Source organism: Lissotriton helveticus, chromosome 1_2 (genome assembly GCF_964261635.1).
Source record: "Lissotriton helveticus chromosome 1_2, aLisHel1.1, whole genome shotgun sequence".
Taxonomy (NCBI): Eukaryota; Metazoa; Chordata; class Amphibia; order Caudata; family Salamandridae; genus Lissotriton; species Lissotriton helveticus.
The window spans coordinates 91731006-91803094 of record NC_136058.1 but is presented as its reverse complement, the minus strand read 5'-3'; positions in this window follow the sequence as shown (position 1 = coordinate 91803094).

Here is a 72089-nt window from a genome sequence, read left to right as displayed (position 1 = left end):
TATTGTGTTACATAGAATCTCACAGGTTACCATAGCAGGCAGGGGTTTTGGGGTTGGTGAATCACTCAGGCCAATCACAGTGCTGTTCTCATGCTGGTAAATAGTATGGGCAGCAGGACAGCAGTGCCGTGATTGCCTCCTGAGACCAGCTTCGGGAGAGGAGCTCTGAGGAGACGGCAGCAGGGGAAGGTAAGTGTTTTTTTTTTATTTTCCCCAAAATTAGAGTAGCCGCCACTGTCTGCAGTGCAATGCAATTGCCTCTAAACCATGGAATAGTACACCCAGAATATCCTCATACAAAAATATGGTGTCCTAAATATAGATGTAAATATCTACATCCTATAGTTATAATGGTAAGAACAAAAAGATTTTTAAAAAAATCAATGTCATAAATATATTTGTACAAAATATCATTATATATTACCTACTGGTGGCGGTGACCATCCTGTCCTGCACAGAAGCGGTCGCTCCCCTCACCTCCTCCACACCTGGTATCGTAGCGCTTGACTCTGCCACTGCGCTTCCAACCGCTAGCAACAGCTATTCTTTCGCGCACTTCTGGGCATTGTTTTGCTTGTGAAATATTGTATTGCTTGTGAAATACTTATTTGCTGAGTGCGTCTCGACTGCTTGTTTGTCGAATAGATATTGCAGAGTGCATTTGGGAGTGCTTTAGATCTCGATTGCTGCCAAATATCGTAGCGCTTTGACTGTGCGCTTTCAACCGCTAGCCACTGCTGTAGAAACTTTAATCTCCCCCATAGCGCTCCATTGTTCCCACTGCCTGTGCCCCAATCTCGCCCTGCCTTGCAGCATTTGTTATTGTTGCTGCCATTTTGTTTGTTGTGCCGTCCCAGACCGTCCCTCCACCTCGCTCCCGCCTCCCAGCTGCCCCTCCCATGCTCCGCCCCCTCCACTCTCCATTTATGACAGATGGACCCACGCGCAGCGTTTACGCGCAGCGATCGCGCCCCATGCGCGCCGAAGGTGCGCCAAAGGTAAGCCCGTCTACGCCCGTCCGCGCCCGGACCGCGCCCAGCGCCAGACCCCCTGGCCCCCACAAACCGCACACCGGCCGCATTAAGTATGACGCAGCCACCCTCCTAGCCTTTAACCCCGGACGCACACGCCAATGCTATGAAGCTGCCCCGGGACGTACCCACGGACCCTTCGCCTGCCACTCCTGCAAATTTACCAGCATCAAGACCCTTACCACAACCACTAACCCCAAACACAGCTCCGACTCTAACCTCCTGAAGTGCATCCTGCTGAACACCCGCTCGGTCCACAGACACGCCACCGAACTCTGGGATCTACTCGACGTGGTATCACCAGACGTCGCCTTCCTCACTGAGACATGGATGAATGCTTCATCAGCACCCGACATCGCCATAGCCATCCCGGACAATTACAAGATCATCCGAAAAGACCGCACCGCCCAAACAGGAGGAGGCATCGCCATCGTCCATAAAAACACCATCAAAATCACGACCAGCTCCGACGTTAACCTTACCACCGCCGAACACCTCCACTTCCAAGTCCACACTGACCCCAGAACCACACTCAGAGGCACCCTCATCTACAGGCCCCCAGGAACACGTCGACAATTCAGCGAGGACATCACGGACTTCATCAGTCCACATGCCCTCGCCTCCGAGAACTACATTCTACTAGGAGACCTCAACTTCCACCTGGAAAAGAAAAACGACAGCAACACCACCACCCTTCTGGACAACCTGGCCAATCTTGGACTCAAACAACTTGTTGACACCCCCATCCATGTAGCCGGACATACGCTAGACCCAATCTTCACTTCCAGCAAACACATCTCCTTCGATCGCACCACAGCTCTCCACTGGACGGACCACAGCTGTGTTCACTTCAACTACAAAACCACCTCGACCCACAACCCCCCACAACCTGTTCCCCGAAGAATATGGAACAAAATCACCACCGACCAACTCCTCACATCGCTCAACCAAAAACCACCCGCCTTCTCATCGGACCCAAACCAAGCTGCCATCAAATTCAAACAATGGATCACTCACAGCGCTGACGAATTAGCACCCTTGAAAAACCATCACACCAAACAAGACAGCAAAAAGGCCCCCTGGTTCAACGATGACCTTAAGAAATCCAAGAAACTATGCCGTACTCTCGAGAAAACATGAAGAAAAAACCCAACCGCCGACAACATGACCACCTTCAAGGCAGCCACCCGCAAACACCACCAGCTGATTCGATCCACCAAGAAATCAGCATTCAAGAATAGACTCGACAACAATGCCCATAACAGCAAGGAACTATTCAACATCGTCAAAGAATTTACCAACCCCACCGCAGCCTCAAACGACATCACTCCCTCCCAAGACCTCTGCGATTCGTTATCTTCCTTCTTTTACAACAAAATTGCCGACATACATAACAGCTTCGAAAACAGTCCCAACGAACAATCCTCCCCACCCCCCTCAGAACCTATACCGCCCTCTAACAATCTCATCGCCTGGAACCCAATCACCACCGAAGACACCATCCGCCTAATGAATTCCATCCACTCTGGCTCGCCAACCGACCCATGCCCCCACCACATCTTCAACAAAGCAGACTCCATCATTGCACCCCATCTCCGTGATGTTATCAACTGCTCCTTCAACTCTGCCGCCTTCCCAGAAAGCTGGACACATGCCGAAGTCAGCGCCCTCCTGAAGAAACCCACAGCAGACCCCTCTGAACTCAAAAACTACCGCCCAATATCCCTCCTCCCTTTCCCGGCAAAAGTCATCGAGAAAGCCGTCAATAGCCAACTCGCCGCCTTCCTCGAATCCAACAACTCCCTCGATCCCTCACAGAACGGCTTTCGAACCAAACACAGCACCGAAACCGCCCTCATCGCAGCCACAGACGACATCCGAACACTACTGGACAACGGAGAAACAGTGGCCCTCATTCTACTCGACCTCTCCGCCGTCTTCGACACAGTCTGTCATAGCACCCTCATACAACGCCTCAACAACATCGGAATACAAGGAAAAGCATTGGACTGGATCGTCTCGTTCCTCGCCGGAAGAACACAGAGAGTATGACTCCCCCCATTCAAATCAGAGGCTACCGAAGTCATTTGCGGTGTACCACAAGGTTCATCACTCAGTCCCACCCTCTTCAACGTTTACATGAGTCCGCTCGCATCCATCGCGCGTCAACACAACCTTAACATAATCTCCTATGCTGACGACACCCAGCTGATCCTTTCCCTCACCAAAGACCCCAACTCCGCCAAAACCAATCTTCACGAAGGCATGAAAGAAGTAGCCGAATGGATTAAAAACAGCCGCCTAAAACTTAACTCAGACAAAACGGAGGTGCTCATCCTAGGATCATCCCCCTCTGCCTGGGACGACTCATGGTGGCCATCGACTCTGGGCACAGCACCCATACCCACAGATCAAGCACGCAACCTGGGCTTCATCCTAGATTCCTCACTCTCGATGACCAGACAAGTCAACGCCGTCTCATCCTCCTGCTTCAACGTACTTCGTATGCTCAAAAAAATCTTCCGTTGGATCCCCTCCGAGACAAGAAAGACTGTCACCCACGCACTAGTCACGAGTCGACTGGACTACGGAAACACCCTCTACGCCGGAATTGCAACCAAATTACAGAAAAAACTCCAACGCATCCAAAACGCATCAGCGAGACTCATTTTGGACATCCCTCGCCAAAATCACATTACCGGCCACCTGAAAGACCTCCACTGGCTCCCCGTCAACAAGAGAATAACATTCCGTCTCCTCACCCACACACACAAGGCCCTCTACAAAATAGGGCCCGAATGCCTCAACACTCGACTATCCTTTCTACACACCCACCCGCCAACTAAGATCCTCCAATCAAGGCCTCGCCGCAGTTCCGCGTATCCAAAGATCCACCATGGGAGGTAGATCCTTCTACTTGGCGGCCAAGACCTGGAACTCACTCCCCTCCCACCTCCGCCTTACACAGAACCACATCTCCTTCAGAAGAGAACTCAAAACCTGGCTATTTGATAAATAATAAAACCCACCCCCAAGCGCCTTGAGACCCTCTGGGTGAGTAGTGCGCTATACAAATTCTCGAACTTGAACTTGAACTTGTAGTTATAGTTAGGATTGTTTTCCATAGGAAATCCATAACATTCTATTGGGAATAACTTTGGCGCCGGTGGACGAATCTTCGCGAATTTCTCAAAGAAGATGGCCCGCTCCGCTCTGCTCCTTCCCTGAAAGTTTGGGGGGGATTCGTGAAGCGGGGGCCGAGATATTTTGGGGGTCCCAAAACGTGTTTTCCCCATGTTAATTTCCATAGGGCGGTTGGACTCACTTTTAGCCCGAACGGCTGAATGGATTTCCACCAAACTTGGCAAAATTGTAGGGACTGGTAGCCCAATGTGCCTTTGCGATGTCTCAAGATATGTGCTCCAGTGGATTTTGAGTAATTTAGGTTAAAAAAAATATATATATCTATAGGCGCGCCCCGGTACGCGCACCGGGGAGCACACCCGGCGCGTACCGCGAGTAACGCGAGTTCGCGCGCGGAAAGCTGATTGGCTCTCGGGTGTCTGTAAACATTCCAAACAGTCCGGAGCGGCCGCCATCTTGTGTCTCGGTAGGATCGAGACACAAGAGGTGGCAAAAACAAAATGGGAAATGACCAAAAGGGGGCAGGGTAGACCCCCCCTGGCCCCCTAGGTTTGATGTGGGGGCCATAAAAGGGTCACGCAGGACAAAAAACATTTTTAATTTTTCTACGATTTTCGCGGGGGAGGGCTCGGTACGCGCACCGGGGAGCGTACTTAGGTGAAAAATAGTGAAAAAAGTTAGTGGAAAATAATCATTTTGAGTGATCAGAGGTAGGTTAGCTCTGAAAAGAGCTTTTGGGTTCTGTGGCTGATTTAGGTACCTACAAGTACATCCCACACACACTCACACGCACACACCCCACACACACATCCACACACACCCACACCCACACTCCTCACACACACACACCCACACATCCCACACACACACACACACCCCACACACATAACCCCACACCCCCACACCCACACACCCCCCACACACACCTCACACACCCACACCTCCACCCACACCCAAACACCCCACACACCCACACACACACCTTACACATCCACACCCACACCCACACACCCCACACCCCCCCCACACACCTCACCCCCCACACACACACACCTCACAGACACACCCCACACATCCCACACACACACACCTCCCCCTCCCACACACACACACACACACCTCACAGACACACCCACACATCACACACACACACACATCCCACACACATACCCCCCACACCCACAGCCTGCCACACACACCTCACACACCCACACCTCCACCCACACCCAAACACCCCACACACCCACACCCACACACACACCTTACACACCCACACCCCCACCCACACCCACACACCTCCACCCACACAAACACCTCACCCCCCCCACACACACACACACCTCACAGACACACCCCACACATCCCCCACACACACCTCACCCCCCCACACACACACGTACCGGGGAGCGTACCATGAGGATAACCCAGTGAAACAGTAAAATAATAATTTAAAGTGCTTAGAGGTAGGGTAGCTCTGCATAGAGTTGTTGTGTTGTGTGGGTGATATAAGTACCAGCATGTAGGTACCAATGCAGAGTTTTAAATTCAATGTAGATTGTCTCCTCTGTAGATAATTTGCATGTTGTTACAGAAGTTATTGTGGTATATGGAATCCATACCATAGTTTGTCAGGAAAGTAGAAACAACATTGAGGCAGGAGATGAAAAAGAGATGTCAAATATACATTGGAGATAATATAGTGGGAGAAAGGAAGTAACTATGAGGAAAATTACTATGTAACATAAAAAAGTTGCACAGTATACTATAAGTCTCACATTATATTATATTCATTTTGGTACAATTTCATGAATTACATATAAAAAAGAATAATGTCTGGAACAATTTTTAATTATTAAATAAAAATGTATTGCTCAGATTTTTCAAAATTTAATAAAACTTCCAACATTATATTGTCAGGAATGTCCTCATTTTCAGTCCATGATTCCATTGCCTCCACACAATCAAGCAATTCATGGTCTATAGACTCATCCATAAAGTCAAAGTCATCATTCTCAGCAATATTTTCTTCAGGGTTGTTCTGTACAACAATCTCGAAAGAAATATTTGCTTCTCCTTCCAAAGAAATATTTGCTTCTCCTTCCATTTTCTTGCTGTAAATTGCATAATAAATAAATATATCAGTAGAGATATGGCACTGTTGGGTTTAAGTTCAGACAGGTAGTTTTGATTTTTTAACAGTGAAGTTATCTTTGGGCAGTGTATGGTATCAGGCTGGAAGTAGAAATATAAAAAAGTGTATGTGATAAAGCCTAAGTAAATTCATAATTATACAAGAGAAGTCTAAGTCAATCCATAACTATAACAGAGAAGCCTATCTCAATCTATAACTATTACAGAGGTATAGTATATAACTATCAGAAAATGTTTTCCCAAATTAACTTAAAGTGCACAACATACTTCACTTTCCAAAATAACAACTTACCTTTGTGAAAGCAGTTGAAGTTCTCAGTGAAAATCCTTTTCAAATGTACTTCAGGAAGTAGTAGTCAAAATGGCTGTGTTTTCCTCTCTTTTTTTATATATATTCATGTACATAACCAATCAAATGTCAGGAAATATTAGTGGAAAATGAAAGTAACATTTTAATTGGTTGTAAATTCTAACACTTCAGATGTGTTTTTGTCATGTAATTTACCTCAGGATATTTAGACAGGGCTACAGGTCAAATGGATGAATGGAATTCCACCAAATTTGGGAAAATGGTAGGGACTGGTATGTAGTATTGCCTATTCTATAATTGGTGAACTTTTCTACAGAGGTTTTTATGTAAATTATCTTTTACATTTTTTTTGGGAGCGCTTACCGGTGAGCGCCCCGGTACACGTACCAGTAAGCGCAACGGGAGTCCTCCATCTTGTGTTTCGGAAGAATTGAGACACAAGATGGAGGACAAACAACATTGGGAATGGGTAAAAGGGGGCACGGTAGACACCCCCTGACCCCCTAGGTTTTCTGAGGGGAGTTTAGGAGCTACATATATGCCCCAAAAAAAATTTTACTTTTTTTGCGGGGTGAGCGCCCGGTACGCGCACCGGGAAGCGTACCGGGGAGCGTACTTTGGTGAAAAATAGTGAAAAAAATTATAAAAAGATAATCATTTTGAGTGATCAGAGGTAGGGTAGCCCTGAAAAGAGCTTTTGGGTTGTGTGGCTGATTTAGGTACCTACAAGTAGGTTCCAATGCACAGTCTTAAATTCAGGAGGAATATTCTATTCCCCTCATCTGAGAAGTGCACACCATCACATCTGTAGATATCTTGCATGTTGTAACGCAAGTTGTTGTTGTATATTGAACCCATTCCATAGTCTCTCATGTAAGCAGAAACAGATTTATTCACATGTTTCCGTGCTTTCTCAAATTGTGGACAAAATTGGTTGGACCACTTCCATTTCTGTCTTTGGAATATATTGGAATATACCAAGGCAGTTTGTGGAAAAAGTTTCATCAATTGCCCAAAGGTGTCCTTTAAAACCATTTCCAGACCTACCCCAGTCAAAGTGCCTAGGTCATTTCCCCCACTGTGCAAAATGATAAGGTCAGGGTGTGGCAGATGGTGAAAGGTTTTCACCAATGGTATCAATTGATGACATCTCAATCCTCTTTGGCCAATCCACTTTATGTGCACATTTGGTAAATCAAGGTTGTGAAAATCTCTGATAGCTGCATACCTTTGAGCCCAGTGAATGTAGCTATGTCCAATAATCCAGACAGAGTACATGGTGAGAGGAGGTTCTGGTGCAGTCAGATAAAGTGTAGGAATGAAGTGGCAGTTGGAACAGTAGGAGTTTGCAACAAAAAAACTGTGGAGTTTCAGTGCTCTTGAATCACAAGCAATGATTGGTGGATTCAGATAGTTGAAAACTTAAAGTTAGGGTGCATGGTTCTGTTCTGTGAAAGAAGTCATTTGAATGGTCAAGAAAAAGTCATTAAAAGAAAGATTGCACCTGGTAAGCTGGTTTATTGATAGGTCAAACATCCTTGCTGAGTTCATTTGCAACATTGTAGAATAAACTTTTAACCCTGAGAGCTCAGTGAGGAGGGAGTTGCTATGGTAACAGGTAGAAAGGGCTGAGGGGGGAAGGGTGTTGATTTGAAAATAGAGAGGGAAGAGTTTTGATTAGTTACCATGAGGAATATGTGTGTAGAATTAGAGGTTTTCTGTGCCATTCATGGTTGCAGTGCCTGGAGTACATACCTTTTGCTCTGCTAAAGAAATATTGGTGTGTGTATCTGACACTGTTCTCAATCTCCCAAAGCATTTGTAAAGGTGAGTTATGATTCATTCAATATAGATAGAGAGTTCAGATTAAGAAGCACATTGAGCTTCTTTGTTGTTGGTTTGCGTGATGCTTTTTGAAAATGCATGGTATCAATATTTGCAATAGAGAGGAAATGTATTTTGTAAAATAGTGAGTTTTCAGTACTTAAATGAAATGCTTGTACATAGGACCTGTGCTCTGTTTCTAAAATGTTATTCAAAAAATGATTTTGGGGCAAATCAATGGCTTTTACATTTTTGAGAAGGAATAAATAGTGTGTGCATGATTACATAAAAATATTTGAACCTTTCACAATCATGTCACCTGTGTTACCTCAGATTAGAATCAGACTGAGCTTCTTTGGTGTTGGTTTGTGTCATTTTTTTTGGTAATGCTTGGTAGGAATGTTTGCAAGAGAGAGGAAATGTATTTTGTAAAATAGTGAGTTTTCAGTACTGAAATGGAATGCTTGTACATAGGACCTGTGCTCTGTTTCTAAAATGTTATTCAAAAAACGATTTTGGGGCAAATCAATGGCTTTTACATTTTTGAGAAGGAATAAATAGTGTGTGCATGATTACATAAAAATATTTGAACCTTTCACAATCATGTCACCTGTGTTACCTCAGATTAGGAATCAGACTGAGCTTCTTTGGTGTTGGTTTGTGTCATTTTTTTTGGTCATACTTGGTAGGAATGTTTGCAAGAGAGAGGAAATGTATTTTGTAAAATAGTGAGTTTTCAGTACTGAAATGGAATGCTTGTACATAGGACCTGTGCTCTGTTTTTAAAATGTTATTCAAAAAACGATTTTGGGGCAAATCAATGGCTTTTACATTTTTGAGAAGGAATAAATAGTGTGTGCATGATTACATAAAAATATTTGAACCTTTCACAATCATGTCACCTGTGTTACGTCAGATTAGGAAGCACACTGAGAGCCTTATTTATGAAAACAGCGATGCGTCACTTTTCACTGTGCACTCCTTGTGCCACCAATGATGTGTTATATTTAATGTATGACGCATCATGGCGCAAGGACTTACAGATAAGTCAGTATTTCTGACGTATCTGTACGGCGCAAAAGTGACACATTGCTGGAGTGTGTGACAAAAGTGACGCAACTGCAGCAATGCGTCCTTTCACATGGGGAAAGACCCATGTGAAAGGGCTTGCGTCAGTCTTACGCCTGCTGTGAGGCAGTTGTAAGATGTTGACGTAACAGAGTCCTAAAAGTGACGCAGTGAAATCTCATAGATTTTACTGCGTCACTATTACGAGGCTTTTTGCGGGGGAGCGCCCCCTCTGCATACATTATACCTGACGGAGGTATAATGTAGTGCAGGGGTTTTTAAAGTGACGCATCTGCTTAGATGTGTCACTTTGTAAATAGTGTGCAACAGGAGGCATGTTTTGCGCTGCCGATGCGTCACAAAAAGTGACGCACTGGCGGCGTAAAAGTGACGCACGGCCTCATAAATCTATATACGAACTGCGCTCTGTTTCTAAAATGTTATTACAAAAACAATTTTGGGGTAAATTAATGGTTTTAACATTTTTGAGAAGCAATAAATAGTGTGTGCATGAATACATAAAAATATTTGAACCTTTCACAATCATGTCACCTGTGTTTCCTCAAATTAGGAAGTGGATTGTGCAGATGAGGTGAGGCATGTCCAGGGGTGCAAAAGAGTTGAGGCCTGTGTCCATGAGTGCAACGGAGAGGACTTACCTCCTCTAAACCTTAGACAAGCATTATCTAATCTGTGTCCCTTGGACAGACCTCAATACATTGAGTATAATTGATGGTAACAGGATGCAGATGAGATGTTTTTGGTAATGGTTGGTAGGAATGTTTGCAAGAGAGAGGAAATGTATTTTGTAAAATAGTGAGTTTTCAGTACTGAAATGGAATGCTCGTACATAGGACCTGCGCTCTGTTTCTAAAATGTTATTCAAAAAACGATTTTGGGGCAAATCAATGGCTTTTACATTTTTGAGAAGGAATAAATAGTGTGTGCATGATTACATAAAAATATTTGAACCTTTCACAATCATGTCACCTGTGTTACCTCAGATTAGGAATCAGACTGAGCTTCTTTGCTGTTGGTTTGTGTCATTTTTTTGGGTAATGCTTGGTAGGAATGTTTGCAAGAGAGAGGAAATGTATTTTGTAAAATAGTGAGTTTTCAGTACTGAAATGGAATGCTTGTACATAGGACCTGTGCTCTGTTTCTAAAATGTTATTCAAAAAACGATTTTGGGGCAAATCAATGGTTTTTACATTTTTGAGAAGGAATAAATAGTGTGTGCATGATTACATAAAAATATTTGAACCTTTCACAATCATGTCACCTGTGTTACGTCAGATTAGGAAGCACACTGAGAGCCTTATTTATGAAAACAGCTATACGTCACTTTTCACTGCGCACTCCTTGTGACACCAATGATGTGTTATATTTAATGTATGACGCATCATGGCGCAAGGACTTACAGATAAGTCAGTATTTCTGACGTATCTGTACGGCGCAAAAGTGACGCATTGCTGGAGTGTGTCACAAAAGTGACGCAACTGCAGCAATGCGTCCTTTCACATGGGGAAATCCCCATGTGAAAGGGCTTGCGTCAGTCTTACGCCTGCTGTGAGGCAGTCGTAAGATTTTGACGTAACAGCGTCCTAAAAGTGACGCTGTGAAATCTCATAGATTTTACTGCGTCACTATTACGAGGCTTTTTGCGGGGGAGCGCCCCCTCTGCATACATTATACCTGACGCAGGTATAATGTAGTGCAGGGGTTTATAAAGTGACGCATCTGCTTAGATGCGTCACTTTGTAAATAGTGTGCAACAGGAGGCATGTTTTACGCTGCCGATGTGTCACAAAAAGTGACGCACTGGCAGCGTAAAAGTGACGCACGACCTCATAAATGTATATAGGAACTGCGCTCTGTTTCTAAAATGTTATTACAAAAACGATTTTGGGGTAAATTAATGGTTTTAACATTTTTGAGAAGGAATAAATAGTGTGTGCATGAATACATAAAAATATTTGAACCTTTCACAATCATGTCACCTGTGTTTCCTCAAATTAGGAAGTGGATTGTGCAGATGAGGTGAGGCATGTCCAGGGGTGCAAAAGAGTTGAGGCCTGTGTCCATGAGTGCAATGGAGAGGACTTACCTCCTCTAAACCGTAGACAAGCATTATCTAATCTGTGTCCCTTGGACAGACCTCAATACATTGAGTATAATTGATGGTAACAGGATGCAGATGAGATGAGGCGTGTCCAGGGGTGTAGATGAACTGAAGCCTGTTTCATGGTGCAGATGTGTTGAGGTCTATTCAGGGTTGCAGATAAGGTGAGGATTATACAGGGGTGCATAGGAAGTGATGCCTGTGTTGAAGAGTGTAGTGGAAGAGAGGTCTGTCCAGGGGTGGAAAGAAGGTGAGGGCTGTATCTAAGAGTGTAGTGGGGGATAGGCTTCATAAAGTCCAGTCCAGTGCACTCTTAGACACCGCTCTGACCACCTATGTTCCCCTGGACAGGCCTTACCTCATGTGCACAATTTGCTTACTAATCTGAGGAAACACAGGTGATATTATTGTGAAATGTGCAAATATTTTTTTTAATCATGCAGATACTATCTAATCTTTGTCAATAATGTAAAACCAATTCATGTGCCCCAAATATTTTTTTTGAATTATATTTAAAAAACAGAGATAAGGTCATATGTATAAGCATTATAGTGTTTATAGTGTTTGCTTATTGTCATTGTTTTGTTGTTTGGTGATAGTGGTCTATAATGAGTTTTTTTTTTTTGTTTACCACAGAATAAAATCAAGATTTCATTAGTAAGGAAATATGCCCTCAAGGGAAAGGAGACGAAAAGATGTTAAGCGGAAAAAAAAAAAAACCAGCAACGGAATTAAAGCAGTCTTCTACAACAAATACTTCAAAAAACAGGAAAAAAGCTCCTGGTAAGACAACTAAGTCTTTCTTACGGAACATATGTAGATAAAAAAAAAATAGTTGGACAGAATGTAGAAAAAGAGAAGGAGAGAGCAAATTTGAAGAGGAAGGAGAGATCCCTAAAAAATGTTACTACTGCAGCAGGAGACAATAATATGTATAGGAATAGAAGGCAAAATCAATTTAGGGACATTCGTAAACGAATGTTTCGCAATAGGGTGGTTTTAAATTTGTTAAAAAATATTAAAAAAGGTAAACAGAGATCTGCTTTTTATAAGAAAAAGAAAAGTGTAGAGAAGATTGTTGATCAGGCTTTTGAAGTTAAGAAAAAAATATTTATTTTAATAATCAATAGAATTAGGACACTTAACAAGACAATTGATGTTTTCAAATCAAAGAGTAGATGCAAGAGAGTAATTAATCGGACTCATTTTTGTAAAGTTTTTTCTGGAGAATGGATGCATAGTTCAAGTTGTGAGCCATTTTTTAATGAGGAGAGTTACTTTCAGGAGAATGATTTGGTGCATGCAGTTGACACCAGTGGTCGAGCATATGAGGTGAAAGATGGTTGTCCGATTGAAAAAGAGAAACTTGTGTCTAGAGATGCAGAAGAGGTATTAACTGATGAAGTTTTAGGGAGACGTACTAAGGGTCCAGTGTACACTTGGAAGTGTAGTAGTATTTGTAGTGTGCGACAGGAATCAATCGATTTGCTTCGTAATTTCTTACGTACATATAGTAAGAAAAGTCTAAAACAGAAAATGAAAATGTTGCAAGACTTAGATCCTTGCAGAGTGAGAGAAAAGACAGGTTTGCAAGGCCATTCACTGGCTTGTCTTTCAAGAAAAGTACGTCAGAGTATTTTTCATCATTTTAGGATGTTAGCAGGGCATCATAACAAAATGAGGAAATTAGTGAGAAGGTTGTATTATGCAAAAAGTCCAGCACTTAAGCTTAAACAATTAAACAGTGCTCTTTTGCATGGAACTGAATTAGATGTGAAGAAGATTTGTGAAGAAATTGAGATTTGTTATTTTAGTGAAAAAGAGGACAGTGTAGAAATTGACACAGAAATTCAAGGTAATGTGGAAGACAATGTACAGATTTTAAGTACAGAAAAGTTTGACCAGGAAATTATCAGGTTTAAGGTGAAATCAAGTGAAAGGCCGAATTTTACTTGTGTGTGTTGTCGATGAACTCATTATAAGCATCAAACTAGATTAGTTGATTTATACGTAAAAAGTGAAAAGATAAATAATTATGAGTGGAAGGATTTTGCAACTTATTTGTGGGTGGAGAATTCTTTTGATTTGAGTTCTGATCAGCGTATTTGTAAATATTGTTATGCTAAATTAAATCAAAACAGAATGCCTGCTAGAGCTGTTCATAATAATCTTGAGTTGGTAGACATTCCTCCTGAATTGATGGATTTAAATACATATGAGTGTATTTTGATTCAATGTGTCCATCCTTTTCAGGCAATTGTTCGCATGGAGCCTAAGATAGGGAAATTGCCTCCTTCAGATTTACAGAGAGGATTAAAGGGAAGAGTTGTTTATTTGCCTCTAGATTTCAAGAAAAATATTGATACAATTGGTGTAGAGAAAGTGGAAGAGGAACCTCTGGTTATTCTAGTTAATGGGGTTCCGACAAAGAGTAAGAAAATCTGGCAAGATTTAGTGGATGTTAGGAAAGTCAAAAAGGCAACGTTGTATTTGGTCAAAAACAATGAGTACTACAAACATGTATGTGTTGGAGCAGAGGAAACAGCTGCAGATGAAGACAGTGATTGTTCAGCTGACCAAATTGAAAAAGTTGATGTGTTTAGAAGTGAAGAAATATATGAACATTATACTGTTCATCCTTTGCATTCCAAAGAAGTAATGGGGAATGCAATTGACTTGACACAAGAGAACTTCCAGGAGTCATTAGACTTAGGCTGTACAGTGCTATGCTCAGCCTCGCTTCAGGCACAACATTATAAAACACTGTTCTCACTTTATTATACCCCCGCTAGAATAGCGCAATGGGGGGTAACACGGGAGTAACCTGTCCACGATGCGACTCAGCTAATGCGGATATAGTCCATATGTTTGCGGAATGTCCACAACTTTATTCATTAATAGCGGCAATAAAGTCGTTTGTAGGAGGCACTTTAGGGATTCCAGTGGCAATGTCTCCTAATTTGATATTGCTTGGCCTGATGTTGGAGGGAGAGAGACATTACATAGAGTTCATGTTTGTCGCCATGGCAGTATTACGGATCTGCATAGCTAAAGCCTGGTTGGATAGAGCTCCCCCAACTTTTCAAACCTGGTTAGCTAGATTATTATCTACCTATAATTTGGGCCGTGCAATATATGGTAGGAAGGGGCGGAGAGCAAGAACATTAGGTGGAAAAATCTGGCAACCAATAGAAGTATGGAATATCAGAATGGGGAGGGCAGTAAACTCAAGATAGGGATGATGGCTTGTTTTTTTTTCTCTCACTTGCTTTACTGAGGTTATTTATCATATCCTGTGATGTCGCATTTTATTAATTTTTCTTCCTTTTTTTGTAAGTTGTAATATGATATGTATGTCAATTGTAAACAAATGTGCTGTAACATTTGCGGATTCATGCTGTTAATACAAAACTTTAAAAAAAAAATGACTTGTTTCAAATGAAATCAGCAAAAGGAAGTCCCATTAGTGTATGGGAAGAAAGTTTGGAAGCTCGTTGTTTTCCACAGCTATTTCCAACAGGTCGAGGTGGACGATATGACGATCGACCACTTCAAATTCCAGCATCTGAATACCGGACTTTAAGATTATATGCTGAAGATCCAAGTTTTCGTCAATGCATCCCATATTTGTTTCATCTACTGTATGAAAGTGACTTGTCTGGGCTTTCTTATGCAGTAAACCATACACTGAAAAGTGGAGCACATCTCCAAAATGTTTCGGCGAGGGACTTTATGGAGAAAGTTAATCTGCAAGATAATATTTTGGAATCTCATCTAATCAATCTCATGGCATGTCAGCGTGGTACAAACGAGTATTGGTACCGTCGTCATGGGCAATTGAAATGTATGCTAAGAAACTTAGGAACTCCTACTTGGTTCCTCACTCTCAGCTGTGCCGAGTATGCATGGGACGACTTACTTCAATTTATACGCGAGGCAAATGCAAATATGCAAAATATAGAATTCAAAACACCTGGAGAACTGTGGGGCATATTATCAAGGGGGTTTATCTCCACTTTTTTGGCTTTAAAAGCCAAGAAAGCGGAGATAAAATTATCTCCCTATTACCAAGCTGTCGCTAACACCAGTTAGCGACAGCTAATAGGAGATAGCGACCATCTTGGGCCCCGCTTTGCATGTCAGTGATATTTATCACTAATGACATGCAAAGTGGGCGTGCCAAGATGTTAGTGACTGGAAACAGTCGCTAACATCGCTATCTCCTATTACCAACTTTTGGAGATATTCGCGCTAAGCGCGAATATCTCCAAAAGCTAACACCTGCCCTGAGCAGTTCTTAGCCATGTTATCCAATGGGAGGTGGATAACATGGCTAAGAGCATTTGCTCGATAATGCATGAATATCGCTGACTTTTCAGCGATATTCATGCATTGCGGCCGTTTTTTATCGCATTTGCGATAAACCTTGGTAATACCAAGGTTTATCTGCGATAAAAATCGCCGATTTGAGGCGATAATATTTGTCTCTAAACAAGTTAGAGACAAAAATTATCTCTATTGGTTGGTAATATGCCCCTGTGTTCTTTGGATCCAGTGAATGTATGCAGATATTTTAATCATAGATTTGAAGCTATGATGTCTTTCATTACCAATAAAAAAATCCTCCCCTTGGAGAGGTTTTGGATTTCTTTTAGAGAAAGGAGTACCAAGCGAGAGGTGCTCCTCACATACATATTTTGTTGTGGATTAAAGATGCACCCAAATTTGGAACAGATTCGGATGAGACAGTGATGAGCTTCATTGAAGAATATTCAACATGTGCTGTTCCGAAAACTACTGAAGAAAACAGTTTAAGGCAACAAGTTTTACGCTTTCAATCCCATCGTTGTGGAAAGTACTGTCGTCGAAAATTGAGAAACAAGGACAAGTTCTACACAAAATGTCGTTTTGGTTTTCCACAAGCAGTGATTTCTAAAGGAAGAGTAAATAATTTGAAGTCTTCTCTGCGACATACTGTGACGAGGAAATCACCCAAAAATACATACAATTTAAAAAGAAACGAAGAGTCCAAGTACATCAACGACTACAACCCAGTGATTTTGTCCATGTGGAATGCTAACATGGATATTCAATTCGTTGCTGACAACTCTATTGCTGTGGCTCGATATGTGACGTCTTACATCACAAAAAAAGAAAAGACAGAACTGAAGGAAATGTGGGAGGACATTTCACATGAAAAGAGTCTAAGCAAGAAATTATACAGTTACAGTCTAAAGATGTTGTCACATCGAGAAATTGGAGCATATGAATGTTCTGATCGATTGTCATCAGCAAGTCTATATGCCAAATCTAGAACCATCATTTGGGTGAGTCTAGGTCTTGCTGCAACACGAAACCGAGTTTTGAAATCTGTACAGGAAATAGAGTATTTGGCGGAGAAGTACAGATATTTTTAAGACAAACATGTTGGATACATACTATCCAAATAGAAGTCCTTATCTTGAGAACGCTTGTCTCTATGAAGTTCTGCAAAGATATATTTATAAGAGGAACATCAGAGAAGATATCAATAATGGAATATATGCTGTCATTGGATGTGAAGGATGTCTAATGAAACAGAGAAAAGGTAATTTGATTAATCATCGAAAATTGAGTTGCGAAAATCCAGACAAAAGAGAATTTTACTATTTGGCTCTTTTGCAACTATTTAAACCATGGCGTACAGAAGAGGAACTACTTGGAGATTTTCTCTGTTACGAAGACTCTTTTAATGCAACGAAGGATACCATAGAATGTCCTGTTTTTCCAAATTATCTGCAAATGTTGAACGAAGAAATAGAGCAAGAAGCAACAATTGCTGCAGAGATTGCGAGAGACAAATCTCAACACAGTCAGAGTTCTGCTTCATTGAGTCAGGATCCACTAGGAGGACCAATTATCCAAAATGAAGCTGCCACTGCCATGGATGAGGTGGAAAGAGCTAAGGAGCAAGCTCAAGAGGATGTAATTAATTTAGAAGATTTGGTGAAACAATTAAACCTTGAGCAGAAACAGATTTATGACGAAGTCACAGAACAGGTTGAACATGGATTCAGTCACGAGAAGAAAGAGTGCTCATGTACATCATTTAAGCCTGTCCAACTGTACGTGAGTGGAGAAGTGGGAACTGGAAAAAGTTTTCTGATTAAAGCAATTGCAACTTATCTGCAGAAAAGGACTGAATCACCGCTATCTTGTGTTGTTACCGCTCCAACTGGGCTGGCAGCACATAATATTAAAGGGATCACTTTACATCGTTTACTGATGCTGCCAGTGGAGCATGATAACAAATTGCAATACCACAAGCTATCTGGAGATGCGTGTTCAGAAGTTTCGAGAGTCCTGAAGAAAATGAAACTTCTTATCATTGATGAAGTAAGCATGGTCTCAAATCTAATGCTTGCTTTTGTGCATTTGAGAATGCAAGAAATTCTTAGAACAGAATATGATGTGTTATTTGGAGGGAAACACATTATTGTTTTTGGAGATCTACTGCAGTTGACTCCAGTGAAAGGACAACCAGTGTTTAAAATGGTCACACATGAAGATACCAGGAAGTGCCTAGGAAGCATTGGAAACGTTAATATATGGTTAAATTTCAAATATGCAGAACTACTCCAAAATATGCAAAGGATGAAGATTATAAAAATATTCTACAAGATGTAAGAGTCGGAAAAGTAAGTCAGCATGGGAAAGAAGCTTTACATGGACGATTAATTTCAAATTTGTACCCAAATGAAAACATTCTTCCAGAGAATATTTTTAAGAAAATTAACGAGAAGAAATCTGCCATATGTTTGATGCCAACTCTGAAAGAATGTTCCATGTTCAACAACAAAATGTTAAAGTTAGAAAATGAAGAGATAGTGAAACTGGAAGCTATAGATAAAATAGAGCATATGGGAGCAACAATTATTTTGTCTGAAAATTTGAAATCAAAATTGGATTCATTAGAGAAGACTATATCTAAAACTGCTGGTTTTGAAAAGACTCTGAATGTGTGTTTAAATTGTCGTATCATTTTGAGAAGGAATTTAAATGTTGAAAGAGGTCTGGTAAATGGAGCAATGGGTCATGTTGTTGGTTTTGTGAATTACAAAAATAGAGATGGAATTGAAATTTTAAAAATTAAATTTGATGGCATTGACGAAATAGAACAAATTTGTCGTTGTTCAGCTAGATTTTTGCTTGTGAAAGACTTATTTGTTCGCCGAAAACAGTTTCCTGTTTGTTTGGCATATGCAGTGACAATTCATAAATCTCAAGGTTTAAGTGTAGATAGTGCTTTGGTGAACATTGGAAGTTCTGTGTTTAAAGAGGGTATGGCATATGTGGCATTATCACGAGTCAGAACTTTATCAGGATTGTACTTGATTGAGTGTGATGAAACAAAGATTTGTGCTGATCTAGATTGTGTTAAAGAATACAATAGATTAAGAAGAGAGTATGCTCCACATTTACCTCAATATCCTCTGTTTGAAAAACGTGTGGTAGGCCGAAAAAGAAGAAATGAGAATAATTGCAGTGAGGTAGTAGCAAAAAGACAAAAATTAGATGAAACTGTAATTGTAAGCAGAAATAAAAAGGATTCTGTTGAAGATGTTGTTGGATTTCAGTTTGAAAACAGTTCTGGTGTCAACTGCTATGCTAATGTAGTGGTTAATGTTGTTTTTTTTCTTCAAAATTTACAAGAGCAGATTGTTGAAAATCGGGATCAAACATTCTGCTGTTTATTGAATTCTGTGTTTGAAAAATGTAGCAGTGATAGAGCAAAAATAGAAAGTGTTTCAGAAATTAGAAATCTTCTAGACATATGTTCTGGTCAAAATCAATTTTCACAGATTATTCAGCAGGATTGTCAGGAATTTTTAATATATATGTTTGATGTATATTGGAAGATGAAGGAGTAGATATAAAAATTCTTTTTAGCCTTTCTTATCAATGGCAGCATGACTGCGACAACTGTTGTTTATCAAGTAGTACTAGAATAGACACTGAAAGATTTATATATTTGAGTTTACCAGACTGCAAATCAGTGCCTTTTAATAAACTAGTTAAAGCAGCTGATCACAATATGGTGTGTACCCAATGTAAGTCTGCAATGCTATCCACATTATTTTTACAAACTTATGGTAAATATGTGATTTTAATGTTCCAACGATGTAGACCTGATGGAAGTAAATTGTCACCTTCTATTAAAGATTTTGTGGCTTCTCAGTTATCAATTTCAGGAAGAACCTTTGCAACTGTAGCTATTATTTATCATGACGGTCCTTCAACAACATCAGGGCATTACACATGCTATTTAAAAAGTTGTAATGGTTGGACCCTTTGTAATGACACTCATTTGACTTTCAAACAACGTTTGCCTTTTGACTTAACAAATTCATACCTAGTGTTTTTAGAACCAAAATGTAAGTAAAGGTAATTGGCCTATGAAGACGGGAGCAGTTAATAAAGGTTAGTTTGCTGTTTAAAATTATATTCTGAGTAAAAGTGATCAAGATAATATAAAGAATGACTTGTCATATAGGTACTGAAAGTGGATCTCATAGTAAGTGATATCAGTATTATACAAAATGATGAACATGAGTGACTCAGAGATGGTTTTACGAATATTTAAATATTGTGAATATGTTGTATGAGCCTTTCTTTCAGAACGTCGGAAAAACGGTAATTTCAGAGTTTCTTATAATTAATTTGAAAATATACTCATACATCTGACACTATTTGGCCTAAAGGAAAAGTAAAGGAATGAGTAAAGAGTCATGACTGAAAAAAGGAGTATATGAAAATAATGAAAATATTTCAGATGTTCTTGGAGCATTTCTTCTAGAAAGTCGATGAAATGGATTTTTTAGTGAACAGCAGAGTACTTTCCAACGAGAAAAGGACCTTCATGATATACTATTTGGCCTAAAGGAAAAGTAAGTGAATCAAAGATTAGTGTACATTTGTCATTTGTCAGTATCTAAGTTTTTTTAAAAAACACAATCTTTTAGATTGTGTTTTTTTTCCGCTGTCATATGATGAGTAATTTGAACTCACTGTTTTAAGTGAAATTCAATATATTCTGAGAACAGCAAAAATAAACTATGTAACATGTTGTACAAGTTATTCTATACTTTGTATTGTGTAATTTAAATTGTATTCCCATTGTCTGACACTCACTTTCCTTTTTCCATCCTCTTTCAGCTCTTTTTACTCACTTATAATGTCTTTCTCTCACTCTCTCTCACCCCGTTCCTTTACTCCACTTCTTTCACAACCCCTCAGTCTCATTTCAACTGTCTGAATCCCCTCTCTCACTTGCATAACTTTTCAGCTTTCAGTCTCTCTGCTTTACTTCCCTTTTCCGTATTTTCCTCCTTTGCTCTTTTAGTAATTCCTCTTTACTCACTCAGCAGTATTGTCGCACTCTATCACTATAAATCACCCACTCTCCCTCGCTTATCTTTATTTGCTCTTTTCTTTTGACCTCTTCTCTCTATTTCTCGTTCACTACCTCTATGTCCTCAGTGCCTCACTCTCCTTGTGTTATGTTCACTTGTGTTTATCTACCTTCTATCATTTCTTTTACAACAACTTCACTGTTCCTCTCTCATCGTTCTTCATCCCATTTCTTTTACTCTGGTTCCATTACTATCCCTCATTTCCTTTCTTTCAGTGTCCTTCTCTTTACTTTCATCACCGAATCATTTTCTCTCAGTACCACTGTTTTAGTCCTCTTCTCCTCTCTTTCTTTTTTTGCTCCCTTACTCATTTCCTTTGCTCACTCATTGTACTCCACTTCACTCAGTTTTTATCTTAGTCTGTCTGTCTACTAAATTCCTCACTCCTTTTCTCTCAATCCTTGTATATTATCCTCTCTCCCTTCATCCCTTCACTCTATAACTGTTCTTCACTTACTCTCAGTTATCTTCCATTCCTCATTCTTCTAAATGCATCCTTAATTAGACTCTTTTCTGTCTCAGTCATTATCTTTTTACTTACTACTGTTTCCTGATTTAGTTTGGTAACTCACTTTGTTTTAGTATCTTTCTTACCTTCAGTTCATTTCTCTGTTCTTCTCTTCCTCTCTGTCAGTGAATCTATATGCCTTACTCTTAGTAATTTGCTCTCCTTCTATTTCTTTTTCTCTCTTTTTGTCCTTCTACCTTACTTTATTTCCCTTTCTGTGTCCTTCACTCTTACTTTATTTCTAAATACACTGTTATGTTTTTTAACCTCTTCATTTGTATCTTTTAATTTAAAATACATATTTTACTAATTATAACTTATTTTTTCTTCTCTCTTTCACAGATACAAAGTGTAGTAAAAAAATGTAATTAAAGTTACATTTATTATATGGTAAGTGTGAGTAAAAAAATGTAGTTTGTCATCACCGTTTGCTTTAACCTCACTAATATTTTCTCAACCAACCTCACTCCTGTTTCTTTACTCTGCTTCCCTCACTTATTCTTATTCTCCATGTTTACTCCCCTTTCCCTATTCTTTACTTCACTTACCCTCTGTTCCCTTCCTTTGCTTCTTCACTCATTCTCTTTTTCTTAATTATTTACTTCACTTCTACACACACACCTCATCCCCCTCCCAACACATACACACACCTCTGAGATACACCTCACACACACACCGCACACACACCTCACACACACACACACCCACACACACTCCTCACATACACACACACACATTCCACACACACACACACACATCCCACACACATACCCCCCACACCCACACACCCCTCACACATATCTCACACACCCACACCTCCACCCACACCGAAACACCCCACACACCCACACCCACAGACACACCTTACACACCCACACCCCCACCTACACCCACTGACTCCCTATAAGTCGCCCACAGTGCCTTACTTACCTTTCTTTGCTGTTTCACTCAGACCCTTTCAGGCACTGTTTCCTTTACTCTCTCTGTCCTTTCTCTCTGTCACTCCCCATGTCTTATCCTAATTTAATTTTGTCACCCTCTTTCATCCCTCTTTACTTACACTCACTGCTCTTTTCTCACCCTCCCTCACCGTTGTTCATTTATCCCGGTTCCGTCATTACCCTTCATTCCCCATTTTTTACTGTCCTTTGTTTTTCTTTCAACACCCACTCACATTCTCCCACTACCTCTACTTTAGTCTTCTTCCTCTCTCTTCCCTTCTTTCGCTCCCTTATTCATTTTACTTTTCTCACTTTTACCCTATTACACCTTCTCTGTTTTTTACTATGTAATAAACAATCCCTCTGTATTGCTCCCTCTAGCTCCCTTTCTCTTAACATTACTCTCTCTGTGTTCTTCCCTCATGCTAACTCCTTCATTAATTTTTTTTTCTTTTTTTTGGGTGCGCGCCCCGGTGCGCGTACCCTTAGGAAAAAAGATTGACAGAGATTCTTTAAAAATATAGGTCTATTTTTATAAATTAAAGGTAGTTCTAAAAAGAACTGTTTTTTTTTATTCTTTTTGTTGTTTTATATTTTTTTATTGTTTTTTGAACATTTTTTACTTTTTTGGGCTTTTCTGAACAGTTTTATATATTTTTTTATTTTTTATGGGGAAAAACAAAAAACAGGGAATTGTAAATGGCTCAACTGGAGCAAAAAAGAAACAGGAAAAAATTAGGTGTTTTTCGGGCACTTGTGGTTATCATTAGCACAGAGCATAAGTTTTAGACTTTGCTCACCATAGCAAAGTGTCTTCCCACAAAATATGCATACGATTTTAAAATTTGCAAACTTGGGTTGAATTACAGACATTGTCTCTCTTGCCTCTGGATCCGATGGAGTGGGTTGCTTTCTTTGGGAGGTGCTTGCTGAAGATTGAGAAGGGTTCCTGGCCATTTCTCGGACCTCTGCCCTAGCATAATTGTTGGGATGCTTCCGCTCCATATGTCGAATCATGGTATAATTACCAAATGAATATTTTCTATTAGGGTTCCCCCTTGAAAGTTCCATGCCACAGATTAGGCAAGTCACCTTTGGTGCATTGACTTTCTTTTTGCCCTCTGGAATAGAAAAAAAATCCCATACTATGTGCTCCTTTGGCCTATATTGGGTATTGTCTTCTGGGAGGAATCTCCCTGTCCCCTCCTAATCCTCCTCCTCCTCTTCTTCTTCCTGACCACCAATGTGATGTTGTGGTGGTCCTCTTGGTGGTGGTGGTGGTGGTGCAGATGCTCCAGCTGCTGCTGCTACTGTAGCCATTTTAAAGTAGAAAATATTAGAGACAGGTCTCCAAACAGGTCTTCCTCAGTCAAAGGACAAAGTCAGAATAAGGAAAAAAGGTGGGGGCTTTCATCATTTGGAAAACAAAACTCTTCTGGACCAATGAAAAGTGTTATTTTCAAGTCACATGATCCAGGCTTTCATCATTTGGAAACCAAAACTGATCTGCACCAATGAAAAGTGTTATTTTCAGATCACATGACCCGACGGGCTTACGCTACGCGCCCCGGGGCGCGCCCATAGTCGCGCCCCGGGGCGCGTAGCGTAAGCGCGTCGGGATGTTGCGCGATCGTATGCGCTCGCGTGCTTCCGGGTGCGCTTACGCAGTGCGTGATATGACGTATCACGCGGCTACGCGATACGTCACGATGTTGTTTTCGTTCGCGGCAATAGCGCTAACGGGAATATTTAAACATTACTCACTAATATTTATTTTTCAGAAAGACACACATTCACTGGATGGTGTCATCAGTGATGTCATGAGTGATGTCACTGACCATGTCATGAGTGATGTAATATGTGACGTCATCAGCAGTGCATTGCACGCGCAAGTTATAGTGAGTCCAACTAACTATAACGTGGGAATTTCAATGGTTTTATGCGAGTAAAACTTCCAGCTAACTATAACTGGTGTGAAACCTATGGTTTTTTCAGTGAATATATATATATATATATATATTACCTACTGGCGGTCGCCAGTAGGTATATATAGTTAGGATTTTTTCTCTATGGGATTTTTGAAAATTCTATGTCTAATAACTTTGGCGTTTGTGGACGGAATTGGCTGAAATTTTCAGGAAAATGGCACATTTTGTTTCTGAGCAGCCCTTGAAAATTGGGGGGGGGGGTTCGTCAAGGGGGGGCCGAGAAAAAAGGGGGGTCCCAAAACGTGTTTTTAACATTGAGTTTTCCATAGGGCGGTTGGCCTCACTTTTGGCCCGAACTGCTGAATGGATTTGCACGAAACTTGGCAAAATTGTAGGGACTGGTAGCCCGATGTGCCTTTTGTAGGTCTCAATATATGTGCTACAGTGGATTTTGAGAAATTAACGTTTAAAAAAAGATATATATCTGTAACAGCGGACCGGGCAGCGCTCCAGTTCGCGTACTTTGCGCGCAACGGAGCTTTGTGAAGCGAAGCTGATTGGTTCTCCGGCGTCTGTCAACATTCCAAACAGTCCGTAGCGGCCGCCATCTTGTCTCTCGGTAGGATCGAGAGACAAGAGGAGTCCAAAGCGAAGGGGCAAATGACCATAAGGGGGCATAGTAGATCCTCGCTGACCCCCTAGGTTTGATGTGGAGGTTTTAAAAGGGCCCCGCGGGGCAAAAAAAAAAATAATAATAATAATCGAACGGCTGAATGGATTTGCACGAAACTTGGTAAAATATTAGGGACTGGTAGCCCGATGTGTCTTTGCTAGGTCTCAATATATGTGCTCCAGTGGATTTTGAGAAATTAACGTTCAAAAAAAGATATATATCTGTAACAGCGCTCCGCTTCGCGTAACGGAGGTTTGCGAAGCTGATTGGTCATTCTGTCACTGGGCTATAGTTGGGCTACATCTGGCTGATATTTGGGCTACATTTGTTTTTTCTGTCTCTGGCGGCCATCTTTGGGCTACATTGGGCTACATTGGGCTTCATTGGGCTTCATTGGGCTACATTGGGCTACATTTGGGCTCCAACATATATATAGGCCAATGTAGCCCAATATATATTTTTCAAAGTTAATTTTCGTAAAAACCACTGGAGCATATATCTTGAGACATAGCAAAGGCACATCGGGCTACCAGTCCCTACAATTTTGCCAAGTTTCGTGGAAATCCATTCAGCCGTTCGAGCTAAAAGTGAGTCCAACCGCCCTATGGAAATGAAGGAAATGAATGGGTAATTTGTAATTAGCAAATAGCTCATCGCAAACTAGGAATGGTAAAGAATCGCTATTTATTCCTTAAAGTTCGCTATTTAGGAAATGCAAAAAACTTTGATGATACATATGGCGGTTCATCTCTAACAAGATAAGAAGCATAGGGATAGATTTATGATGACTGGCGCATCACCAGGGATGTGTTAGTCATTCTGTGCCGCTGTTCCGTCACCTATGGTGTGCTGCATTTACAATGCGGCGCATCATGGGGCAAAAACAGCACAGATGCGTGATGTATCTGTGCCGTAAAGGTGGCGCATTGCTGGAGTTGTATCGCAAGTGTGATGAAGCTCCAGCAAGGGTCGGGGGTGCCCCTGTCGCAGGGTTTCTGTTCTCACACAGAACTGTGGACAGAGGATTGGAACCTCGGCGAATTAGGGTGCCCCAAAACTCACCTTAGTAATCAAAAACCCCTTAGCAAGCTAGGTACAGTGTCACATTGGATATAACAAACTCTCAATGTTTAGACAATCCAGAATATGAAATTATAGTACCTCAGGATACGTGGAACTCATGAACAGTCGGTCGTTATATATTTTTTAGAAACCAGAACATGGAGTTAAGAAGAACACATGTGTATTTGAAATGTTTATTTACTAATGCCGTCTTCTCAGGCGTAGTATCTTAGATAATACAAGTACACATATTATCAGTAGCAAAATTACCAGCATAGTTACTAGTACATAAAAAGCGAATGGTGACAGTATGTTAACATGCTGTAAATGAATAAGAGTTAGCAACACTTATAAGCAGCCGCGGGCCGTGGAGGGAGTTACGGTGGGGCAGGGAGGCGGGGAGGGGGAGGGGCAGGGTGGAGAGGGCTCCACCCTGCCCCTCCCCCTCCCCGCCTCCCTGCCCCACCGTAACTCCCTCCACGGCCCGCGGCTGCTTATATCTCACCCTCCCTAATACACATATTATATTATTTGCTAAGAAGGTCTCTTTGTGTTGGTTTAGGGCGTGCCCATACTTTAGTGTCTTAGATTTGAAGGAATCACATCAGCATACACCAGCTCTCTCTTCATGTGAACCGCATCAACTGTTGTGTATGTGTGTTCGGCAAAGCAATATAAAACCCGCCTCATGCCCAGAATTGGCAGAAGTTGCACTTATGTTATGAGTATGAAGTCGTGGAGATCAGACCTCATAACAATTCTGTATCGTGTTGTTCTTGAAACTTCAGCACTCGCTGTACAGATATAGTTTAACAAGCAAAGCAGATAGTAGAGCAATAACATATTATTCTCATGTAAACCACGATGAACTACTAGGTTGAAAGCTAAAGCAACAACTAAGTGTCGTGTGCAGAAGTTGCAAAAAAGGAAAAATGGCGTTTAAACCGGTAATGAGCCCATGCTAACTTAACACGGTGTAAAGATATCCAGGACCTAGATGACACCTCCCCATGATCCGGAAACGAACTGAATAAGATAATAGAAGTGCCATCTCATGAGAGCAGATTGCAAGTTTATATGTGGACGGTCCGCAAGGTAAAGCATTAAAAACTAGGAAAATTTAATGCTAAAGAAAAATAAAACAGCCAAGTACTTTATCGAGTCTTAAGCCAATAGGCAAGCTAAATAATAAAAACTTGACAAATAAGTCAATGAATTGTCAATGAAATGCTAGTACTCAGCATATCAAACATGAAAAAGGTCTATGACATAACTGTGTATGCAAAATAAGCTGCAACAGCCTCCAATAGGAAGTCACCGTCTTCATCCGAAAAGAGTTCAGCCATCCAATTTAAAAGCGGAAAAGAACATACGTGCTCCCCCAGCACCGGATCCTCTATCACCATCAGAGGACAGCTCGGTGGGTTTTCAAGAAAGCTCTGTTCCAAGAAAGACTGTGTTGCCGCCAGTAAATTCCAGGGACCAATTAGTCCATGCATCAATGCCACAGCCATAATCCTTTCGCCAGGACAAACCAACTCGTGAGTAATGATAGGAGTCATCTGCTGATTAAAGTCGACGTCAGGAGAAACCGGTCCGCAGAGACAGAAATCAACGGCCCAATCGAAATCACAGGTCAGGCAGTGAAATACAGGCTGGACACAGGTGAAGTAGGAGAATCGAAAAGATAATCCATATGCCGTGCTTAATATCGCCAACGGCATTGTGCCATAATATTCTAGCATGCGATTGCGGAACAGTGTCAGCAGCTGCAGGGCGGGAGCTTGCACAGGAGGGACATCCATATTTAAAAATGTAAAAAAGCACAAGAGCGTCCGCTGGTAATGCAAGTAAAAATGGGAATCCACGAAGCAGAGTGGAAAAAATAGAATGAAAGAAAGCAGGGATGACTCCAAAGATTTTCTCAAATGAAGTCACGAGACCACTGGTAACAACTTTAAAAAAGTGCGCCAGGGCCTTTGTGGAGGACGCGTTAAAGATAGTCCGAACCATCTTGCTGAAATGGAAAGGCAAATCTGTATTGAAAAGGGTCTGCACCTCTGTACGGGTGTTCGCTATGTGAAGCACGAAAGTTTCACGGGCCGAACTCAAGGCCACCTCTCTCTGAGACAAAAGAGCTCTTATTCTTGCCATGCCGTTGAAATCTGCTCCCAAGGTTGGTATTTGTGGCGAGATTGAAAACTCCCTATGTTCATGTGTGGGAGGAAATAGAACATTTCTGCAGCAAATAACCCGTTCACTTACTGTTACGATAAAAGGAATACTTTTAATTAACCCAGAACAATCTTCATTATTGAGCATCAAATAACTACCATTTTCCAACAACTTGAACGTGGGGATGATAGCAGGAACTGGCGTGCCTTGCAACACGCAAGCCATATTTGGTCGGTGTTTGTTGCATGAACCGTGTAACTGTATGTGCCTACACATTAGTGAATGATGTGGCGTCTCAGTGCATTCCTCTCCATTCAGATAAACTTCTTGATCATCTTTGAAACATCTGTATGTGTATGGAAGCGACCAGACCTCATGAAGAAAAGCACTACCTAAAGGTTCATAACGACCTATTGGTATATATTTCATACAATTTGAAAACTTATATAAAGCAAAAGGCAGCGTTATTAAACCGTGGATAAGGCACGTTGCCAAAAAACCCGCAATCCTCTGCTGATGATGTCACTGAGCATGTCATGAATGATGTAATATGTGACATCATCAGCAGTGGATTACGGGTAATAGTATCTCTAGTTTACTCCCCTATAGCTGTCTTTCTTTTAACATTAGTGTCTGTTTCCTTCCCTTATACTTACAGTTCTTTTATTTAAAAAAATGTTTTGGTTCACTTCCGGTTCGCGTACCGGCGAGCGAACTGGGAAGCGAACTACGAGAAATAGAGGTTGGCACAGTTCCAAATATTGTACCAATTTTTTAATAACGGGGAGGTAGTTCTGAAAAGAACTTTTTTTTTTATTGTTTTTGTTGTTTTATATTTTTTTATTATTTTTCTGAACATTTTTTTACTTTTTTTGAATTTTTCTGAACAGTTTTATATTTTTTTGGGTTTTTCTTGGAGGGGGCAATGAAAACGATTCATTGTAAAGGGCTCAACAGGAGCAACAAAACAAAAAAAAAGTATTTATTATTTGGGGCGTTTCGTACAAACTTGCATATGATTGTCAATAGCTCTGTTGATCAGAGTGATGCTACTTTCTCTGTAGCAAATGAATCCATTGCAATGTACGCAGACTTGTTTTACTTCACCAAATCTCATTTGTATATTTGGCACCATCTCCCTGCCCTCTGGTCCCGTTACTTCCGGTACAACAGATCTTCTGGCCATAATAGGGAGATTATCTAGGTCGTTCCGAAACTGTGCAGCACTGTAGTTGTTAGGATGCCACCTAGTCATATGGCGATGCATTGTGTAGTTTCCGAAACTGTATTTTTTCTCGGTCCCTCTGGACAGTCTATCTTGACATATAAGGCAAGTTACGTATCTTGCATTTACTTTTTTCTGACCTTTGGGAATTTTAAAAAATTGCCAAATGAAGTTTTCTTTCCGGTGAGACGTCCTGGGCTCCTCAGGCAAAAACTGCCTCTCTTCGTGCTCGTCGTCCTGTTCCTCTTCTTCCTCTTCTTGTTGAATTATAACTTGAGCAGGTGGTCCACTCTTCCTTGGATGTGGTGGAGGTGGTGGGGAAGCACCAGCTGAAGCTACTAAAGAAGCCATTGCTCACTGGTAACAAAGGGTCTTTCTCTCACAATGATGAAAGTCAGAGTGAGAAAAGAAGGAGGGATTTTCATCATTTGGGAAAAACAAGAGTTCTCAACCAATGAAAAGTGTTCATTTTAGATTATATGACCTAGTCTTACATCATTAGGAAACCAAAAGTGAAATGAACCAATGAAAAGTGTTATTACCAAGTCACATGACCTGCTGTGTTTACGTTAAGCGCTTTGCAGGGCCTCCCGGTTTGCTTCCAGAAACCTGCGCTTTGCGACTCGCTTCGCGTACCAGTTCGCTAACGTAGCACGTCATATGACGTATCACGCGACAACGTGAAACGTCATGCGGACAGGAGGCGTCACGATGTTGTTTTCTAACGCGGCAGTTGCGGTAAAGAAACGTTTACCGGCTCGCGGTCTATTTCGCGGCATCAAGGTCAGCTAACGGGAAGCTTCCCGATTCGCGAAGCGGGAACGAAGAAAAAAAAATATTTAAAAAAAAAATTATTCATAAACATATAAAATATATTTTTGGATTTAAAGAAGAATACATTTTACAGCTACAGATATTAGCTGTTAAAAAACCAATGAAATTCACTGAAAAAACCATAGGTTATAGACCATATATAGTTAGGAATTAGCATTTACAAAACCTTGAAAATTCACTGAAAAAACCATAGGTTATAGACCATATATAGTTAGGAATTAGCATTTACAAAACCTTATTTTACTCACACAAAACCATTGAAATTCCATATATAGTTAGTTGCACTAACTATATATCGCGCACCCGCAATCCACTGCTGATGATGTCACATATTACATCATTCATGACATGGTCAGTGACATCACTGATGACATCACTGATGACATCTCAAATGACATCACTGATGACATCACTGATGACAACATCCAGTGACTGTATGTTTCTGTAAAGTTAAAATGTGTCTTACATATTGAAGAATGAGTGGAAGTATAAGTGTCTGGACAAAGGATTTAGTAGGTGCATGACTGAATGTATGAGTGAGTGATTAAATGTGTCTCACTGAGTGCATGGGTTAGTGACTAAACTGTCTTAATTTGTGCATCATTATGTCTGTTGTTCTGTAAACTGCTGCATGTGTTGATCAGTAGCTATATGATTAACTATATGGGTTACTGATTGATTGTCCAAGTATTTGTATGGGAGACTGAGTGTGTGTGTGGCTGGCTGGGAGGTGTGTGACTCTGTGCAGATCAATGTGTACTTGTATCAATGATTGTATAAGAAGGTAAGTATGTGTTAGTATATGTTTGAAAATGTAAGGTGCTCTATGTTTAACTGTATAGACAAGAAAATGGAAGTGTCATTGATTCTTTACAGGACTGACTAGGTGTGTGAGTAACTCCATGGATGAGTGGCAGACTGTGAGTGTCTGTATAGGTGTATGAGTGCATATGATAGTGTTGTAAAGATGAGTGATTGTATGTATGAATGATTGTATGGGTGAATGAGTGAATGTGTGTGTAGACATAGGAATCAGTGAGTGCGTATGTAGTAACTAGTATTGGTGTGTCAATGGTTTCAAAAATTATACTCTGTATTTAACACTGGGTGAAACAGAGGTTATATTAAAATGTGAGGAGATGCATTGTATTGTCACATGAATGATATCATCAGTGATGTGGTCATTGATGTCAAATGAGATGTCATCAGTGATGTCATCAGTGATGTCATTTGAGATGTCATCAGTGATGTCATCAGTGATGTCACTGACCATGTCATGAATGATGTAATATGTGACATCATCAGCAGTGGATTGCGGGTGCGCGATATATAGTTAGTGCAACTAACTATATATGGAATTTCAATGGTTTTGTGTGAGTAAAATAAGGTTTTGTAAATGCTAATTCCTAACTATATATGGTCTATAACCTATGGTTTATTCAGTGAATATATATATATATATATATATGAACAGAACCTCCAGCCAAGCAAGAAGGAAGAGGCCACATGGGGTCACAGGAGAAAGCCTTTAATTGGAATATATAGCTTTGTCCAGACACAAGGGAGCACCCAGTATTAAGTCAAAACAAAACCCTTTCAGGCATAGAGTGACGCATAAATTATGCAAAAAAGAAGGAGAGAACTCTAGGTAGGTCTCAGTTTAGGTGGAAAGCAGCTCCTGTTAGAGCACTCTCAACACCAGCGACACTCTAGATCTGCTCACCTCAAATGTCTGTTTTTCTATCAAAGTTTTTAAGCATAGGATTAGACAGTGCTATCCATGCCGAGATAGAAAATGACAAAGTCTTTCGCCATTTAAACAGCAAAGTCTTTAAGCATAGGACTAGTACAGTGCAGTCCTTGCCGAGCTGTCAAATAACAAAAGCCATTTATCACTCCAGGCACAATATTACAGCTTTGAATTGGTAAAATACCAACTCAAGCCAACCTGAAATGAATAAAAGCAACCCCTGACACAGTGTTTCGCTCTAATTAGAGCTCTTCAGAGAGGTATAGCTTTGTCCAGACACAAGGGAGCACCCAGTATTAAGTCAAAACAAAACCCTTTCAGGCATAGAGTGACGCATAAATTATGCAAAAAAGAAGGAGAGAACTCTGGATAGGTCTCAGTTTAGGTGGAAAACAGCTCCTGTTAGAGCACTCTCAACACCAGCGACACTCTAGATCTGCTCACCTCAAATGTTTGTTTTTCTATCAAAGTTTTTAAGCATAGGATTAGACAGTGCTATCCATGCCGAGATAGAAAATGACAAAGTCTTTCGCCATTTAAACAGCAAAGTCTTTAAGCATAGGACTAGTACAGTGCAGTCCTTGCCGAGCTGTCAAATAACAAAAGCCATTTATCACTCCAGGCACAATATTACAGCTTTGAATTGGTAAAATACCAACTCAAGCCAACCTGAAATGAATAAAAGCAACCCCTGACACAGTGTTTCGCTCTAATTAGAGCTCTTCAGAGAGGTATAGCTTTGTCCAGACACAAGGGAGCACCCAGTATTAAGTCAAAACAAAACCCTTTCAGGCATAGAGTGACGCATAAATTATGCAAAAAAGAAGGAGAGAACTCTGGGTAGGTCTCAGTTTAGGTGGAAAGCAGCTCCTGTTAGAGCACTCTCAACACCAGCGACACTCTAGATCTGCTCACCTCAAATGTCTGTTTTTCTATCAAAGTTTTTAAGCATAGGATTAGACAGTGCTATCCATGCCGAGATAGAAAATGACAAAGTCTTTCGCCATTTAAACGGCAAAGTCTTTAAGCATAGGACTAGTACAGAAAGACTTTGTCTCTCCTTCTTTTTTGCATAATTTATGCGTCACTCTATGCCTGAAAGGGTTTTGTTTTGACTTAATACTGGGTGCTCCCTTGTGTCTGGACAAAGCTATACCTCTCTGAAGAGCTCTAATTAGAGCGAAACACTGTGTCAGGGGTTGCTTTTATTCATTTCAGGTTGGCTTGAGTTGGTATTTTACCAATTCAAAGCTGTAATATTGTGCCTGGAGTGATAAATGGCTTTTGTTATTTGACAGCTCGGCAAGGACTGCACTGTACTAGTCCTATGCTTAAAGACTTTGCTGTTTAAATGGCGAAAGACTTTGTCATTTTCTATCTCGGCATGGATAGCACTGTCTAATCCTATGCTTAAAAACTTTGATAGAAAAACAGACATTTGAGGTGAGCAGATCTAGAGTGTCGCTGGTGTTGAGAGTGCTCTAACAGGAGCTGCTTTCCACCTAAACTGAGACCTACCCAGAGTTCTCTCCTTCTTTTTTGCATAATTTATGCGTCACTCTATGCCTGAAAGGGTTTTGTTTTGACTTAATACTGGGTGCTCCCTTGTGTCTGGACAAAGCTATACCTCTCTGAAGAGCTCTAATTAGAGCGAAACACTGTGTCAGGGGTTGCTTTTATTCATTTCAGGTTGGCTTGAGTTGGTATTTTACCAATTCAAAGCTGTAATATTGTGACTGGAGTGATAAATGGCTTTTGTTATTTGACAGCTCGGCAAGGACTGCACTGTACTAGTCCTATGCTTAAAGACTTTGCTGTTTAAATGGCGAAAGACTTTGTCATTTTCTATCTCGGCATGGATAGCACTGTCTAATCCTATGCTTAAAAACTTTGATAGAAAAACAGACATTTGAGGTGAGCAGATCTAGAGTGTCGCTGGTGTTGAGAGTGCTCTAACAGGAGCTGCTTTCCACCTAAACTGAGACCTACCCAGAGTTCTCTCCTTCTTTTTTGTATCATTTATGCGTCACTCTATGCCTGAAAGGGTTTTGTTTTGACTTAATACTGGGTGCTCCCTTGTGTCTGGACAAAGCTATACCTCTCTGAAGAGCTCTAATTAGAGCGAAACACTGTGTCAGGGGTTGCTTTTATTCATTTCAGGTTGGCTTGAGTTGGTATTTTACCAATTCAAAGCTGTAATATTGTGACTGAAGTGATAAATGTCTTTTGTTATTTGACAGCTCGGCAAGGACTGCACTGTACTAGTCCTATGCTTAAAGACTTTGCTGTTTAAATGGCGAAAGACTTTGTCATTTTCTATCTCGGCATGGATAGCACTGTCTAATCCTATGCTTACAAACTTTGATAGAAAAACAGACATTTGAGGTGAGCAGATCTAGAGTGTCGCTGGTGTTGAGAGTGCTCTAACAGGAGCTGCTTTCCACTTAAACTGAGACCTACCCAGAGTTCTCTCCTTCTTTTTTGCATAATTTATGCGTCACTCTATGCCTGAAAGGGTTTTGTTTTGACTTAATACTGGGTGCTCCCTTGTGTCTGGACAAAGCTATACCTCTCTGAAGAGCTCTAATTAGAGCGATACACTGTGTCAGGGGTTGCTTTTATTCATTTCAGGTTGGCTTGAGTTGGTATTTTACCAATTCAAAGCTGTAATATTGTGCCTGGAGTGATGAATGGCTTTTGTTATTTGACAGCTCGGCAAGGACTGCACTGTACTAGTCCTATGCTTAAAGACTTTGCTGTTTAAATGGCGAAAGACTTTGTCATTTTCTATCTCGGCATGGATAGCACTGTCTAATCCTATGCTTAAAAACTTTGATAGAAAAACAGACATTTGAGGTGAGCAGATCTAGAGTGTCGCTGGTGTTGAGAGTGCTCTAACAGGAGCTGCTTTCCACCTAAACTGAGACCTACCCAGAGTTCTCTCCTTCTTTTTTGCATAATTTATGCGTCACTCTATGCCTGAAAGGGTTTTGTTTTGACTTAATACTGGGTGCTCCCTTGTGTCTGGACAAAGCTATACCTCTCTGAAGAGCTCTAATTAGAGCGAAACACTGTGTCAGGGGTTGCTTTTATTCATTTCAGGTTGGCTTGAGTTGGTATTTTACCAATTCAAAACTGTAATATTGTGCCTGGAGTGATAAATGGCTTTTGTTATTTGACAGCTCGGCAAGGACTGCACTGTACTAGTCCTATGCTTAAAAACTTTGCTGTTTAAATGGCGAAAGACTTTGTCATTTTCTATCTCGGCATGGATAGCACTGTCTAATCCTATGCTTAAAAACTTTGATAGAAAAACAGACATTTGAGGTGAGCAGATCTAGAGTGTCGCTGGTGTTGAGAGTGCTCTAACAGGAACTGCTTTCCACCTAAACTGAGACCTACCCAGAGTTCTCTCCTTCTTTTTTGCATAATTTATGCGTCACTCTATGCCTGAAAGGGTTTTGTTTTGACTTAATACTGGGTGCTCCCTTGTATCTGGACAAAGCTATACCTCTCTGAAGAGCTCTAATTAGAGCGAAACACTGTGTCAGGGGTTGCTTTTATTCATTTCAGGTTGGCTTGAGTTGGTATTTTACCAATTCAAAGCTGTAATATTGTGCCTGGAGTGATAAATGGCTTTTGTTATTTGACAGCTCGGCAAGGACTGCACTGTACTAGTCCTATGCTTAAAGACTTTGATGTTTAACCCCTTCGACGCTGATGACGAGCTGGGCTCGTCATGAGGTAGCCTCCTCGCACGCTCATGACGAGCCCAGCTCGTCATGTAAAGTGCGAATCTCTAAAACCCAGCGTACGGGCGGAAATCCTACCGCACGCATGCGGTTAAATGGCGAAAGACTTTGTCATTTTCTATCTCGGCATGGATAGCACTGTCTAATCCTATGCTTAAAAACTTTGATAGAAAAACAGACATTTGAGGTGAGCAGATCTAGAGTGTCGCTGGTGTTGAGAGTGCTCTAACAGGAGCTGCTTTCCACCTAAACTGAGACCTACCCAGAGTTCTCTCCTTCTTTTTTGTATAATTTATGCATCACTCTATGCCTGAAAGGGTTTTGTTTTGACTTAATACTGGGTGCTCCCTTGTGTCTGGACAAAGCTATACCTCTCTGAAGAGCTCTAATTAGAGCGAAACACTGTGTCAGGGGTTGCTTTTATTCATTTCAGGTTGGCTTGAGTTGGTATTTTACCAATTCAAAGCTGTAATATTGTGCCTGGAGTGATAAATGGCTTTTGTTATTTGACAGCTCGGCAAGGACTGCACTGTACTAGTCCTATGCTTAAAGACTTTGCTGTTTAAATGGCGAAAGACTTTGTCATTTTCTATCTCGGCATGGATAGCACTGTCTATTCCTATGCTTAAAAACTTTGATAGAAAAACAGACATTTGAGGTGAGCAGATCTAGAGTGTCGCTGGTGTTGAGAGTGCTCTAACAGGAGCTGCTTTCCACCTAAACTGAGACCTACCCAGAGCTCTCTCCTTCTTTTTTGCATAATTTATGCGTCACTCTATGCCTGAAAGGGTTTTGTTTTGACTTAATACTGGGTGCTCCCTTGTGTCTGGACAAAGCTATACCTCTCTGAAGAGCTCTAATTAGAGCGAAACACTGTGTCAGGGGTTGCTTTTATTCATTTCAGGTTGGCTTGAGTTGGTATTTTACCAATTCAAAGCTGTAATATTGTGCCTGGAGTGATAAATGGCTTTTGTTATTTGACAGCTCGGCAAGGACTGCACTGTACTAGTCCTATGCTTAAAGACTTTGCTGTTTAAATGGCGAAAGACTTTGTCATTTTCTATCTCGGCATGGATAGCACTGTCTAATCCTATGCTTAAAAACTTTGATAGAAAAACAGACATTTGAGGTGAGCAGATCTAGAGTGTCGCTGGTGTTGAGAGTGCTCTAACAGGAGCTGCTTTCCACCTAAACTGAGACCTACCCAGAGTTCTCTCCTTCTTTTTTGCATAATTTATGCGTCACTCTATGCCTGAAAGGGTTTTGTTTTGACTTAATACTGGGTGCTCCCTTGTGTCTGGACAAAGCTATACCTCTCTGAAGAGCTCTAATTAGAGCGAAACACTGTGTCAGGGGTTGCTTTTATTCATTTCAGGTTGGCTTGAGTTGGTATTGTACCAATTCAAAGCTGTAATATTGTGCCTGGAGTGATAAATGGCTTTTGTTATTTGACAGCTCGGCAAGGACTGCACTGTACTAGTCCTATGCTTAAAGACTTTGCTGTTTAAATGGCGAAAGACTTTGTCATTTTCTATCTCGGCATGGATAGCACTGTCTAATCCTATGCTTAAAAACTTTGATAGAAAAACAGACATTTGAGGTGAGCAGATCTAGAGTGTCGCTGGTGTTGAGAGTGCTCTAACAGGAGCTGCTTTCCACCTAAACTGAGACCTACCCAGAGTTCTCTCCTTCTTTTTTGCATAATTTATGCGTCACTCTATGCCTGAAAGGGTTTTGTTTTGACTTAATATTGGGTGCTCCCTTGTGTCTGGACAAAGCTATACCTCTCTGAAGAGCTCTAATTAGAGCGAAACACTGTGTCAGGGGTTGCTTTTATTCATTTCAGGTTGGCTTGAGTTGGTATTTTACCAATTCAAAGCTGTAATATTGTGCCTGGAGTGATAAATGGCTTTTGTTATTTGACAGCTCGGCAAGGACTGCACTGTACTAGTCCTATGCTTAAAGACTTTGCTGTTTAAATGGCGAAAGACTTTGTCATTTTCTATCTCGGCATGGATAGCACTGTCTAATCCTATGCTTAAAAACTTTGATAGAAAAACAGACATTTGAGGTGAGCAGATCTAGAGTGTCGCTGGTGTTGAGAGTGCTCTAACAGGAGCTGCTTTCCACCTAAACTGAGACCTAGCCAGAGTTCTCTCCTTCTTTTTGCATAATTTATGCGTCACTCTATGCCTGAAAGGGTTTTGTTTTGACTTAATTCTGGGTGCTCCCTTGTGTCTGGACAAAGCTATACCTCTCTGAAGAGCTCTAATTAGAGCGAAACACTGTGTCAGGGGTTGCTTTTATTCATTTCAGGTTGGCTTGAGTTGGTATTTTACCAATTCAAAGCTGTAATATTGTGCCTGGAGTGATAAATGGCTTTTGTTATTTGACAGCTCGGCAAGGACTGCACTGTACTAGTCCTATGCTTAAAGACTTTGCTGTTTAAATGGCGAAAGACTTTGTCATTTTCTATCTCGGCATGGATAGCACTGTCTAATCCTATGCTTAAAAACTTTGATAGAAAAACAGACATTTGAGGTGAGCAGATCTAGAGTGTCGCTGGTGTTGAGAGTGCTCTAACAGGAGCTGCTTTCCACCTAAACTGAGACCTACCTAGAGTTCTCTCCTTCTTTTTTGCATAATTTATGCGTCACTCTATGCCTGAAAGGGTTTTGTTTTGATATATATATATATATATATATATATATATATATATATATATATATATTCACTGAAAAAACCATAGGTTATAGACCATATATAGTTAGGAATTAGCATTTACAAAACCTTATTTTACTCACACAAAACCATTGAAATTCCATATATAGTTAGTTGCACTAACTATATATCGCGCACCTGCAATCCACTGCTGATGATGTCACATATTACATCATTCTCCTTCTTTTTTGTATATATATATATATATATATATATATATATATATATATATCACGAAGGTTTCCTTATAGAAGAGAAACGGAGAGCCACAGCGGGGAATGCCAGGAGGAAGATTTATTATCACAGGATAAAAGTGGCATGACGCGTTTCGGCATGTGCCTCATCAGATGCCTGCTCCTTAACAACAGCTCCCAACAAGCATCACAAATTAGTCCCATTCGGTCTCCCATTGGTGGATGCTCAGGTGGGTGGAGTGAAGTCTCAAACAGTACTGTAGTTGCGTCGGCAGACTACAAGTACCAGCATGCACCACTCTCGGCCAGCAGGTAAGTTGCTTCATTCTGACCCTGTGTCCTCATGGGGGCCCTGAGCTGAATATGAGCGTGGGTTGCGGTGCTTGGCAGGCAGGTGTTGATGATGTAAACCGTCCTCCCGGGTCCCCAACGCTTCAACCGCATTGAGTCCAATCTCAGTTGCAGCCTGAGACCACGGATGCAGTGATCCTAATCCCTCCGTGTAGTCACGGACTGCGAATGATGCAGCGGCACTTGGCTGGGACTGGATGCGGCGGGTAAAGAGCTTATCCAATACCTTGGAAAGTGAAAGTTTTGTCGCCGAAGCTGTCCTTATGGCTCCAACCCAAAACGAAGCGGGACTCTCCAAAGCGCCCAGGACTAGCGCTGTAATGTATCACGAAGGTTTCCTTATAGAAGAGAAACGGAGAGCCACAGCGGGGAATGCCAGGAGGAAGATTTATTATCACAGGATAAAAGTGGCATGACGCGTTTCGGCATGTGCCTCATCAGATGCCTGCTCCTTAACAACAGCTCCCAACAAGCATCACAAAGTAGTCCCATTCGGTCTCCCATTGGTGGATGCTCAGGTGGGTGGAGTGAAGTCTCAAACAGTACTGTAGTTGCGTCGGCAGACTACAAGTACCAGCATGCACCACTCTCGGCCAGCAGGTAAGTTGCTTCATTCCGACCCTGTGTCCTCATGGGGGCCCTGAGCTGAATATGAGCGTGGGTTGCGGTGCTTGGCAGGCAGGTGTTGATGATGTAAACCGTCCTCCCGGGTCCCCAACGCTTCAACCGCATTGAGTCCAATCTCAGTTGCAGCCTGAGACCACGGATGCAGTGATCCTAATCCCTCCGTGTAGTCACGGACTGCGAATGATGCAGCGGCACTTGGCTGGGACTGGATGCGGCGGGTAAAGAGCTTATCCAATACCTTGGAAAGTGAAAGTTTTGTCGCCGAAGCTGTCCTTATGGCTCCAACCCAAAACGAAGCGGGACTCTCCAAAGCGCCCAGGACTAGCGCTGTAATGTATCACGAAGGTTTCCTTATAGAAGAGAAACGGAGAGCCACAGCGGGGAATGCCAGGAGGAAGATTTATTATCACAGGATAAAAGTGGCATGACGCGTTTCGGCATGTGCCTCATCAGATGCCTGCTCCTTAACAACAGCTCCCAACAAGCATCACAAAGTAGTCCCATTCAGTCTCCCATTGGTGGATGCTCAGGTGGGTGGAGTGAAGTCTCAAACAGTACTGTAGTTGCGTCGGCAGACTACAAGTACCAGCATGCACCACTCTCGGCCAGCAGGTAAGTTGCTTCATTCCGACCCTGTGTCCTCATGGGGGCCCTGAGCTGAATATGAGCGTTATAGACCATATATAGTTAGGAATTAGCATTTACAAAACCTTATTTTACTCACACAAAACCATTGAAATTCCATATATAGTTAGTTGCACTAACTATATATCGCGCACCCGCAATCCACTGCTGATGATGTCACATATTACATCATTCTCCTTCTTTTTTGTATATATATATATATATATATATATATATATATATATATATATATATATATATATATACGTATATATATAATGAATTGATAAATATTAAATATATTAAAGAATAAAATTAAGTTAACAAAATATATTAGATTTAATATACTTTTTAACAAATATAACAAATAAACTTAATTAAAAAAAAGTTAAACACACATATATAAAGATTAATATATATATTTACTTTAAAGCAATTATTAAACGAATAATTTTAATGTATTTTATCATTTTAAAATTATATAAAAATATAACAAATAAATATATATGTATACACCAATAACATAAATCTATTTAAAAAACCTTCTATTATAAATTAAAACATTAAACTATTTAAAAAATATTCAAACAGAAATGTACCTCTCCAGTGAGTGCAACAGTAGGGAAAGTGTTGGATAGCAGAGGGATAAAAATTACTATTCCCACTCCAATGAGTGCAATAGAAGGGTAAGTGTTGGATAGCTGTGGGGTAAAAATGACTATTCCCACTCCAGTGAGTGCAACGGTAGGAAACGTGTTGGATAGCGAAAGGATAAAATGTACTATTCCCACTCTAGTGAGTACAACAGTAGGGAGAGTGTTGGATACTAGAGGGGAAAAAATTACTATTCCCACTACAATGAGTGCAACAGTAGGGAAAGTATTGGATAGTGGAGGGGTAAAAATTACTATTTCAACTCCAGTGAGTGTAACAGTAGGGAAAGAGTTGGATAGCAGAGGAGTAAAAATTACTATTCCCACTCCAGTGAGTGCAACAGTAGGAAAAGTGTTGGATAGCGGGGGGTAAAAATGACTATTCCCACTCCAGTGAGTGCAACAGTAGGGATAGTGTTGGATATTGGACGGATAAAATGTACTATTCCCACTCTAGTGAGTGCAACGGTAGGAAATGAGTTGGATAGCGGAAGGATAAAATGTACTATTTCCACTCTAGTGAGTACAACAGTAGGGAAAGTGTTAGATACTAGAGGGGAAAAAATTACTATTCTCACTACAATTAGTGCAACAGTAGGGAAAGTATTGGATAGTGGAGGGGTAAAAATGACTATTTCCACTCCAGTGAGTACAACAGTAGGGAAAGAGTTGGATAGCGGAGGAGTAAAATTACTATTCCCACTATAGTGAGTGCAACAGTAGGAAAAGTGTTGGATAGCGGAGGGGTAAAATCACTATTCCCACTCCAATGAGTGCAACAGTAGGGAAAGTGTTGGATATCGGAGGGGTGAAAATTACTATTCTCACTCCAGTCAGTGCAACAGTAGGGAAAGTGTTGGATGGAAGAGGGGTAAAAATTACTATTTCCACTCCAGTGAGTGCAACAGTAGGGAAAGTGTTGGATAGCGGAGAAATAAAATTTACTATTCCCACTCCAGTCAGTGCATCAATAGGGAAAGTGTTGGAGAGCCGAGGGACACAATTTACTATTCCTACCGCAGTCAGTGCATAAATAGGAAAAATGTTGGATAGCAGAGAGGTAAAATTTACTAGTCTCCCTCCAGTCAAACTAACTAAATATCATCAAGAAAATAAAAATATTTTTTCAAGTAAATTGAAAAATATATGAATAAGTTAAAAATAAAAATAAAAATATATTTCATATAAAAATAATATAATGTTAAATACATATGACAAATACCAGCAAATATTATATTAAATAAAATAAAGAATAATATACAAATACATATTTTTAATTTGAAATTATTTAACAAAAACATTAGTTATTACATAAATTTAGTCTATTTACATCCTACCCTATAATACCACACAACTCACAACCCACATCGAAAATAAAAATAAAATGTCTTTTCATAATTAACATAATTAATTCTCAATTAAACAAATATTATAAATTAAAAAACAAATTAAAACACAAAAAATATAATTAACTTCCACCCCTTTACACATATAATTCCCACAACCTACACCTACACCTAAAATTAAACTGACAAAAATTAATTACACAATTAAAACACTTTTTCAATTAAATAACTAAGAGTATTTAACAACTAATTATAAAGTAAATAAAATTAATTTACTCCCAACACTTCACCCATCTAAGCCCAAAACCCACACACAAAAAAATAATTCAACAATTACACTAGTTAATTATTAATTATTTAATTCATGTTAATTATCAACTAATCATTAATTAATTCAAAATAAATTACTTCCCACCCTTTACCCCCAAAAACCCCACAACCCACAGCTAAAATGAATTACAAAATTACCATAATTATTTGTCAATAACTTAATTAATATTATCTAACAACTAATTATTAATAATTAAAAATAAATTACTTCCCACCATTTACCCCTTTCAAACCAACAACCCACACCTAAAATTAAGTGCACAATTACCATAATTAATTGTCAATAAATTAACATTCACAGCTAAATATTAATTCGTTAAAAATAAATTACTACCCTCCCTTTACACCTATAAATCCCACAACCTGCACCTAAAATTAATTACACAATTACCATAATTGTCAATTAATCAATATCAATTAACAACTAATAATTATTTAATGAAAAATAAATTACTTGCCACCCTTTACCCCATAAACTCTACAACCCGCACCTACAATTGATTACACAATGGCCATAATTAACTGTCAATGAATTAATTAATATTAATTAAGAACTAATTATTAATTAATTTCAAATAAATTACTTACCACCCTTTACTCCTATACACCCCACAACCCACACCTAAAATATACCAAAATAAAATTTAAAAAAATTAAAATCTCAATTAAATAAATATTAATAAATAAATATATTCATTAGTTTATTAAAATGAACTTACTTCACACCTTATTCCCCTATAAACCCATAGCCTGCTTCAGAAGTAAAAAACACAACTTTTAATTAAAATAAAATTAATAACTACAAAAAATTTCAAGCATATGTATTAAAAAATTTAAACAATACTTATAGGAAAAAAGACATCACATACATTTAAAATATATACTAGAATACATAACACTCATTTAAAAATCGATATTTTAAACAACTATATTTTTGCAAACGATATTCATGACTTCTATAGTTTTTTAATCGATATTTCTTACCTTAAAGTTGATATTCTTGTCCAAGATATTCTTGCTGCCAATATTTCTGTGTCACGATATTTCAAACTCGATATTAGTGTAAGTCGACATTTCAAACTCGATATTTTGACTGAATACCGTGTATCATTGCCTGACAATTCCAAGATGGCCATCATATTGGTTCTAAACGTGACAGACAAGCTGGAACCTTAAAACAAGGATACACTTCGCACAATACCATTGCAAGACTATCACCCATTGCTAGATTAAAATGTATTTGTTGTTGCAAGCATATGCGCGCCATGCATATTTTGGAGAGTGTGTGTGTGTGTATTTCATTGTGGTTGTGTAAGTGGGTTAATGAAAGAGTGAGTCACTGGTTACATGAATGAAACAAAGAGTGAGAAAGTGAATGTGTACTAACTTACAGAGTGCCTAAACCCATCAATGACTAAAGAGACACCTTCATTTACAAGTCAGACTTATTGGCATTGCCAGTGCTTGTTAGGTCTGGCTTGACAGCGCAGGGTACCTTATGTGTTTGACATGCAGGCTGGCAGTGGTCGCCACCTGCCGTCTCTTACCGAGTCCACCTGCTCTGGGCATCCACGTGTTGTGAGTGACCATGATCCTCCAAACCAGAGAACAGGCAACACCCCAAGGTGTGGAATATAGGGCCCAGAGGCCTGCAGTGCTGGGGGCCCCCATGCTTCTCCACCATGGAGTGGGCGCCTCCTTTGCCTATGCAGAAGCAGTCCATTAGGTCAAACAAAGAACAGTGACTACTGCCACCTGGCTGCAGCCTGCTTTATGGAGAGCAAAAAGCAAAAATGTTGCAACAATTTTGATGAAGTGTTGTAATATAGAGAGGCTGTATAAAAAGATGGACTTGAGACTCTTTCTCTGTCCCTGAGCAGATGGGGGAGGGGGGGCAGAAAATGAAATAGAGGAGAAACAAGCACAGAAAGAGACATGATATAGAACAATGCAGAGATGCTGATAGCACTGTGAGAGAAAGAGATAGAGTGCGAGAGAGAGAGAGAGAGAGAGAGAGAGAGAGAGAGAGAGAGAGAGAGAGAGAGAGAGAGAGAGAGAGAGGCAATATTAGGTAAGTAAGAGACAGTCCAGTGAAAAAGAGAGTTTGGATAAAGATCACCAAAGTGAGACAAAAAGTGTCACAGGAGAAAAGTAAATGTTATAAATAAAGAGGTGAGAAAATAAGCTGTGAGAGGACACAAGTGAGAGAGCAGAGGCGAGAAACCATAGATTAGGCAGTAGAAGAAAGAACAGCAAGGGAGTATTAAGAGGACACCACAAACTGACCACGGTTTCTGGTAGAGAAGCTATGAAAACAGCTAATTGTGTGTGAGAGAGAAAGTGGAGTCTAGATTTATGTATACAGCAGAGGCGAGAGCATTATGACAGACAGGTGAGGAGGGAAAGAGATTTTACAGAGCAACTGGTTTGTGTATGTGGGTGTGTGTGCAAGGGCATGTGTGTGTATGTGTGTGTGTAGTGTAAGAGAGTTACTTAAAAGAGACAGCTTGGGAGTGTGACTGGTGTAACACAGAGCCCCACAGCCCTGTAGTTCGGATGGCATCTTGCCTTTCGTGTCCTGGAGTGGTCACCTCACGCACCTGGCAGATATCTGTTTAAAAGAGCTTTCAGTAGCCTGACAGACCAAGTTCAAACTGAGGAACTGTAGAGGAGCTGTGCACGGAGAGCTCAGGAGCTCAGCCGAGCTTACTTGAAGTCATACTTTGATAAAATGTGCATCTCCTGTGATGAGTGAGGCTGATCTACCTCTGTCCACTACTCCTCACCCCCGTTTATATACCTATCACTTTCTACAGAGCCCCCCTGTGTGTGGAACAAGCAAAAGTCATGGACTGCCCCTGAGTGTAGCGCTACCACTTGTCACAGGCCACCTGTTTGTGGAGCTGATCTACACCTGTCCATAGCCCAACTCTAACTATAAAGCACAGCTGGAGCTATCCACCCACCGCCCTCCACATGTGGAGCTACCACAGTCTACAGACCGCCCTAATAAACATCCGTTATTCAGCACCATGATGCCACTCTGGGGGTGAATGTGTGCTTTACAAATATAAGTTATGCTATGTTTTATGTTATGGTTATCTGTGGAACTCGTATAATCCGCAGACCACCTCTGGGTGTAGAGATGAGCTACCTCGTTCACAGACCTCCCCAATATGTGTGGAGCTACCACCATCCACAGCCCACCCCTGGGTGAACAGCTGTACAGACCCTCCCCAAGCACAGAGCTACAACTGTCCACAGACCCCTTCATTGTCTGGAGCTGGTCTACCCATATACATGTCACCTTGGTGTGTAAAGCAAAGCAGGCAGTATTCAGAGACCACCACCCCTATGCGGGAGCTATCAAACCCTACAAACCCCCTTTTTGTGTTAAACTAACATAGTCCACAGGCCACGTGTGATTGTTTAGCTGATCAATACCTGTTCATAGATCTTCTCCTTCTGTGTGGAGCTACTGCTCTCTGAAGACCATGCTTTGGTACGGAGCAGATTAAACCCTGTCTGCACACCACATTTTTATGCAAAGTACAGTTCGCACTATTCACAGCCCCCTTTGTGTGGACCTAGCACAATCGACAGACCTCTGTTATATGTGGGAGTAGTACAGTCCACACACCACCCTCATCCCACTAAGATGTGTAGAACTACCACTGTCCACAGACCTCTCTATGGTTGGAGTTACCATTCTCCACAGACCATGCCTGGGTATGAAGCTGATCAACTTCTGTCCACAGACCTACCCCATATGTGTGGAACTAGGACACTCCACAGACTACAGTTCACATATCTGTCCTAGTCCACTCCCTGCAGTGCTATCCCAGTAATAAGACACCTATCTAGCTCTCACAGTGAATCTTTGTTCCAGCTTCATCCTGCACCACTATCCAAATAATGAGGCGCCTGCAGAGCTCTCACAATGCATCTGGGGAACAACATTAAAAATTGGTCTGTCCGCGCCTATTTCGGCATACCATTCCCAAAGTCTGGGACATTTTCCAGGTACTAATTCCTCTATTCCTGATCTAATGAATTCGGCCCCAGAAAAATCGAGGGCAAGTATGCATGAGGTAATACTACACACAACATTACTGTATTACCAGTAGCACAAGTTTGAGCACACATGCCAGTTTGCATCCAAATCAGTATTCAGAGGCCACTCTTAATGAAGGCGTAATACATTATGGGCCAGATGTAGGTGGGAGATTTTGGCCATTTACCGGCCGGTAACGGCCGAATTCGGCCATTACCGACCGGTAAATAGCCATGGAGATGTAGGGGGATAAAAAAACATGCATTTTCGGTAATTTTACAGAATCAGTAATTTTACCGATTCGGTAAAATTAAAGAATCGGTAAAATTACCGAATCTGTATATTTTACCGAATCTGTAAATATACCGGTCGGTAAAATTACCGAAAATGCATTTTTTGTATGTAGGTGCCAAGTTTAACATTGACACAGGGCTTTGAAAATCGGTATTTTACCATGCAATACAATTGCATGGTAAAATACCGATTCAGGTGTACATGCACATCTGTGCAAGTACACCTGTGCCATGTGGCACACATACATGCCTCAATATCAAATACCGATTCGGTATTTACCGAATCGGTAAATAACGAATTTTGCAAGGGTGCAGGGGGTGTCACTTTGACACCCTCTGGCACCCCTGTTTTAGGCTTGTGTACCATGTGGCACACATACATGCCCTAAGGGCACATACATGCCCTAAGGGCATGTATGTGTGCCACATGGCACACAAGCCTAAAACAGGGGTGCCAGAGGGTGTCAAAGTGACACCCCCTGCACCCTTGCAAAATTCGTTATTTACCGATTCGGTAAATACCGAATCAGTATTTGATATTGAATCCTATGGGCTTCAAGGCCCATAGGATTCAATATCAAATACCGATTCGGTATTTACCGAATCGGTAAATACCGATTTTGAGCGATTCGGTAAAATTTCCCGAATTGGTACCTACATTAGAAATACCTACTCTTAATTACCGAATCGGTAAAATTCTTTAATTAAGAGTCGGTATTTCTGATTTTGCTACATCTGGCCCTAAATGATTAGATGTTGCAATAGGAAAAGGTTAACAATGCCAAGGGGCCCATCAACTAACCTTTAATGGGGGGGGCATATGTTTTGTTACACTTCTGATTGGAGCATTGCGCTCTTGATGAAATTGAGTCACCTGGTACACTTAGCAAAACGTCTTTGTGTACATTCGCTTAACACGCTTAACACTCTTTACTTGAAACTTGAAGAGTGCATTACGGTTTGTTACCCAGTGTACCTGCAGCTTACCTTATGATGTTCACCTGGATGCTTGTAATACCACTTATGCAATTCTAAGGCTACTTCAAAGCACTGAGGGGAACAGAAGAGGAATTAAGATTACACTGTGTGATGTTGATTGTGAACAGAAAAAGAAGCTCTAGCAGGATAAATTAAAAGAAATTTAACGCGAAGCCAACTTTCTATTTGTCACCTCTGGCGGAAGACCTCACCTGATATGATTTCATCATTTCATCATATTAAGGATTGTGGTATAAATCTCGTAACTTTTTAGAGGCATTAGTGTACAAAAGCCAAAGAATGAGCACTGGCTTCAGAATTGATTTCTTATTCTGACCTTTAATTATTCAAAAATTCTCTTGTCATTTTACCATTTAAAAAAATAATAATAATAGTCATTTACAAAAACAATGAAGAAGGCTTCAATCAATTCATCATACAAAACTGTAACAAAAATAAGGGAGAACAACAAATACATTTTTTGATTAGGTGAATACAAGTAGCCGCAGTGACGGATAACCTGCCATTGTTAGGGCAACAACAATAGCGAAACACTGTCTTTCAGTAACAACGTCAATTCCAAATACACAGCTAGTGGGTAGCTTTACTTAATTGCCTCAATCAATTTGAATTTGAATTTGAAATTGAATTTGTATAGCGCGTATATCACCCGTAGGTCTCATAGCGCTTGCAGAAATTTAGTGAGAAGACAGAGGGAAGGGTAGACCTAAAAGAGCCAGGTTTTTAAGTTTCTACGGAATGTGTTGTGATTAGGATCTGTTCTAATCTGCAGGGGTAGAGTGTTCCATGTTTCTGGGGCTATTTTAGAAAACATCTATCCCCATTTCTGACCGTGCAGACTTTCGGGACAGTTACGAGCTGCTTGTATGAGGAGCGGAGGGTTCTAGTCGGGCAATAATCAGAGAGATTTTCTTCAAATAATTGGGTACTTGGCCGTTGATAGTTTTGTAGACTAGGCAACATACTTTAAATATGATGCGTTTTGTTTATAGGGAGCCAGTGTAGCTTTCTGAGACATGGGGCAGATGAAGTATGGGGGCGAGATCAAGAACCAGCCTGGCAGCTGTATTTTGCAGGGTCTGAAGTTTTGTCAAAAGACTTTCATTGATGGCGGCAAGTAGTGCATTGCCGTAATCCAGGCGATTTATAATTAATCCCTGGATTAAAGGCATGCAAGATGATAAAGGGATCCACTTAAAGATCTTCCTAAGGCTGCGCATCAGTCCAAAGCTGGTATGTACTACTTTGTTGACATGGGCTGACATGGACAGTCTATTATCGATAGTGACTCCCAAATTCCGAACTGAGTTCTTCGGGGCAGGACAGGGGCCTAATGTTGGTGGCCATTATTCATCTGACCAGTATTTGTGTGCGTTTCCAAACAGCATTATCTCGGTCTTTCCGGCGTTAAGCATCAAGTTGTAGTTGGTCATCCAATCCTTTATAGAGGTCATGCAATGTTGGAATCTGGATTTAGTGTCTGTAAGGTTTGAACCTAGGGTGATTAACAGCTGGGTGTCATCAGCGTAGGACACAGTTTCGAAGCCATAAGCTCTGATTATCTTGGTCAGTGGAGATAGGTACAAGTTGAAAAGTGCAGGGCTCAATATTGATCCCTGGGGGACTCCCTTATCGTTTTCCACGTTTGTTGAGGAAAAAGATCCAAGTTGGACCCTAGACCGCCTTCTGGTCATGTAGCTTTGGATCCAGAGTAGGGCTGAGCCCTTGACACCCATTTCTACTAGGTGCTCTAAAAGAATTCTGTGTGAGATGGTGTCGAAGGCCGCCGTTAAGTCGAGCAGGATCAGGATGGCAGATTGTCTTGCGTCGATGGTAAGTCAAATACTATCCACTACCTCGAGCAAGGCAGTCTCAGTGCTGTGGAATGCTCTGAAACCTGACTGCGATGGATCCAGTAGCTTGTTATCTTCCAGATGTTTAACTAGTTGTTTATTTATTAAGGATTCCATGACCTTCCCAAAGAGTGGTAGGAGGGAGATTGGGCGGTAATTTAGGGGCTGTTTTGGGTCAGCGTTGTTCTATTTTAGTATTGGTCTAATTATGGCCTCTTTCCAGTGGGCAGGGACCGTAGAATGGGTTAGTGATGGATTAAGGGTTGCGGTCAGATCAGAGATCAAAGCCGGTGCAATTTTAGCTAGGATTTGGGAGGAGGCGGGGTCAGCTGGGGACACTGATTTGATTTTCTTTATTGTAGTGACCACTTCCTCCTCTGAAAATGTGTGAAATTCTTTGAGAACATTATGAAGGGTGGTTGTTGTCTGGGAGTCTGATCAGATAGAGTTTTGGTTATGGGTGGCATAGTTGGTTTCGGAAAGAGTTTATGGATATCATTTATTTTGTCCTTAAAGAAAGTAGAGAGAACATTGACCCATTCCTGAGACTCAGTGAGTGGGGGGTTGACAGGGTGAGGGGTTTGTAAATTCTTTTACTATTGTGTACAGTTTTCTATGCAAATTTTCTGCCTGGCTAATCCTGTTTCCGAGGTAGACTTTTTTCGCTGAAGTTATCTCGTTCATGTAGACTTCATGTGAGGCTTTATACTGATGTTTATCTGTTATGTTTTTGGTTTTTCGCCATTGTCGTTCAGCATCTCTAGCAGCCAGTTTGGCTGTTTTTAGATCGGGGTGAACCAGGGAGAAAGTTTATTAGGGCATTTAGTTGCCTGTTTCGGAGCAATGAAGTCTAAGGCAGTGGTGATGGCATGATCTAAATCGGCTGCCCCCATATTGGGATGGATAGAATGTGTGATTAGGGGGGGAACAAAGTGAGTCGAGAACGAGTTAAGGTTGATCTTGTTCCAGGATCGACTCATTTTCACTTCCTTTCTAAGGTGGGGTTGAGTGCAGTTTTTACGGAAATGCTGAACTTAATTATGAGATCCGACCATATAACGAGGAACAACTCGTTGATCTGAACTTTCTGAGAATTTGTAAATATAAGATCTAGGGTGTGTCCTGCGCTGTGTGTGGGGCCGGTCTCTTACATTGTTAGCCCTAAAGAGTTAATACTAGTAATCAGATCGTTAGTATGAGGGTCTTGTGTAAGCTCAGCGTGATGGTTAAAGTCCCCTAGTAGGAGGAAATTGCCGCAGGCCAAAATATACGGAGCTATGATTTCCATAAGCTGTGTAGTAAAGTTAATTTTCTTGCCAGGGGGTCTATAAATGAGGGCTCCTTTCCATGAATCCTTATTTGTTAAGTCTATGGAAAAAATGAGTATTTCGCCCCAGTTTGCTGTATGGGTGTCGATTATATGAAGTTTGATGTCTGACTTATGTATGATTGCTGTGCCTCCACCTCTCTTGCCAGTCCTGTCCAGTCTGGAGATGTTGTAGTCCGAGGGAAGGGCAACAGCTATATCAGGGGTAGATGAGTCTTGGAGCCATGTTTCAGTGATAAAAAAAAAATCTGTTTTTTCTACATCTAACAATGCCCAGATTTCAAGTGATTGTTTGGGAAGCGAACGGGCGTTGCCATATAGACAGTTAAACTGTTTGGTTGATTGTGGAGAATGCTTATTATTCCTACATTTACCGTTCTTGGGTGGATTTATGTTTTGGCTGTTGGATGGTAAGGGGTTTCAGTGGCGGAGCTATCTACCTGAGGGAGCGGAGCGATCTCCTGGGGAGGGTGGAAGGCAGTGTTTAAGGAGAGGAGCTCCAATCTAGTATATCCGAGGGTGGCCATGTGTAATCGAAAATGCTAGATTAGGACTGACAAGGGAGTTGGCGCCTGGCGATGGTCAGGCGTGGACGGGCGCAGACAGACTTGCCTCTGGCGTGCCGCCGGCGCGCCGCTGCGCGTGTCCCCTTGGCGCACTCGTTTAAATCACAGAGTGGGTGGGACCACAAGCAGCAGTGTGTAGAGTGCTGACCGGTGTTTCCAACCGGAAGTGAGTCTGTTTGGTGTTTTGCCCCTCCGTACAATCGGCACACGCCAGGACGAACCAGGGGGACACCAGAGCGGCAGGTAAGCAGTTTTAGCAAAGGATTTTAAAAATGAATACAAATCAAATTACATGCGGCGCAAATGTAAAACAAGATTGTTTTAAAAACCTGACAGGTCGGAGCTACCTTCTGATAGCAGTCTGAGGTCTCACTAAAGATTAGTTTCTGTCAATCAATGGATTTTGGGTCTAAAATCCTATGGGTCTAAAATCCTATGGGTATATACCAAACCAATACCGCTTTCACCTTCAAAAACGGGTCAGACACATGCTGGAGATGCTTTGCAGTAAGTTTAATGCCACCATTAGCAGTTGGGAAAACAAAATGAAAAACAACTGCGGCAAAAAGAATCAAGACACATTTTGAACTTCAGGACAATGACTCCTTTTGGTCTTAACCAATCGGAGGAACTATATTTACACTTGTAAATTTGGAAAAGAACTTGTTACCTGAAATCTTTAAAATACAATCACAATTATAGACTATTTGCAACATATTAACTGTAAAATAAACACTTTTGTATCTTCCAATCACTACCTGCAATGCCACGCATACTCCCCATAAAAGGGTAAACCATAAAACAAAATGAAACCACCATCATTTTTTATAAAGATTATATAAAGAATTTCAATTGAGAACCAATCAACAGCCCACTGGTGGGCAGTAACACCCATAAATCAAACACATGTTTTATCGTCAACTGGTCAGCCAAACATACAAGCATTAGCACATCACAACAATGACACATATGAATTTGTTTTAATGAATAACGTATTGTCACAACGTACTACACAACCCATAAGCCCACTGGAGGGCAGTAACACTTATGAACCAAACAACATATGCTGTCTACTGTTTGTAGAATTACAAAGATACAACTCCATTTGCACAGGACAAATAATGAGCAAATATATGACTTGAATTTACCTTTGTGATGTTAAAACGATGATGGTGTTTATTTGCGCACTACATGAACCAGAATTCATAGAGTGAAGAAACCCTTGCATAACGATCATGTGATGGTGGTAACACCCCCAAAGGGGAGTGATTTTGTTTTTGAAATTAACTTTTTGTTTATAAAGCTGTGGCAAAGCCTTTTCTAACTAACCGTGACCAAGACAGCGGAGGCTGTCGAAACGCGTTGGTTTTTGCTTTTGTTTTGACACCCCATGGATTGAAAAATAAAAGAACTTAAACAAACCTTGTGGATTTCGATTGGGATTCTTTGCGACTCCAAGGTATCCTCTGGCGGAGGAATCGTTGTTTGGAATATTATAGCGGTTGGGCTCAACCGCAGGAGTATCGCGGCCACACTTTGCAGCGCCCAACGGGGGATAAAGTGAGCCATATGGTGTGATATATATATATATATATATATATATATATATATATTCACTGAAAAAAACCATAGGTTTTACACCAGTTATAGTTAGCTGGAAATTTTACTCGCATAAAACCATTGAAATTCCCACGTTATAGTTAGTTGGACTCACTATAACTTGCGCGTGCAATGCACTGCTGATGATGTCACATATTACATCACTCATGACATGGTCAGTGACATCACTCATGACATCACTGATGACACCATCCAGTGAATGTGTGTCTTTCTGAAAAATAAATATGTGTTATATAAGTATATGTAAAAGTTGATGGAAGAATAAATGTTTAAATAAGTGTTTACATAGATTTTTTCTTTTATTAATTTGTTAACTGGTTTATTAAGTGTATCTTAGTGAATACATATATTAGAGAGTAATGTTTAAATATTTAAATAAATGTATTAGTGTTTCACTTTGTGTATAAGTGGCTGCATGGGTTGGTGAGTAGCTACATGTGTATGTATATGGGTTATTAGATGTTTTTCTTATTATCAGTATCAGTGTTTGTATGGTTTAGTGGGGGTATTACTTAGCACATAGATGCATGAATGACTGACTCTCTCTTTGTATGTGTTTTGAAGACAGCATATGTGCAGGACTGTATGGGTGGCTGAGTGGATGTGTGTTGGTGAGTGAATGACTGTCTCACTAGTGTCTTTATCAGTAACTACATATGTTTAAATGTAGTATATGTGAATATTGATGTATATAAGTGAGTATATGTGAGAGTGAGGGATTGTAAGAGTTCCTGTTTAAATAAGTATGTGTTTCTATAAGTGATTGTTTAAGAGAGTAAGTATGTGTAAGTTTCCTTAGAAGTAAGGTGGTAGTGTGTGTATAGCTGTATATGCAAATAAATGGATGTTCTTTAGTTTATTTGCATGTGTAAGTATGTGTGAGAGTATCTTTTGGATGACTGTCGGTGTGTAACAGGATGTATGGGTGTATCACTACATATGATGAGTGAGTATATGTATGAGTGACTATATAGAACTGTTGGTGAATGAGTGGATGTGTATTTAGATGGTGGAATTATTGAATTGGTTGTTGTAACTGGTATGGGTATCTTAATTTTTTTGAAAATTTTAGTTTCTATTTTTGAATATGTGTTTCAAGGGTTACATTACAGTGAAAGGAGGTCTGTCACTCTGTCACAAGGATGGTGTCATCAGTGATGTCATGAGTGATGTCACTGACCATGTCATGAGTGATGTAATATGTGACGTCATCAGCAGTGCATTGCACGCGCAAGTTATAGTGAGTCCAACTAACTATAACGTGGGAATTTCAATGGTTTTATGCGAGTACAATTTCCAAATAACTATAACTGGTGTAAAACCTATGGTTTTTTCAGTGAATTTAATAGGTTTTTTAAATGCTAATTCCTAACTGTAACTGGTGTGAAACCTATGGTTTTTTCAGTGAATTTGATAGGTTTTTTAAATGCTAATTCCTAACTATAACTGGTGTGAAACCTATGGTTTTTTCAGTGAATTTCATAGGTCTTGTAAATGCTAATTCCTAACTATATATAGGGCCTCAAACCTAAGTTTTTTTTCAGTGAATTTCATATGTTTTTTAATAGCTAATTTCTATAGCTATGAAATATAATATTATTTATAATAAATCCTATATTGTATATGTATGTAATACTATTTTTTTTATGTATATTTTTCCCTTTAAAATTTTTTTTTTGCCTTAGTTCGCTCCCGGTGCGCGTACCGGTGAACGCACCGGTAAGCGCAGTGTTATGGCGCGCCCCGGTGCGCGTACCGGTGAGCATCCCGTTAGCGCCATTGCCGCGAACGAAAACAACATTGTGACGTATCGCGTAGCCGCGTCATGCGTCTTATGACGCACGGCGTAAGCGCACCCGGAAGCGCCGGAGCGTATACGATCGCGCAACGTAAGCGCCCCGGAAGCGCCTACGTTCGCGCCACGTTTTGACTTCAAAATAACACTTTTCATTGGTTCAGAATTTTTTTTTTTTCAAATATTGACAAACCCACCCATTTCTCTCACTATTGCTTTGTACTTGGAGAGAGCAGGAGGTGTTCTGTGCATTATCTGCTTCTCAAAGTTTCCTGATCTACAGCAATGGCTGCAAGGGAGTCATCCAGCAGTGATTCTGATGGTTTTTTGCCTGAGGACCCTCCTCACCACAAAACAAAGGACCACTTCATTTGGAAATTTTTTAACATCCCTGAAGGAAAAAAAAAAGGTTAATGCTGCTAAGGTAACCTGCAAAATATGTGGCTCTATTTTATCCAGAGGCAATCCTAATAGGAAATATAGCTTTGGAAATGCCACTTTAATTAGGCATGTCCAGAGATTACATCCAAATAACTATGCCAGGGAGAGTGTAAGGGACCTGGCACGGAATTTACCAAGAGATGGCGGCAGCACCTCCACTAGTGGAGCAACACCTTCAGGAACACCACGTGGAAGAATGGTCCCTAACGTGCTGCCGGTCTTTGCAGGCATAACATTTCTATGCGTGGACTGTGATGAACTGCTCTGTTATGGGGAGCAGAGCATTGAACTCATTGCTATGAAGAGACAGGAACACCGCTGCCCTCCCCGTCGCTAATTTTTCAAATTTTTTTGCTCTTGTTGAGCAGTTTTGGAATCCCTGTTTTTGTTTTCCCCCTGAAAAAAATCCCCAAAAAATATAAAATCGTTATAAAAAAGTATAAAAAAATATTTAAAAAAAAAAAAAAAGTTATTTTCAGAACTACCTCCAATTCTCAAAAAAGAGCTGTATTTTCACTCTAATTTTTTACAGTTGTTCCCCGTGGTGCGCTCAGGGTACGCGTACCGGGGAGCGCACCTGTGAGTGCACCCAGCGCTTACCCCGTGAATTTAAAAAAAAAAAAAAACGTTTTTATGCCCCTAAAAATCCTTCTAGGCCCACCTCAAAATACCTAGTGGGTCAGGGGGTGTCTACTCTGCCCCCTTTTGGTCATTTCCCCCTTTGTTTTTGCCACCTCTTGTGTCTCGATCCTACCGAGACACAAGATGGCGGCCGCTCCGGACTGTTTGGAATGTTGACAGACACCCGAGAGCCAATCAGCTTTCCTCTCTTGAACTCGTGTAGTGCGCTGGTACGCGCCCCGGTGCGCGTACCGGGGCGCGCATATAGATATATATTTTTTTTTTAACCTAAATTACTTAAAATCCACTGGAGCACATATCTTGAGACATAGCAAAGGCACATCGGGCTACCAGTCCCTACAATTTTGCCAAGTTTGGTGGAAATCCATTCAGCCGTTCGGGCTAAAAGTGAGTCCAACCGCCCTATGGAAATTAACATGGAGAAAACACGTTTTGCGACCCCCCTTTTATCTCGGCCCCCGCTTCACGAATCCCCCCCAAACTTTCAGGGAAGGAGCAGAGCGGAGCGAGCCATCTTCTTTGTGAAATTCACGAAGATTCGTCCACCGGCGCCAAAGTTATTCCCAATAGAATGTTGCGGATTTCCTATGGAAAACAATCCTAACTATACCTACCTACTGGCGACCGCCAGTAGGTAATATATATATATATATATATATATATATATATATATATATTACCTACTGGCGGTCGCCAGTAGGTAGTTATAGTTAGGATTGGCTACCATAGGAAATCTGCAACATTCTATTGGGAATAACTCTGGCGCAGGTTGAGGAATTTGTGTGTAATTTTCCAAAATTTTGGCCAGCTCCGCTCCGCTCCTTCCCTGGAAGTTTCGGGGGGATTTGTGGGGGGGGGGGGGATGAGAAAAAAGGGGGGCCCCAAAACGTGTTTTCCCCATGTTAATTTCCATAGGACGGTCTAACAAGTCTACAGCCCGACCCGCTGAACGGCATTACGCCAAACTTGGCAAAATTGTAGGGAGTGGTACGCAGATGTGCCTTTGCTATATTTGGTGAAAATTGCTCCAGTGGTTTTTTGAAAATTAACTTCAAAAACACACATATCTATAGGCGCGCTCCGAGCGCTCACCGGTACGCGTACCGGGGAGCGCATTCGGCGCACTACGGGAGTGCGCGAGCGGAAAGCTGATTGGCTGTCGGGTGTCTGTCAACATTCTAAACAGTCCGGAGAGTCCGCCATCTTGTGTCTCGGTAGAATCGAGACACAAGAGGTGAAAAAGAAAGGGGGAAATAATTAAAAGGGGGCAGAGTAGACACCCCCTGACCCCCTAGGTTTTCTGAGGGGGGCCTAGAAGGACCCTGAAGGGCAAAAAAACTTTTTTTTTTTTTCCGCGGGGTAAGCGTTGGGTGCGCTCCCAGGTGCGCTCTCCGGTAGGCGCACCCTGAGCGCACCACGGGGAAAAACAGTGTAAAGAAATAGAGTAAAAAAATAATGTAGAGTGTTTAGAGGTAAGTTTTGGCGTCCTAAAAGTGACGCAGTGAAATCTCATAGATTTCACTGCGCCACTTCTACGACCCTTCCTTGCGTCAATACGCCCCCTTTGCATACATTATACCTGGAGCAGGTATAATGAGGCGCAGGGGTTTACAAAGTGACGCATCTACCTAGATGCGTCACTTTGTAAATATGACTCAACAAGGTGCATTTTTTACACCACTGGTGCGTCACAAAAAGTGAAGCACCGGCGGCGTAAAAGTGACGCATGGCCTCATAAATGAGGCCCTCAGTCTTCTACTCTCACTTTTTCTTTCACTTTCTCTGTCTCTTCACTCCCTTACTCACCTTGTCTCACACTCACTTGCCTTTATCCAGTCTGTATCTCCACTCTTTCTTAAACATCACTGCTCTTTTCTTACCCTTCCACACCCCCGTTCCTTTACTACATGTTCTTCACTTATCCTCATTCCCCATGTTCACTCTCCTTCTCCTCACTCACCCCCCACACTCACCTTCTTTCAGTCCCCCTACTTCACTTCCCTTCCCCTCTCGTCCCTTTCTTTGCTTTCTCACTCATTTTCCTCTCCTCTCTCACTGCACTCCACTTCAGTTACTCTTTTTAATTTTTTTAAGAATACAGCTCGTTTTTGAGAATTGGAGGTAGTTCTAAAAGTAATTTTTTTTTTCTTCTTTTTTTGTTATTTTCTCAACAAAAACAAAAACAGGGAATGGGAAACTGCTCAACAGGAGCAAAAAAAATAATCAAAATTAGGGCTGGGGACGGCAGCGGTGGTTCTCTATTGCTCGAACAATAATCATAATACTTTGTTCCCCGTAACAAAGTAGTGCATCACAATGTTTGCATTTGATTGTGGCCTCATTAAAAACAGGCTGAATGTTTGGGATCAGTTGTACTGGTCGCCCCCTCACCGATGCAGTTGCTCCTCCAGTTGAAGTAGAGGCACCATCCCCTGGAGCCTCTCGTGCCAGAGCCCTGACACTCTCCCGGGCATAATTCTGAGGGTGCCTCCTCTGGACGTGCCGAATCATAGTCGAATTTCCAAATGAATATTTTCTGGTAGGGTCACCCCGTGACAGGACAGTGTGACAAATTCGGCACTCCACCTTTGGAGCATTTACTTTCTTTTTATCATCAGGTATTGAAAAACAATTCCATATGAAATGCTCCTTTACTCTAGGCTGAGGAGCCTCTTCCTCTATGAACCCATCTGAGTCCTCACTGCTACTGGTGGGTCTAGCAGCCATGATAATCCAAAAAAGATTAAGCAGGAAAAAGACAGGTCTTGCAGTCACAAAAGTGAAAGAAGTAGTGAAGGAAATGGGTGGGGATTTCATTCATTGTAAAAAAAACTGTTAGCAACCAATTAAAAGTGTTATTTATAAGGTCACATGACTTGACACGCTTACGCGGCGTGCCTGAGTGACGTTTTGGTAGCTTTACGGAAATGCAAAATCATTTTCATTTGGAAAATCTAAAATACTGCTTTTATAAGTATGGGACTGAATGTCTTGCATTATTATTTAGTTTTCATACATATTTTTTTTTACGAACACAGAATTAGCGCTCTCGCTGCGCTCTCGGGAGAGCTTACCGGTGCGCGCACCCTGAGCGCTCCCACACAAAATGATACGGGTAAGCTTACCGGTGCGCGCACCCCGAGCACACCTGGAAAAAATTATTAAAAAAAATATATACATTGAACAAATATTTTTTTTTAAAATCAATATAATTATTAGTTATAAAAAACAGCTAATAAAAAAAAATAATTGTAGGTTACAAAGTCGATATACAAAGGAATTAGCTTTTAAAAAAACTATGAAATTCACTGAAAAAACCATAGATTTCACAAACGTTATAGTTAGGAATTAGCATTTAAAAAACCTTTGACATTCACTGAAAAAACCATAGGTTTCACACTCTTTATACTTAGGAATTAGCATTTAAAAAACCTTTGAAATTCACTGAAAAAACCATAGGTTTCACACCAGTTATAGTTAGCTGAACATTTTACTCATACAAAACCATTGAAATTCCCACGTTATAGTTAGTTGGACTCACTATAACTTGCGCGCCCGCAATCCACTGCTGATGATGTCACATATTACATCATTCATGACATGGTCAGTGACATCACTGATGACATCACTGATGACATCTCAAATGACATCACTGATGACATCACTGAAGACATCCTCCATGTGATAATACGATGCACCTCCTCACACTCTAATCTAACCTTTGATACAGCCAGTGTTAAATACAAACTACCATTCCTGAAATTATTGACACACCAATGCCAGTAACTACATACGCACTCACTGATTTCTAGGTCTACACACACATCCACTCATTCACCCATACAATCACTCATACATACAGTCACTCATCAATAGAACACTATCATATCCACTCATACACCTATACAGATACTCACACGCTGACACTCATCCACAGAGTTACTCACACACCTAGTCAGTTATGCAAAGAATCAATCACACTCCCATTTCCTCAACTACACAGTTATACACACTAAACCTTACTTATTCAAACATATACTAACACATAATTACTCTCTTTTACAATCACTGATACAAGTACACATTGATCCATACAGTCACTTACGCAATCACGGGCTCTAATGTATAGTAATTTATATATGCCAACTCTCACATGCACTGTGTTTTACATATGTACTTAGTTGGACATGGAGCACTGAGATAGCCATTCACTCACCAACACACCCATGCACACAGTCAACCACCCATACAGCTTTTTTCACATGCACTCTTGAACCCATATACCAAGTGAATCAACTGCTCACACATATATGCACAGAGTCACACACCTCCCAGCCACCCACACACACACTCACCCTCACATACAAATACTTGGGCAACCAATCAATAACCCATATAGCCACTCATATAGCTACTGATCAACACATGCAGCAGCTTACACAACAACAGACATACTGATGCACACATTCAGACAGTTTAGTCACTAACCAATGCATTCAGTAAGACACATTTAATCACTTACTCATACAGTCAGTCACGCACCTACTATATCCTTCATCCAGACACTCATACATCCACTCATTCTTCAATATATAAAACATATTTTTACTTTCCAGAAACACACATTCACTGGATGATGCCATCAGTGATGTCATCAGTGATGTCATTTGAGATGTCATCAGTGATGTCATCAGTGATGTCATTTGAGGTGTCATCAGTGATGTCATCAGTGATCTCACTGACCATGTCATGAATGATGTAATATGTGACATCATCAGCAGTGGATTGCGGGCGCGCGAGTTATAGTGAGTCCAACTAACTATAACGTGGGAATTTCAATGGTTTTGTATCAGTAAAATGTTCAGCTAACTATAACTGGTGTGAAACCTATGGTTTTTTCAGTGAATTTCAAAGGTTTTTTAACTGCTAATTCCTAACTATAACGAGTGTGAAACCTATGGTTTTTTCAGTGAATTTCAAAGGTTTTTTAAATGCTAATTTCTAACTATAACGATTGTGAAACCTGTTTTTTTAGTGAATATATATATGATTTCAGCCTTACTCCCGTCCTCCCGGTGACATCAGGGTGAAGCGGTTTTGGGGACAAAGGGAGACGGCGAGTTCCACGCGCATGGGTAAAGGAGGACGCCCCACAGCGATAAAGTGCACCGCTCCACGCGACAACCTTCCAGATACTAACATGGACAATGCATGCTGGGACAGGTAGGCGTTTGAGCCATTAACGCCCTACCTAGGATGTATGCGCAAGGTATACACCTTTAAGGAGTGGTGCGCTGAGCAACCTATCAGGCGGGGGCAGATATTACATCTAAGAAGCACGACCCTCCCTGAACTAAACACACCCCTGGCGCTGAAGAAGGCGGAAAAATACGCCGAAATGCATTCGCCTAAAGCGGGATTGTGGGATTGTTACTCGCCTTTGCCTGTGGAATAAATGCTGTTTTCCATGGTTCCCCTGCTGTTGGTCTCTTCACTGGATCTTCGTGATAAGGTGTGGAATTGCTATATTTCAGCGCGTTTTCCAGTAACGCGCAAAGGGACCCCCGCTTTCTTAAGTTGGCTCTGGACTACTGGAAAACAGGATTTCATCCGGGGTACCGGAATTACCAGAGTCCCCCTGTATGTTCGGGACATGCGGCGGTGTAGGGGCTTCAAGCTTCACAGAGAGTAAGGTGGTGATTTCAGCCTTACTCCCGTCCTCCCGGTGACATCAGGGTGAAGCGGTTTTGGGGACAAAGGGAGACGGCGAGTTCCACGCGCATGGGTAAAGGAGGACGCCCCACAGCGATAAAGTGCACCGCTCCACGCGACAACCTTCCAGATACTAACATGGACAATGCATGCTGGGACAGGTAGGCGTTTGAGCCATTAACGCCCTACCTAGGATGTATGCGCAAGGTATACACCTTTAAGGAGTGGTGCGCTGAGCAACCTATCAGGCGGGGACAGATATTACATCTAAGAAGCACGACCCTCCCTGAACTAAACACACCCCTGGCGCTGAAGAAGGCGGAAAAATACGCCGAAATGCATTCGCCTAAAGCGGGATTGTGGGATTGTTACTCGCCTTTGCCTGTGGAATAAATGCTGTTTTCCATGGTTCCCCTGCTGTTGGTCTCTTCACTGGATCTTCGTGATAAGGTGTGGAATTGCTATATATATATATATATATATATATATATTTGATGCTCCTGTTGTACCGTGAATCACGGGTCACTCGTGAGCTGGTGCTTCAGACGCGACGGTACCCGCGTTTAAAATTGTGGCTCAGACTCCATTTGTTTGAAAAACAAAGTTCAGCACTCCCGGGGTACAGGCAAGTATTTCTTTATTTAACCATCAGCCGTAGACAGACGCGTTTCGGATGTAAGTCCTTCGTCAGTGTTTACACAGAACGCCGCCCAGCGGCTACTTTAAATACGTCATTGTGACACGCCTCTCACACGGGAGACGGTATCGAGATCACAAATCCATCTTAGAAAGCATAGAATTATGCGATTTCGAAGCAGTATATTACTACAACTTATATTGCCGTGTATCGCCGTATCGGCCACTCAAGCTGGTGTAACTTTCCTATAGAGCCGTGGATCGGCAGATCACCAGCTACATTCATTTGCGCCCTCTGATTTCGACCCGAATTCAAGTTCAGTTCTGATGCACTTTTCTGTTAATAGGCATGTCACAAATAGCATCACTAGTATTAATCATAATTTTCATAGCAACAACATCACTTCATCTGAGGTGCAGGGACAATTATCTTGCTTAGATCTCTCACAGTGCTACACCATATAGCATACAAAAAGAAGAGAATCAAAATTGCAAAAGGCAAAGCAAAGGACAATTAAAATCAATTCAATACAGTTTCGGGATAATTTGTCCATCATTGATTCATTTTCCTAAATGTACCATCATTTCTTCCCCGCTATTCATCCCATATGGATGTTTTGTTTGCATATCTATGATATAGCGGGATTCCACTCTACGTAGCCTCAACAATCTGTCCCCTCCCCTAGGGTTAATCGGAACATGATCTATGCCAAAATACTGTAATAGTTCCCTATTACTCTGGTGTTCCTTGGCAAAGTGCCGTGCCACCGGATAGTTCACATCTTTGTTACTGATGGCACTCTGGTGTTCCAAAATTCTCAACTTTACATTATTAATTGTGCTGCCGATATATTTAAGATCGCATGGACATGTCAGGCAGTACACAACGTAGGGGGTTTGACATGTGATGAACTTCGCTATGCTTCTAGGTGTTTGTAGGCCAGGAATATTATATGTTAAAACCCGTTTGCTGTTTTCACAGGCTTTACATTTGGCACAGGGAAAGAATCCTTTCATATCCTTTAGGGTGTTACTTCTCTTAGATTTTGGGGGCATAAGGTGACTTTGTACCAATTTGTCTTTCAAAGAACCCAGTTTACGGAAAGTGATTAGAGGGCTATTGGGGACATCTCGCCCTATAACCGGATCCAGGCGTAATATATGCCAGTTTTTTGTCAGTATCTTTCTCAAATGATTCGCATCATTCGAGAAAGTAGTTATCATCCTGAACTTGTTACTGATCTCTGATTGGTCTGTTTTTTCTTTTACATGTAGCAGACTCCTTCTTGGTATTTTACGAACTCTGTCAAAGGTTTTCTCAAGGTGAATAGAGTCATAGCCTCTAGTTTTAAATCTAATGATGGATTCCTTGGCTGCACTGATGAAATCAGAGTCCCTTGAACAATTACGGCGGAGTCTAAGTAACTCGCCATAGGGTATACTATGGATCAGGTTTGCGGAATGACTGCTCTTGGCATGTAATATGCTGTTGCCCGAGGTGGGCTTCCTATATAATGATGTTTGAAGTTTCCCCTCATTCGCGAAGACCTTCAGATCTAGGTAGTGCACCTCTTCCCTGCTTAGATCACTAGTAAATTTCAAATTCAAGTTGTTTCTGTTTAGATCCCTAATGAAATCCTCTGCCTGTCTGAAGGAGCCCCTCCAAACTAAAAACAAGTCGTCTATGTAACGACGCCACACAACTATGTATTCTGCCCATTTAGCGTTGTTACCTCCCAGGGCCACCTGCTCCTCCCACCAGCCCACGAATAAATTCGCGTAGCTGGGGGCAAAGCAGGTGCCCATCGCTGTCCCTGAGATTTGTTTATAAAAATCATTTTGGAACAGAAAAATGTTGTGTGTTAGGCAGAATTCAAGTAGTTCAATCAACATCACCCCATGTTCAGTATACTTCATTGCTCTCTTTTCTAAGAAGTATCTTACTGCCTCGGCTCCCTGATCATGTCGAATACAAGTATATAAACTTGTAATGTCGAGGGTTATGAGTACATATGTGTTGTCCCATTGGATGTTCTCTACTTGTTCGATGAAATCTTTCGTGTCTCTCACATAAGAAATTAATCGATATATATTGAAAGATTTTCAGTGAGTCCTCCCTTTGACGAGACAATTGGTCTCCCTGGTGGTAAGCGGAGGTCTTTATGCACTTTCGGCAGTTGGTAAAAAGTCGGTGTTATTGGTTCATGATTTCTCAGAAATAGATATTCATTCGTGTCCAACATAGATCTGTTACGCCATTTGTTCAGTAGGTCGTGGTAAGTTTGTATGCTCTGGACAAACTCCTCTTTGTTAGTTCTTATATAACATTTAGTGTCCTCTAATTGACGGAGAGATTCTTGACAGTATTGTTCTCTAGAGAGCAGGACAATATTTCCTCCTTTGTCCGAAGGTTTCACAATAATCTCATCGTTGTTACTGATGTCAGATATAATTTTTGATTGGATTTCAGAGAGGTTGCTTTTATGGCGAGTATGTTTCTGCCCAGTGGTCCTCAACCTCATTAGGTCCTCTATACCTGCATCCGAAAAGGTGTCAACGGCATCGTATGGCATTTGCGGATTAAATTGTGACAGTGCCTTAAAATCAGTTGCAGGGGCTTGCTGTTCAATATTGGCTCTTTTAGCTCTCATTATTGGATCATCATAGATCTCCAGTTCCTGTTCTGTTCGTAATTCTGTCAAGGTTTCCATAAGGTTAAGATCCTTAGTACTCAGAGTGTCCGTCATTCGTCTCGTTGTTTTTTCCCCCCGTTTTTTTGCTTCTGTACTTGAGGGTTTCAATGCGAAGAATTTGTGTAACTTGATTTTGCGGACCAACTTGAAGAGGTCTATTCTGGTCTGTGTATATTCCAGTTTGTCGCTCGGGCAGAATGTTAGACCCAACTGCAAGGTGTCTTCCTCTTCTCTGGTTAGATTCTTAACGGTCAAGTTGATAATTGTGAGGTTGGATTCGGGGATCACCATCGATTGCCCCTCTTCTTGCGAGGGTTCAGCGCTCTTGCCCCTCTTCCTCTTCCCCTTCCAACCTCCTCTTCGCGTTCTTCGTCGTTTTCTGGAGGTCTTGATTTTCCTCCCCTCAGCCAGCTTTGGCGTGTAAGATTGAACTCCAAATGAAAAGGGCTTTTCGATACTGTTTTGGATGTTGGTGCCGTTTCATCGCCCGACTGTTCCTCCTCAGTTACTTCTGACTCTGAGGTTTCGACACGTGCTGCGGGCATTGTTTGCTTCTTCTTACTCAATGCCTTTCGTGGAGCATCAAATTTCTTTGAGAAAGTGAGAATGCGTCCCAAAGCATAATCTCGTTCGTCCCTTTCATATTTTTCTTGTTTTCTATGTCTGATTTTTAGTTCATATTTGATCAGCCGTTTCTTCATTTCGACACGAAAGTTACACCAGCTTGAGCGGCTGATACGCCGATACACGGCAATATAAGTTGTAGTAATATACTGCTTCGAAATCGCATAATTCTATGCTTTCTAAGATGGCCGCCACATTCGTGTAGTCGCATTTGTGATCTCGATACCGTCTCCCGTGTGAGAGGCGTGTCACAATGACGTATTTAAAGTAGCCGCTGGGCGGCGTTCTGTGTAAACACTGACGAAGGACTTACGTCCGAAACGCGTCTGTCTACGGTTGATGGTGAAATAAAGAAATACTTGCCTGTACCCCGGGAGTGCTGAACTTTGTTTTTCAAACAAATGGAGTCTGAGCCACAATTTTAAACGCGGGTACCGTCGCGTCTGAAGCACCCGCTCACGAGTGACCCGTGATTCACGGTACAACAGGAGCATCAATTGTTTGTGTATCGAGGCACCGCTTTGCAAAGACAGAATTTCAAGAGTGAAAGAACGAGAAACCGGCTGACCGGCATCAAGACAACACTGTCGGGTAAGCCGTATGAACCCTTTCCTCTCTTGTGAACATTGTATCGACGAATGGTCTAAAGATTGCAAAGCAGAGCGTGTGGGGTAAACAGGCCAAACACAGGGAGGCTTCCCTGTGTAGTTTCACCATTGGACATGTGTGACGAAGCAAATCGCCGTGAGGCGGCACTTGATATTTTTTTTAAACGCACAGTAACAGCAATAGCTTCACTGGATACTGGGGGTGGAGGAACTCCTGTAAAGCTATGTTGGACCTACTAGTTAAGTTCGCGTGGAGCGACAGGGCGAAAATAATGGAAGAGATTGATAATTTGGAAAAGGAGATTGCTAAGGACAATGACAAAACTAAACAAGAACAATTACGGGAAGAAATGAAGAAACGGCTGATCAAATATGAACTAAAAATCAGACATAGAAAACAAGAAAAATATGAAAGGAACGAACGAGATTATGCTTTCGGACGCATTCTCACTTTCTCAAAGAAATTTGATGCTCCACGAAAGGCATTGAGTAGGAAGAAGCAAACAATGCCCGCAGCACGTGTCGAAACCTCAGAGTCAGAAGTAACTGAGGAGGAACAGTCGGGTGATGAAACGGCACCAACATCCAAAACAGTATCGAAAAGCCCTTTTCATTTGGAGTTCAATCTTATACGCCAAAGCTGGCTGAGGGGAGGAAAATCGAGACCTCCAGAAAACGACGAAGAACGCAAAGAGGAGGTTGGAAGGGGAAGAGGAAGAGGGGCAAGAGCGCTGAACCCTCGCAAGAAGAGGGGCAATCGATGGTGATCCCCGAATCCAACCTCACAATTATCAACTTGACGGATAAGAATCTAACCAGAGAAGAGGAAGACACCTTGCAGTTGGGTCTAACATTCTGCCCGAGCGACAAACTGGAATATACACAGACCAGAATAGACCTCTTCAAGTTGGTCCGCAAAATCAAGTTACACAAATTCTTCGCATTGAAACCCTCAAGTACAGAAGCAAAAAAACGGGGGAAAAAAACAACGAGACAAATGACGGACACTCTGAGTACTAAGGATCTTAACCTTATGGAAACCTTGACAGAATTACGAACAGAACAGGAACTGGAGATCTATGATGATCCAATAATGAGAGCTAAAAGAGCCAATATTGAACAGCAAGCCCCTGCAACTGATTTTAAGGCACCGTCACAATTTAATACGCAAATGCCATACGATGCCATTGACACCTTTTCGGATGCAGGTATAGAGGACATAATGAGGTTCAGGACCACTGGGCAGAAACATACTCGCCATAAAAGCAACCTCTCTGAAATCCAATCAAAAATTATATCTGACATCAGTAACAACGATGAGATTATTGTGAAACCTTCGGACAAGGGAGGAAATATTGTCCTGCTCTCTAGAGAACAATACTGTCAAGAATCTCTCCGTCAATTAGAGGACACTAAATGTTATATAAGAACTAACAAAGAGGAGTATGTCCAGAGCATACAAACTTACCACGACCTACTGAACAAATGGCGTAACAGATCTATGTTGGACACGAATGGTTATCTATTTCTGAGAAATCATGAACCAATAACACTGACTTTTTACCAACTGCCGAAAGTGCATAAAGACCTCCGCTTACCACCAGGGAGACCAATTGTCTCGTCAAAGGGAGGACTCACTGAAAATCTTTCAATATATATCGATTAATTTCTTATGTGAGAGACACGAAAGATTTCATCGAACAAGTAGAGAACATCCAATGGGACAACACATATGTACTCATAACCCTCGACATTACAAGTTTATATACTTGTATTCGACATGATCAGGGAGCCGAGGCAGTAAGATACTTCTTAGAAAAGAGAGCAGTGAAGTATACTGAACATGGGGTGATGTTGATTGAACTACTTGAATTCTGCCTAACACACAAAATTTTTCTGTTCCAAAATGATTTTTATAAACAAATCTCAGGGACAGCGATGGGCACCTGCTTTGCCCCCAGCTACGCGAATTTATTCGTGGGCTGGTGGGAGGAGCAGGTGGCCCTGGGAGGTAACAACGCTAAATGGGCAGAATACATAGTTGTGTGGCGTCGTTACATAGACGACTTGTTTTTAGTTTGGAGGGGCTCCTTCAGACAGGCAGAGGATTTCATTAGGGATGTAAACAGAAACAACTTGAATTTGAAATTTACTAATGATCTAAGCAGGGAAGAGGTGCACTACCTAGATCTGAAGGTCTTCGTGAATGAGGGGAAACTTCAAACATCATTATATAGGAAGCCCACCTCGGGCAACAGCATATTACATGCCAAGAGCAGTCATCCCGCAAACCTGATCCATACTATACCCTATGGCAAGTTACTTAGACTCCGCCGTAATTGTTCAAGGGACTCTGATTTCATCAGTGCAGCCAAGGAATCTATCATTAGATTTAAAACTAGAGGCTATGACTCTATTCTCCTTGAGAAAACCTTTGACAGAGTTCGTAAAATACCAAGAAGGAGTCTGCTACATGTAAAAGAAAAAACAGACCAATCAGAGATCAGTAATAAGTTCAGGATGATAACTACTTTCTCGAATGATGCGAATCATTTGAGAAAGATACTGACAAAAAACTGGCATATATTACGCCTGGACCCGGTTATAGGGCGAGATGTCCCCAATAGCCCTCTAATCACTTTCCGTAAACTGGGTTCTTTGAAAGACAAATTGGTACAAAGTCACCTTATGCCCCCAAAATCTAAGAGAAGTAACACCCTAAAGGATATGAAAGGATTCTTTCCCTGTGCCAAATGTAAAGCCTGTGAAAACAGCAAACGGGTTTTAACATATAATATTCCTGGCCTACAAACACCTAGAAGAATAGCGAAGTTCATCACATGTCAAACCCCCTACGTTGTGTACTGCCTGACATGTCCATGCGATCTTAAATATATCGGCAGCACAATTAATAATGTAAAGTTGAGAATTTTGGAACCCCAGCGTGCCATCAGTAACAAAGATGTGAACTATCCGGTGGCACGGCACTTTGCCAAGGAACACCAGAGTAATAGGGATCTTTTACAGTATTTTGGCATAGATCATGTTCCGATTAACCCTAGGGGAGGGGACAGATTGTTGAGGCTACGTAGACTGGAATCCCGCTATATCATAGATATGCAAACGAAACATCCATATGGGATGAATAGCGGGGAAGAAATGATGGTACATTTAGGAAAATGAATCAATGATGGACAAATTATCCCGAAACTGTATTGATTTGATTTTAATTGTCCTTTGCTTTGCCTTTTGCAATTTTGATTCTCTTCTTTTTGTATGCTATATGGTGTAGCACTATGAGAGATCTAAGCAAGATAATTGTCCCTGCACCTCAGATGAAGTGATGTTGTTGCTATGAAAATTATGATTAATACTAGTGATGCTATTTGTGACATGCGTATTAACAGAAAAGTGCATCGAGAACTGAACTTGAATTCGGGTTGAAATCACAGGGTGCAAATGAATGTAGCTGGTGATCTGCCGATCCACGGCTCTATAGGAAAGTTACACCAGCTTGAGCGGCTGATACGCCGATACACGGCAATATAAGTTGTAGTAATATACTGCTTCGAAATCGCATAATTCTATGCTTTCTAAGATGGCCGCCACATTCGTGTAGGCGCATTTGTGATCTCGATACCGTCTCCCGTGTGAGAGGCGTGTCACAATGACGTATTTAAAGTAGCCGCTGGGCGGCGTTCTGTGTAAACACTGACGAAGGACTTACGTCCGAAACGCGTCTGTCTACGGCTGATGGTGAAATAAAGAAATACTTGCCTGTACCCGGGGAGTGCTGAACTTTGTTTTTCAAACGAATGGAGTCTGAGCCACAAATATATATATATATATATATATATATATATATATATATATATAGATATATATATCTATCTATATATATATATATATATATATATATATATATATATATATGTGTATATATATATATATATATATATATATATATATATATATATATATATATATATATATATATATATATATATATATATATATATATATATATGTATACATAAAGACCAGAGATGCACCACATTTAAACGAAAGAAAAATATAAGCACATAAATGTTTCGTAGCTAATAACAATAATTCTCTAGCAGTCCAGTGGTATTCTTCATTTATTAGTGCTTCATATAAATGTTCTTAAAAACCAGCCAACGCGTTTCATCCAATAGGCAATGGACTTCATCAGTGCTGTAAGTTGAATGAATACATATACCATATAAACAGACTATACACTTAAACTGTACAAATATATAAATGTATATACAAATACATATACATACACATAATGAGCAACTTGACACACAGTTTAAAAAAAGACAATATTACAAAACCATGACAAACAGTTTAAAAACACTTTATCAGAACATCCTGTGTTACTCCTCTTCCCTCTCACACGACACAGGTTTTTCTCTTTATGTCACAGCACTCTCTATCCTGTTCTTCTTTATGACCACATTCAACATGACTATGTTCTACTTTTTATATTTGTCATGGTTTTGTAATATTGTCTTTTTTAAACTGTTTGTCATGTTTTGTAATATTGTCTTTTTCTAAACTATGTGTCAAGTTGCTCATGGGGTCAACCTGTCTACCACCACTGTTAGTCTTTAAACTGAAGTTATGGTTCCATATCAGATTCATAAATATTGTCTGACATAAACATTGTGTCCTAACTATTGCTTACAAAAATATCATCCCACTGGTTTTTGATTGTCTACTCCAATGAGCTAAACCAGCTCTCATGCTTTGATAGCACCAGTTCCCCTTATTCCTATAAGTCATCATATATGCACTCTGTCACTCATCTATGCACTCATGCATCCATTCATTAATTCTCTGACTCATCTTTCCAATCACCCTCTAACACAACCACAATAAAATTCACACACACTCAGCAAGATATTCGAGCTAAATGTAAAGAGCACAAGTAGGAAAAATAAAACATGCTGCCTTCTAAACACAGAGGGCATATATTTGCGGTAATGAAATAAAACATAGCAGTGGCTGTCCGTCTTGCAAAGGCACTGTAAATAATATATTCTAGTTTTAAAGTTCAAGAATGATTGCCACTTATAAAACCAACGTGGTGGCCATCATGGAATGGTAAAACAATTACCCACTAAAAACAACAGCATTCCATAATGATCTCTTGGTTTAGATGCAGTGGCTCAGTAGAATGCAGCACAATGCAGATGAAAGGAGCAGTAAGCATGCAACCCATTAGCACTGCCTGGAAAGCTCTAGCACCCTCCTAGGAAGCCCTAAAATGAAAAGAGGAGAAGCATATAAATTAAATGGGAACTATAACAAAGGAAGATTCAAAGCTAAAGGACTGGACAACCAGCACTGATATTGAAGCACACTGATTTTCAGGTGCATGTACACATGTGATCAGAAATTGAT